We start from the raw sequence: 68,499 nt of genomic DNA on the forward strand, positions 1-68,499 counted from the left end.
ACAGATAACTACAATATTTGAAGTCCTCACCAGTGATGCCAAAATGAGGTCGGTGTCCCCGAAACGGCACTGTATATATATATACCCTTTGGTCAAACTCTCTCTGTCTCTGTAGGATGTCATTTTGAAAGCTCTGCAAATTCCTCCTCTTCATCAGCTGTTGTTCTCTAGAGATCTTCTGTTTTTCCTGGAGTTCTTGAAGCTTTAGGTTAAAATAAAAGAAAGGCGCAACAGCCAATGTTTTTTTTTTTAACCGATTTCACTTCAGCCTCATATCTGAGTTAAAGTGTAAGATTTACCCTTTGCTTTCTGGTTTCTTCTGGTTTTCTGCCATGTTGCACAGATGACTGCTGCTTAGAACTTGTGGCCCCTGAAGCATCAGCATTCTTGCCATCTTTCTGTGTACAGGTTACATATGTACCAAATATGTGGTTAGATTTTTCCTGAACTCATCCAAAAAGTTACTCATAAATATCGTCAGCCACGGCGCTGATTTTTTTTTCTCACAACGCTGAAATTGGCAGCGTCGTTAAATACGCAGCATATGAGAATTTACAATAAATTCTGTGTTTTAGCAGTTTTTAACAGTAGTTTGTTCGCGTGATCGGACAACATAGCGCCAATTGTACAATATTGGTGGCGCAAAATTAAACACATTTAAACTTAATCTTCGATTTTGTTTTTGACCGGGTGAGCCCACTCGCACTGCGTAGATGATAGATCTGACGCGTCAACGCCGTAGTGTGAAAAGTACAGTAAATGTCAATAAAGCACGTACCTGACGTTTCCCCAAAAAACCGAGGCGTTTAGCTCGTTTTTGTTCTGAAAAATACAAATCAAATATGTAACCATATGCACTTGAAATCGTTTAGGCTCGATTTTAGAGACAAAAGTCCAAACAAAAATGTTACGCACTTGATTTAGACATAGCTCCAGCTACATCGAGTTCACGTGCGTTTCAGTCAGATGTGGGCATGCGCAACAGACTTGCGTAACTTCCGGAATTTCAAAATAAATGGAGATATAAAATGAAAAAATAAGAAGTGTTCAAGATCCAGCAGACATGCCACTACGATGCAGCACTGGTGGGTTTTGGACTTTGTCACCAATAAATGGTAAATTGTACTTTTATTTAGCACTTTTCCACCTTACAAGGCCCTTAAAGTGCTTTACATTCAACTACTCCAACTACTCACCTACTGATGACGCAGCATCAGGAGCAACTGGAGATTCAGTATCTTGCTCAAGGATACTTCGAAATGATCACTTCAGCATGGGACCAAACCCACAACTTCTGGGTTGGGAGATGAGCCACTAGACTTTACAATGAGCTGTACTCCTAGTAGACCAGTGATGTGGCGTGATGTGATGACGATGCTTAATTCAGCCATCTATTTGCACTGCTATGTTTCCGTTTTTATCTAATAATGTTGTCGAAGTTAAAGCATTAACTCGTTGATTAATCAAAAAAAATAATCAGATTAATCGGTACTGATGCCAACTACCAATAGCACTAGTACTTTTGATTTTAAAAAATGACAGATCATTTTAAAGACAAACCTAAATATATCCCCAAATAACTTGTTTTTTTTAATTGTATGAAATTGATGGCAACTTTCTATTCTTCTTATTTCTAATATCCAGTTTCTGATCGTAAAACGGCTACAAGTGAGTGGCCAATATGGTCAAGAGTCAAGAGTACTGATACTTTGAATTAATGCCTGGTAGCGGTACTTTAACATCCCGAATCACAACAGTATCTTCACTTAACCCCTGGGCGTTATTTGACCATTTTTTGGCTTTTTGTTGGTTCTGACCAAGCCATTTCAAAATAAAATAACGCCCAGGGGTTTTAAGTATGTTTCAAGTCTAAGACTGCTTGAATACGTACATGTTGATCTCTTGTCGCATGTTTATCTTTTATGTAAATCACACATGTTTTCAGTCTAGAGTAAAAATTAAGACATTTGCCTGAATGATACAATACTTTTGGATGGGAGTGTATGCTTTTTTGTTAGACTGTAGTGTGGTGGTATAATAAACACAGCAGTACACTTTGCCAGCTTGACCGCTAATATTGTTTTGTTTACGCAACCCGCAAACATTAAAAGGTTATTTATTTATTAGTCTCGTCAAGCAGGATTATAAATCGTGGATGGGGGGGGGGGGGGTGTCATTTTAGTGACACAGCATTTGTTTAAGTACAACATCCTGTGATTTACTTTACATGATAAAATAAAGATAGTCATCAGCTGAATTCCTGCTTCTTCTTTTTTTTTTATTTCTCATTTGCCAGAAATCTAAATATACTATACAACCATTCGTAAGCAAAAATAAACAATAAATATTAGTGTACAAATTGTGATGATTCCCAAATCTCCTATATGCAAGGACTTTAAGCTGGAGCCACAGAGGAGACTTCTGTCTTTGAGGTGGATACTTCCGAGCCATCATCGACTTGTTTGCCAAAGAGCTGCATGATGCACGTGCGAAACTGATAAAAGAGAACAAAAAAACAATTTGTCAGATAAGGCATTGATTTTGCATACAGAATAGGTTGACAATTACCTGTCGATTCATGAAAACATAGATGATTGGGTTGTAGATTGTTGCGCTCTTGGCGAAGTATGCAGGCATTGCTGCAGCGAGGGGATGGAAAGCATATCCTGGATTTGCCGCGGCAAAACAGGCGAAAAAAGTGTAAGGTCCCCAGCAGAAAATATACGCCAAGATCATGACGACTACCATCCTGGATACTTCTCTCTCTGCTTTCTGAGTGGACTCCGATTCCTTCTGCTGCAAGGCAACCTGCAACAAACAAGTGGAGACTGTTTGACTCAGGTCGGGAACGATGATTCATTATGCATTTGATTCATAAAAAAAAAAACTTACAGTTCGGATAGCCCACCACACTGCAAAGTAGCACAGTAAAATGATAGCCAGTGGGATTAAGCAACAGGTAATCATAAGAACAATCATGTAGGATTGAACACCAGGGTCTTCACTTCCGCTAAATACATCAGGTCCGCAGGATGTCTTTAATCCATGAGGCCAGTACCTGAAATTACAAAATTATTGGTTTCTGTGTCCAATGATAAAATAATGCAGCACACTGATGGGAATGTCACACCTGCTCCATCCAAAGATTGGGGGAGCACACCATATGGCTGACCAGATCCAGGAGAAAAAAATTCCGCCTAGAGCCCACTTGGCATCAAATTTAACATTTCCAAATGGTTTGCATACAACTACCCATCTCTCCCAGGAGATGATAGTCAGGGACCACAGAGCAGCGATACCTATGAACAAAACAGTATTCTCAATGACAGAAAAGAGAACAAGGAGCTTTACATTTCACTTCCAAATTCTTTTGGGGGCTACTCACCGCAAACTGAAACAGTGTAGCCCTCAAATATGCACATTGGGTGTCCTAAAATAAAATAGCCAAAAAACTGGTTACAAACACTGATGGTGCTGGCAAAAACGGTTTCTCCCAGATCAGCAATGGCAAGATTGACCAAAATCCAGTTGAGAGGGTGGCGGAGTTTCTTGAATTTTGCTGTCGCCACCAAGACGAGACCGTTGGTGAATACCGATGCAACAACCACAAAAAACATCCAGCATGTTGCAACATTATAAACCCATCGAGGGGCAATGTGGTAATTCGGACCTTCAAAAGGACCTGAGGAAGGAAAAAGATAATAAATGTTATTTTAATACATTGTTTATGCAAATATGTTCGAAAGAGGCTGTTTGTTTTGGGAGATTGTGAAAGATACTGTATTTTATGATTTTATAATTATTAACTAACTGTAAGCAGAAAGAAAATTCAGCTCTTATATATCTATACCAAATAATCAAAAATTGTTCCATTGTCAATTCCTTACTCCCATACACATTTAAATACACATAGTTCAAACTGCACTGGGGGGGGGGGGGGGGTGCCCTGAAATGTAATCAAAGAGTTTCTAGAACACTGTCTTCTCCTCTAATTAGTTATCAGTTTATTCATGAGACCCAAAGAAGTGTGTAAACATTTTAGGCTCAAGAATGACTGCCATCTCCTTTCCTCACGTTGCTAATTCCACAAATTGTCACCTTCTTAAAATTATTACCAAAGTCATTTTTTCTGCAATAACTTTTTTTTTGCCAAATCCTCTCCTCGTGATGCAAATGGATACATTTTTTGTGCTTCCTGGAAAATGTGAAAAAATGACATAGGCGATTATTTTAAGAAGGTATCGAAATACAATGGTGCCATACACAATTATTGAGAAATAATACAAGCATAAAACTGTACCTCTGGTATTATTGCTGTTTGTATAAGAAAATGCAGATTCCCTTGTAGTCTCATGGTATCGCCTGGCAGCAAAGGAAGGTTTATCCCAGGCCTCGGCCATTATGAAAGCACAAGGTGCTCCTGCGCAACTGCCTTTTTTCACCACTTGCACTTGTCTTTAGCTTTTATACTTCTGCTTCAGAGAACTCTGATAGGATTAAGTCAAAATCAAATTATAGTCAATGGGTGGTGCTTTACCGCAATCCACAACCCAGTGAGCTTCAAATGTAATTAAAACCAAAAGTAATTGGGTTAAGACACCAAATGCCACAATAATCTTGTTGGAAACCAGATTTCCGTCCGCTCACTGAAGATGCAGATTAATTGATGAGCTCAATACGTATAACACAAATTTGGGGCGGCACTTGTAAATCCGTACGGACTTGGGCTTTGGAATCCAAGGTTTAAGTCTCACTACGGACAAAAATACATTCAAACTAGACAGATACTGAGGGATGCGTCACAATGCCTGCATTGCTTTCTTTGTGATCATCCGTTCATTATTTTTCAAGATGCACTGTGGGATACACTGAAGGCACTGTATAGGAGAAAACCAATACACATTACTTTTTCACAGCACTACAAAGTAGCATATTCACTATTTAGGTCACCACGGTATATTAAAGTGACAGTTGTTCACTTGTGATGGAAGGTAGACACCCACTAAATAATCTCCCTGGAAAGAGAGTTCACCTCGGAGCCGGATGGTTCAACAGCCTTTTGATCCTAAACGCTAACGTCATCGTCCTCATGGACAGGTCAGAGTAAAGGTGATTAACACACATCATGATTTATTTTGTGTAACCCAAAGTGTGAACGCGGTTATACATCCCATATGTGAATGCATCCAGTTGTAGAACTTTGGTTCCTCCTCCAGATCCCAACTTAATCATACAATACATTCCATCATGTATTGCCATACCAACATACACATACTAATATACAAAGCAATGATAACAAAATATATTTATCCCACCGAACCTTAATAAAATAGATTACTTTGACATTCAGCAACCTAAAAATAATTCCAACCAGTTTTTAGTCCCAAGTTCTACATTTTGGGAAGGGTTGTCCTTTTTTTAATTAAAAAAACACAACTTCATTCTATACACTATAATGGCTTTTGCTCATTTTGTTTTATTCAACCCTGTTTTTAGACCAACTGACTCTCACCATCAGAAATATTTATTCAAATTCTGCCAGCTGTTTAAATCACAACCTCTCACTCTCAGTATGTGTGCACTCTAAAAACAATTGGGTCAAAAGTAACCCACTTATGGATCAAAAATAGACTGATCCACTTTATGGATAAATTTGACCCAACCTTCTGGGTTGTATTAGACAAAATGACCTTTTTTTTTTTTAACCTAAGTAAAGGATCTGACCAACATTTATGAGCTATTTTACACTAAAAAAAACAACAACAAAATTTTCTTTGATTCAAAGTTGGGTCAAATTGACCCAAGTCGAGGATTGGTCCATTCTTGACCCATAGTTGGGTTATTTTTGTATATTTTAATAAAGTAAATATTTGCAACTCTTGCAGTTCCCCGTTGGCGGCGTGTGAAAACGGGCGTGTACCAGCTGGACCGTAAACAATGCAGGACTTCAAATGAGATAGTTATAATCTCTGTTGGTGTCGTTTCTTGATTATTTTACTTTGAAAATAGACCTAGTAACTTTACTGAGCATCTGCTCTATTTGGGGTAGTATTACACAGCAAATTCTGCAGTCTAATTGAGTTAAAAATCTAGTGTTAATAATTTTTGAGTTACTGGGTGTTGATTTGGGTGTTATTTGAACACTCACAGTGAAGAAAAAGGTGGTGTTATTTCAGCGAGTCAAGCTAATTGACTCCAGGCTGTTACCTTATGCATCTGGGGCTCTTTTCTCCTGCAAGGCAGCTACGTTTTTTTCCCTGGATTTTAAGGACAACTCTAGGTCTGGATTACTCGGTTTTATAAATTAAGGATGAAATTATACAGTTCTTGAACTATTTTGTTAATGAGTTAATGTAGAAAAAGCGTGTGACACATAAAACAAAAAGTTTCCGGATTTTAGTGTAATTTATGTTTATTATTTTTCTGTAAAACTAAAAACAAAGTGGATATTTTGCCGTACCAGCAATTCGTATTTAGCATGAATCGTGCAGGAACTAGGCCTACAAGAAAGAAAACTTGTCAAGAAGCAACACTAAAATAGTGAGAAATTACCACAAAAAAGAATGAAAATAACACTTCGTGGTTGAAAGTGACAAACAAAACTGTGGGAAATTAACGCCAAAAAAAATGCACTTTTAGTGTTAAGAAATACCACCGATAATGTGAAAAAATAACACTGATAGCTGAAAGTAGATACCACTTTAAATTGTAAAAAGTTAACTTTTATGTGTCAAATAATAACACTATGGGTGTTGTAATTTCACTCAACCAATGAGTTAAAAAATTTCACTTTTGGAAGTGTAAATTTAACTCGGAACTGGTGAGAAATATATAAACTCAGGAAGAATGGTAAATTTAACACTATAGGAGTTACATTTACACTTCCGATTTTACTGTGTAGCCATGTCATGATTCCTTTTGTTACTTTAAACCTTGCGTTAAAAAAAAAAAAGATTAGGGACTTTGTGAATAGTATTTTGCAACTTGTTTGCCAATTTGTACTTTTGCGAATGAATATTTTTTGAAATTCCGTTGCTTCTGTGCACTTGGGCCCTAAACTAGAGACTGAAGGGAGTTATGCCCCAAGACAAAAAATAAAAAAATACATGTTGAAATCTTGATCACTTGATGTCTTAATATTTTAATATCAAGCCCAATGTTTCCAGTCATGAGCAAAAATAAGGGAATTCACTGGTCCAACACTTTTGGAGGCGAGTTTATGTAGTATGTGAAGAAATAAGTGAAATTTATACCAGTTTTTCCTCATATAAAATCAGGCCATCAATTGGACACAAATCAGGGCGCCAGGCAGTGCAGAACAAACCCCACTTATTTGGCTGTTCAGCACCTGGTTAAAGAGCAGAAAAATGTGTCAAAAGTACTGAAACATTGAACGTATTTTTGGCATGTATATAATATAAAGCACTTTGTGAGACCACTATGTGAGATAAAAAAAAAAACCAGAACCTCTCCAACTGTGAGATAGATGACCTAACCACAATGTTGCCAGCCTGCTTATTTCTGTGAATCATAGTTTTAGCAAACAGGTCAGACTGAAGCGTCACACGCAAGGTTATTTTAGTTAACTGCAACTAACGAAAAAACTAAAACTAAAATTCAAAAAACAACCAAAATGCTTTTTAAACAACGAAAACTAACTGAAACTACATTTTATGTTTACAAAACTAACTAAAACTAACTATAATTATAGTAAAAACGTCCTTCGTTTTAGTCTACATTAACCGGAATAAGGACGTTTGAAAGTGTGCCACACAAAAGCGACGTCATCTAGCAGCAGCCAATAGAAAAGCACCTTCAGATGACGTTGCTCCCATGGTGTTTTTTTAAATATTGCGCACAAGTAATAGACTTTTTTTTTTTTTACTAAAACTAATACTGAAACTAACTAAAACTAAGCATTTGTTAAATAACTAAAACTAATAAAAACTAACAGAACCACCTTGAAAATTAATTAAAACTAAGTAAATTTAAGAACCAAAACTCAAAACAAAATCGAAATTAACTAAAATGAAACATTCCAAAACTATAATAACCCTGGTCACAAGCAAAAACAAATATGAAATGAACTGGTTTAACCTGGTTGCCTTTATAAAAAAAAATCTAGTTGACCTAGTGAAAAGCACTTCTTATGCCCAAACTGACTAAAGCAGATTATACGGACAATTCAGGTCTCTCCACAGGACAGATTAACATAGGTTAATTAGGTGTGACAATTTAATCTCTCCGGAATGACAGGTTAAATCAGAGGTTAACCAGAACTGTTGGCATGCTTCATTAATCCGTTAATTATGTGTTTTTCTGATGTTGACTTCTTGGACTGGTAGATGGCTTGCATATTTGATGGTGTTTATTGACTGGTGAGGACTTCATGTGCAACAAGAAGATGGATGCATTCCAGGGGGTTGGAAGATTTTAGTCTTTTTTGTTGTTGAGCAAATTTAGATCTAAATTTGCCTAACTAACAGCACATTGTTTTCTTGTAAATTATTATTTGCTGAACTCTATCCCAGCGGGAGTTGACAGTTGAACTCTGACGTTTCGAGGGCAAGTCTGGAATTCCACTAGTTCTGAACTATTCCCATTCAGTAAAAGTTCACTACTAGCAGAACTCAGATTTGCTCCCGATTACCAGCAAGAATTGAGACTCTTCAGGACCAGAAATTACCAAATTGATTTTCCAATAATATCTTGTCTTTAGGGGTTGACACTGTGTGTTTGTTTGTTTTTTACACTGATGTTAACTGAACTGTACCCACCTTTTCCAGCGGTCACATGTTCATTTGACATCAGGTAAAACTAAGTTACCCGCTAGAAAGACTTAGATGTAAAGTGCAAAATGTCAGTTTTTAGATGTGATTGAAGACGCTGTATTGTTTTTGTTTTGAAGGGGCTGGACCCGTAAGTAAACAAGTGTATCTTGTTATTTTTATGGTAATTTATGAATTAACATGGTGATCAGGATTTTTCATGATTTAAAGTTCAACATAATTCTGAAAGTCATTAATGGCTTAATCATAGTCTCAATTAGATTTCTTGGTGATGTCTGTTCTGTACTTCTAATATTCTAGGATTTATTGTACATGCTGTAGATGGAAATTGAGATGATAAATTTGGCGCCATCAAGAGGAACATGTCTGCTAATGCTGCATATTTCTGCTCATACAGCAAATGGTAAATGCACTTATAATGTGACTTAAAACAAAAAGAGGAGCAAACTTTGTGTGTCAACAACAATTTTATTTGGTTGCAGTGGGTCCTATTGGGATTTTATCTCAAACATATATACACATCAGAATATCCTGAATTTTCTGTAGGAATAATAAAGTATGCACCCCTGAATTAACTGTATGCATTTACTTTTTATTCAAATCTCTATCTACTTTGATGCGCTCACTAGCCATAAATAATCAGCAGTTAGTTCCATATTGTCATTTATACTGCAGCAATTTTGCATAATTGTATGTTTTCTTGTGAAAATTGTGTGCAGGTATATTATTTGTGTTCTATTCACCAACCTCTCTTTCTTTATCAACAAAATCACCTCTCTTTATCTTAAGAAACATAAGAATGGCCAAAATCCTAACCTACAGTGTCTTTAAAATCATTTTTGTTTTGTTTTCTTTTTTTTCAAAGTGCCATATCATATTTCAATCAATATTGTTTACAGGTGATCCCCGTTTACCACTGAACTGAATTTAAGCAGGTCCAACTTTAGAGACTTCCGTGGTTGATTGACTTGATGATTCGTCGTTATCGCCTCCGCTCATCCCCAGCATCGCCTTCATGCATGAGCAGAACTGAAAGAGAGAAAGAATATGAGAAGATTTCTTGGTGAAAGTAGTCGTTTACTGTATTCTGAATTTGCTGTATTTCTTTGCAACACTCATACTGTACATCTCAGTATAAACTGTACATTGTTTCTTTATCCAAAGAGATTACGATTATTTTTTTTATTTTTATTGTTATACCATTTACGTTAATAAGTACTATAAACTGCATTGTTACGTTAGTGTTGGGTGGCAACAAACTTTGATAAACTTTTAAATTGGGCAATAACGAAAATTTTGAAGTTTTTTGGGGGTCAAGTTGGGCTTTCCCCGCATTTCTCAACAAAGAAATAAGAGTTTACAAAACTAATTATCCCTTATATTGTTTGCCAAACTAAAGATATAAGAAATAAACAACTTGCTTGCCTTGTTGTGCTGGCTACCATTGTCGCCATAAGAGTAAATAAGTCATATTATTAAATGGTTCCATCTTAAATGACTGTTTTAGTGCCCCCAAAAATACAGAGTTGTGTTTTTTACAGTGCAGGGATTTTTGATTTTCTACACTTTAATGATGTGACATTAGAACAACCTGTTTGTTGAGAAAGATGTAGATAAAAGGGTTGTAGACCGTTGAGGCTTTCGAAAGACAGGAGGGTATGGTGGCCAGCCTCAAATCAAAAGGTTGCCCACGGTTGTTGGTAACCCAAAGAGCAAAGGACGCGTATGGCATCCAGCACACCAGGAAGCCCAGTACCATGACTACAACCATCCTGGTCACCTCCCTCTCTGCTTTCTGGGTAGAAGACGACTCAGCCTGGGCTTTTGCGGCCTGTTCAATAGGAGACAAGAGATTTGCTGGCACAGGTGAATAAATATTAATAGGAAACTAAGTCAACTGTAACTTACAGATTTCAGCACAAAAAGTAGTTGTGAGTAACAGAAAACAATCGTGAAAAATGGTACTGCAAAGCAGAAGCAGAAGAGGAACATCACATAGGACTCATTGTTAAACTTGTTGTCTGTTGTGTACCAATCCGGACCACAAGAGCACTGCATTCCCTCAGGGATATACCTGAAGACAGAGAAACAGAGAACCATTACATTGTATGGCAAACTGGCTATAAGCCATTTATTGTGTGTGTGTGTGTGTGTGTGTGTGTGTGTGTGTGTGTTTTTGCTACATCGTCTGGCCCATATTCCGGGGTTTTACAGATTTGTGGGGCCCACTTGTCCTTGTGGGGCCATTTTGGAGGCCCCCACAACTTTAGAACCTCTTTTTGAGGGCCAAGACTTGGTTTTAGAGTTTAGGTTTGAATTGGGTTATGGTTGGTTTTAGGGTAAGGGTTGTGGTTAGACAATCGTTTGTGATGTTTGGGGTTAGGGTAAGGGGCTAGGAAATGCATTATGTCACTGGGATGGCCTCACAAAGATAGTACCACAAATGTGTCTGTGTGTGTGTGTGTGGTCTTGTTTTTGTTACATAGTGGGGCCAACATTTTGGGATTTGACAGAGTTGTGGGGGCCACCCGTCCATGTGGGGCCATTTAGCTGGACCCCACAAGTTTAGACCTCTTTTTGAAGGTCAAGACTGGGTTTTAGAGTTTAGGTTTGAATTGGGTTCTGGTTGAAGTTAGGGTAAGGAATAGGGGTAGGCAATAATTTTTTTATGGTTGGGGTTAGGGGGAGGGGCTAGGAAATGCATTATGTCAATGAGATGGCCCCACAAAGATAGTAAAACAAACCTGTGTGTGTATGTGCGTGCGTGCGTGTCTGCGTGTGTGCGTGAGAGAGCGTGCACGCGCGTGCGTGAGTGTGCGTGTTTGTGTACGCGTGTTTTGTGTGTGTGCGTGTGTGTCTGCTTTCAAGTACTTACCGACTCCACCCAAACAATGGAGGAACTGCAGCAGTCAAAGCAAAAACCCAAGTTGCTGCACAGCAAGCAATAGCATGATTAGGTCTGAAGGCAACATTTCCCAGAGGTTTGCACACAACCACCCATCTTTCAAAAGCTACCACTGCCAGAGACCAGAGGCTAACCATACCTGTAAGAAGACAGAATGGGGGAAAAAACATAGCTTTCCATTCTAAATTTACTGGTACTAATTAAATCAGATCTAGGCAAAGTACCGGCCCGATCTGATACATCCACTAGTACAAATGAGCTAGCAAGGAAGAACTATGACTCAACTTTATTTATGTATCCATTTTCTCTATATTTAGCAACATTTCTGACCGCTATGGCAATAATTGTTTTAAAGATACAAGCAAATACAACGACAGTAGTCCTAATGTTCACAACATTCTTGTTTCCTGCATGGTAGAGGGAAGACGGCCAAGAAGATTCTGCCTGATAATTCTATATGCTAAGCTACAGTTTCATAGACTATACATTATGGGTGTATTATAAAGTCGTGACTTTATAAATAGGCCTATACATCACTGTCAATAATATTATATTTCCCACTTAGCTAGATACTTGGGAGTCCTGACTAAAAATCCCTAATATGAGTTGGTGGTTGGTTCACAAAATTAATGTTAGAATTTTTCAAGTATGATACATAGCATATCTACACTTGTAACTTCTTCTTTAACAAAAAATAATAAAGTAGACAATATGCTTTTTCTAAAGACATTGAAAAATTAATATAGCCAAAGTCTAGGTTAACATGAGGGCTTGGCCCTTAGCAAGCAGCTTCCAATGTGGCACCTTGACAAAATTAATTGCCCGCTCTTTTACTAAAATCACGTTTAGGGCAAAAGTATTCGGTTTCTGAGAGAAATAAGAGGAAGAACAGGTGCCACAATCTCTATTCTAGTCCTTTCCTAATGTGCAATCCCTATCCGATTCATTATTTGAGACATATCTTGTTCTTATCATATAGTGTATATGTCAAAGCATCAGTCCAATTAATCTGTTTAAATATTAATATAAGCTTATGTCCATGCATTGTTCACCATACACTGCTGTTCTTTCATAATGTTGTGCCTTATGTTATTGCTCCTCAAAGAAGGCAATGCCTTAATCTATATCACTTGCTTAAAAAAAAGAAGAAAGAATGAATGATCGATGGAAAACAATATTTTTGTCAAATATTGGACACAAATGTCTAAGAGAAGATAAATAAGAACGGACTGCAATAATAACATGTGTCTACGGAACCTTGTTACAATTTTAAACTTTCCTATTTGTTAAATTTTTATAGAGGCTTTATGGACACTTAATGTTGCTTCTGACATATGGTAAAAAAGATAACTTAATTTATCACCACACATCACAGAAACAAAACAAACATATGCCACCATTAAACCTTTAGAAAATTTCAGACTTAAATAACAATTGATCTCCGTGTCCATGGTAAAGTTTATTTGTCTATTAATGTTTCTTACCCCCAAGAGTTGCAGTAAATCCTTCAATCTTGCACCCAAGTGGTCCAAAAATCATGTATCGGAAGGCAAAGCAGTAAAAGCAGGTGAAGGAGCCCACACAGGCGACAAGGAGATTTGCCACAGCCATGTTTACCAGGATGTAGTTCAGGTGAGATCGTAGCTTCTTGTATTTAACAGTGCATGCGATAGTGGCAATATTGACTGATGTGCCAATGACAAGTATGAAGAACATAAATGTTGACATGGAATAAAAAATAGCCTTGCTCCCTAGGTGATCTTGGGGAACCAAAAATGGGCTGAACAAAGTAATGTTGTTGGTGTCCAAAGGAACGGGGATCCAGAAGTCATCTGGGAGCTCCATGGGAGGAGTTCTTCTCATTTTTCTACTCGGGTGTAATTATTTTGTGAGCTAAAATGAAAAATGTAAAAGAATGGAAACAATTCTTTTTAAGTGCAGATCCTCCCACGTCTGTATATCTTTGTAATTGTGAGCTAAAGCTGTATTTGTAGGAACTTTGAATGATACTTAGGCTTCACTTAATTGGCTCAAGGAAAGGATTTAAAGCTTTGTTTTAAGTCCAAAAACAGAACACAGGTGTGTATACATATGTTCACAAACACATCATGCCCTCTCGTGATTCATTTTTCATTCGCTAACAAAGGCACTGTAAGTGACTGACTGTCAAGAATGATCTTTTTACCTGTGGGAGAACGAAATTTGAGTCTTAGAAATACAGACATTTACTTTTGTCATGTAATACTTAGTTATCTCAAATGTAAAAATCCACTCAAACAGGCACGGCGCTGCACCGTGGTTATGGTGCGCAGTTCTGTCAGAAATCTGTATAACCCTGGTAAAGCCTCTCCAGCATTGTATTATTATTTTTTGTATTATTGTTTGGTTAAAAAAAAGTGTGCTATTGCCCTGTCGTCACTTCTAATGATTAAAAAAAATAAAATAAATTCTATAACCATATTCAGTTAACACTATACCCAGCCTCATTTCAAAGTACAGTAACGGTATTGGCCGCCCTCTTGAGGACGTTTTGCAATCAGGAACTAGTCATTAAAAATGAGAAGAATAACAATTCCCGAGAATTTTAATGCAATTTTTAGGGAAAATGTCATATTGGGATTTGGGCAATGCGGAAAATTGTGCATGTCTACCAAACCTTCGTTTTGCCCAATCACGGCAATGGATGATTATTTCAACTTTGTTGCCGTCGTAGGTAAAAAATAAAATTAAGAAATAAAGCAGGAACATCTTCACCAGCTAAAAGTGCACAAAGCGCCTCTTGCTGTTTTTCATTCAAAAAGAAACTGTGAGTAATCCTGTGAGAACAAGAATTAATTACAGCGTCAATGGATTCAAAATCGTCCATGTTAGGTTTGTTTGTTTCCCATAGCTTCGGCGCTTCTTGCCGCATATCCCGACCCCAAATCCAATGTTGCTTTGTGATTGGTTCGAACCATGCACCAACAATTCTCGGGAGCTTGTCAACTCACAAATACCGCAAGAATTCAGCCTGCAGGCAAGGTTAATACTGTATCGGGCTTTCCTTAAAATTTTCTGTCATTGATTTTCTTTGGGAATTTTATATGTCACAATTATTTTGGTACTTGGTATCGTATCGGTGACTACTGAAGGAACTTGTGTTTTAAAATCACCTTTTATTTCTCTATGCATGTTCGCTTAATTGAAAAAACTACTACTAAATGAGAAGCAAATCAATTGATTTCCGGACAGAGAAGTCTATACATTGAGAGCTCTGGGTCAATATCTACACCTATCTAGTCTCTAGCAAAGATGATGTAGATAGACAAAAGCTATCTATTCCCAGACCCCTTCTTATACACTTTTTCAAAGCAGAAGTGAGGAGTTGTCTTTGTCTGATTGGTCTAGAGCCCCTTGTCGTTGCCGTTGCGATGCAGAATATGGGTGAATTCCAGTGGATGATGTCAGACGCTTCCTCTATTTGCTTGCCAGCCAAATGCTTCATTTTTAACAATGAGCCTTAACTTTTTCCACATGAAGCTCAGAACAGCCTGACCTTATCCTTGATAAGATCGCTCAACTCTCTGTCCTTCCCAATTCTCCCACAAGCTGCCCAGGAATTTTCCCATTATAATTCTATGCACTCATCTTTATTACAATAGAACATAATTAAATAAGTATGAGTCAAGCCACTACATGATTATATCATTTTTTAGCTATCTACAATTAAGCTAACCTTGCTCTGCAAGATGAATTCTGATGGTATTTGTGAGTTCACAAACTCCGGAGAAAACATCTTGTACCGAGCCCGTTGATTTCCACCAATCCGACCAATCACAGAGCGCCATTGTGTTTGGGGCGGGATATGCAGCTGTGACGAAACCAGGAAGCGCTGACACCGTGGGAAACAAACAAACCTAACATAGACGAATGGACACTGCAATTAATTCAGTTCTTGCAGAATTACTTACCTTTTCCTTATTGAATGTTGAACAGCAGCGCTTCGTGTATTTTTATCTGGTAAAGATGTTCGTGCAGCCCCCCTCTAACCCCCACCCCCACCCCCCACTATTTATGTTTGGAATACTGTATTTCCAGAGTTTAGGTCCCAAGTAAAGTAGTGACTTATTGTCAGTTACAAGCAGTTCTAGCTGTAAAGGAATTTTTCACAGACCCCATAGTTACCACATTTTTTTGCTAACATGATTGTAATGTATCTTGGATCTTGGATCAATTTGGATTAGGTTTCTGTGTGTGTAGCAGATGTAAAAAAGAAAAAGAATAAATAAATAAATAAATAAATAAAAAATGTTAAGTACAAAATTAACATTTATATATGACCCAATTGGCACGGTGGGTGACTGGTTAGCACGTCCACCTCCCAGTGCAGAGGACATGAGATCGAGTACAGGCTTCGGCCTTCCTGGGTGGAGTTTGCATGTTCTCCCCGTGCCTGTGTGGGTTTTCTCCGGGTACTTCGGTTTCCTCCCACATTCCAAAGACATGCATGGCAGGTTCATTGAACACTCCAAATTGTCCATAAGTGTGCTTGTGAGTGTGGATGGTTGTTTATCTCTGTGTGCCCTGCGATTGCCGGGCAATCAGTTCAGAGTGTACCCCGCCAACTGGGATAGGCTCCAGCGCCCCACGCGACCCTTGTGAGGACAAGTGGTTAAGAAAATGGATGGATGGATGTGACCCACTCTGGCAAAAGCATGTCGCTAGGATTTGTTTTTGAGATACTGGCAATTTTAAACCGTTTGGACAAAAATGTAGATTTTGAGATTTCTACGCAAATAGATTTCTTGAGGTCTCTAATTTCATTTCCCAACAGCACAAAAGTTAAAATTGAAGTGTATGAAAATAAGAAATTATTAGAATAAGCGGTCACGAAAATGGATGGATGGATAGTAATGGAAGTGCATCTAGCCAACGTGTTGATATTAGCCAACTTGCTAGCAGCAAGTCTCGGAATAACCACGAGTTCCTCGCGTCTATCGTCACTTAACAAATAACTTCACATAAATGTACATAGCAACCAAAAAAAGTCGAAACACACCATAATGTGACCATCCAGCAGGAAAGTGAACAGAATGATGCACGTCTACCCTGAAGCAGAAAATATGTTGTCGTCGGTCCTGATACCGGCAAATTGTAATTCAAACTGAGATAATCTTCAATTTCGGGATTTTTTTCCTAATGAATCGATTTCTACTTTTCATTCAAATGTGTTGAACCGTCATATTATTTTCATTTTCTTTATGTGACCATTTTGAGATATAACATCCATGATAAGTTATCAATAAAATACTTGTCATAGGCCACACCAAGTGCCAAATAATCTTTTAATTGACATAAAATTATCAAATTTCCACTGCGATAATATGACCTCATTTAAGCAAGAAAATGCCACAAGGAGCAACAATAAACTAACCAAACTTTGGCTGATGCCTCATAAGATGAATTGTAAGCTTAATGTCATATTCAAAGTTGAGGCTGAGGTCATCTGTTGAGAGGTCAAACTTCCGAAAGTTTTAAAGGGTTCAAATATTGGACTTATCTGCGATCGGAATTGACTTTCCAGTGATATTTTTTAACAGTTCCTGTAAATTTCAGGTCAATATATTTTCCATAAGGGACTGGTTGCTATGGACATTTGAAAGATGCAAGTACCAAAACTTTAAATCCGTTTTTCTCAAAACTAGAGATTTCAACTTGCTAACAGTAGAATTGCTGTAACTTTGTTTTTTTTTTTTAGGTGTGTCTATGTATTATATGTCATTTTAAAAGGAATTAAGTGTAGAATTTGAATATATGAATATTTCAATTTTGATTTTTTTTTTTTAAACGAGGACCCCTTTGCCATATGGAAGGCTAATTGAACACTTTAAATTGTGCCTAGGTGTGAATGGTTGTTTGTCTATGTGTGCCTGCGAGTGGCTGTCAACCAGTTTTACTGCCTGTAGACACTTGGGATAGGCTCCAGCATGCCCAGACTCTCATGAGGACAAGTGGTTCAGAAAATGTATGGATGAACATCATGATGATAGTAAATATTTTGTAGAATTCCAAAAAGTTGCAAAAGTACATTACTTTATTATATATTTTTTTGTTTTGGGTTTTTTTTGGGGGGGGGGGGGGACATTGCGATAGCATGCTTTTATATTTATTTACAACTGACTGACTCTTTAGTGGCATACAAATCAACAAGTCCACCATTTAAGCAGGTCCAACTTTGGAGACTTCAGTCACTGAAGTTGTTGATGTTGATGACTCTTCTTCACTACCACCCATTCCCAGCATCTGCATCATGCTTGACCGGAACTGTTATGGATAAAAGAAAAAAGATTATGAGTAAAATAATCAGTAACAGACTGTACTCTTGCTTATATGCCCATTTAGCTTGATTGACAGTTTATTAAGGCTGTAAGTTTAACGCGTTAATTAGATTAATTAATTACGTTGCAAATTAGTGTGTTAAAAAAAATAACGCTTTTGATCGTGAGTGGCAAGTCAATACGCAAGACGTGTAAGCTTCAGTGGTGCGCCATTATGGGCAGAGTGAACAACAGCAGACATGGACGCAAGTGCAGCACAGGAGAGCGAGGCAAACTTATTTGGACCTAGATCTCCCAGAGCCATCATATTAACGGTTGTATTCATGTCAATCTACATCTTTCACGTTGCCGGGACCCGCGGGGTTGCACTGCTGGGCTTCCGTGGTTGGCGCCGCTGGGCAACTGCCATTCAGCACGGAGGCTTTGGCTTTTGATACAAGCTAAATCACCATGGCAAATAAAAAACTATACTACAGAGGAGACTTTACAGCTACTGTACATTCTGAGATGAAGCTGATGAGTGGTTGCTGGATCACTCGGGAGTTCCAGACAGCAAGTCCGAACAAGACCAGGCCCACCAGGCTAAAAAGAGCCGTACCCTCTCCACTGGAAGTTGCGACGCAGTTCGAGGTACAGTAAAAGCTTATAGTAAAGCGCTAGATGCTAGATGTGATGGAGTCATGACGTTTTTGGCAGTACAAGCCTGATAATCGAAATCAATAAAGCTGCACCACCCGGCTTTATTAGCTACTCAAAACAGTGAGTAATAACCATATTGGGCTCAAAACAACGGCCCTGGGAGATCTATTCTGGTAGTGCTAGTGGTTAAACAGCAAGTTTATTTATAAAAAGAACAAAGATGGGACTATTAACAAGAACGCAGTGATTTCTACCTTTTGTGAAAAATTATTTTCGTATCACCGAAGCAGCTCCTGCCTGACTTATAATTTAAGACTCAATTGCAGGTAACATCATACAAAAGAAGAGAGCAGAACTTGCACTAAATTTTTTAAATATATATTTTTAGCAAAATTGAAGTTTAGAAAATAATGCCTGGCCTACTAATTGGTTTGTTGATGTGATTCAACTTTTTCTTTTGAATTTTATTTATGAAGCACACTTGTGGATGTGAAATGTGGATTTAAAATCTTCTCATCTTAGTGTATTCAATTGATTAGTCATGCACTACAATTTTATAATGTCTGAAAATTTTAATTATTTATTTGGGGACCTTTAGCAGATATGAGATGAAAAATATATTAATTAGATTAATTAATTAAAAATCCTGTAAAGAATTAGATTAAAATGGTTAATTGCCTGACAGCACCATAGTTAATATTGTTAAGTATTATTATTGTTGAGTCACTAAAAGTAGTTGGATATTAGCTCAAAATAAAAAATGAAACAGACCTGTTTGTTAAAGACGACATAGATGACCGGGTTGTAGACTGCTGAGCTCTTTGAAAAGCAAGAAGGTATGGTGGCCATTCGCAGGTCAAAGGACTGCCCACGATTAAAGACAACCCAAAGAGCAAAGGACGCATATGGCAGCCAGCACACCAGGAAGCCGAACACCATGATGACCACCATCCTGGTCACTTCCCTCTCTGCTTTCTGAGTGGAGGCAGAATCTGCCTGGGCTTTTGCAGCCTATACGGAAAGAGGCAAAACATTTCCAAACCCGGATTCATCACGACACATGAGAATCGAAGAATCTATGAAAATATGTGATTGATCTTACCATTTTCATTGTAATGAGCAGCTGACCATAGCAGAAGACAATGGTAGTAAGCGGGACAGCAAAGCAGAAGCCGAAGAGGAACATCACATAGCTTTCGTTGTTGTATTTATTATTTGTGGTGTACCAATCTGGCCCACAGGAGCACTGCAGACCCTCTGGAATATATCTGAAAAAAACAACCGACAAACGCAATTGACAATACAGTACGTATGAATCAGTTCTGTTGATACTGACCTACTCCATCCAAAAAGCGGTGGGGCCGAGGCAATCACTGCAAACACCCAAGTGAACACACAGCAGGCTATAGCATGGTCAGGTTTAAAAATAAAGTTTCCAAGAGGCTTGCAAATGACCAGCCATCGTTCTAAGGCAATCACAGCAAGAGACCACAGGCTTACCATACCTAGTAGGACAAAAACAAACAAACAAACAAAAAAAAGACTCTTAAACCTGTACTTAAATCATTATACATGGACTTTTGTGTACATTTTAAAATTCCGGTTTCAGCTCACCACCAAGTGTCACCATGAAACCTTCAATCTTGCATGCCAATGGTCCGAGGATGAAATATCTTGCCGCAAAACTGCAGAACCCAGTGGAAGAGCCCACACTTGACACAATGAGGTTTGCTACTGCCAAGTTCACCAAGATGTAGTTCAGGTGGGACCTGAGTTTCTTGTACTGGATGGTGCAAGCAATGGTGAGGATATTGATGAACGACCCCACTACAAAAATAAACAACATGAATGCAGCCATGGAATAAAATGTGGCTGTACTCCCCAGGTGGTCCTGAGGAACCAGGAATGGACTAAGCGATGTGATGTTGTTGGTGTCCAGAGGGACGGGTATCCAGAAATCTTCTGGCAGCTCGTTGTTTCGATGTCCCCTCATTTTGCTGTTGCTGTTTTTTTTTTATGTCACCGAAACCAAAAACAACTTACAGTTTCCTTGCTTATAATGTACTTCAACCAATGAATGAATCAAAATTAATAAATGCTCTATGGGTTTAAAGGGTTAACAAAAAATAAACAGTTAACGAATGCTGCGACACCAGCATCCCAAATGTCTAGCTCAGTCCCTCGTGGAGGACTATATATACAACGGGCAAAGGAAACCACTTAGCCCCATTAACGGATAAATGACTTCTATAATTGACTAAATGATTTAAGTTTGCATTAATTGTCGTAATTCATTTAGTGGTTCCTGTTTTGTTTGAGCTGCCAAGTAGGTTAAACAGCACTCGGACTACATTTTGTGAGTGGCTAAAGTCAAAAGTAATGTCACTGGCCACAATGTAAGGATTTGTGTTGCCTCATTCGGATTTGCAAATAAAAGCTACAGGGCACATTTTGTCATATTGTCTAAATGTTGACCAATTAGTTTTTTGAAATATGTTTGTGCTAAGTATAACAATATTTTTCATCATTAAATTATAGTAAACTCCAATAAAGGAGCACTTTCCCAAGCATTTAAATGTTTGGAACATGTTGGATAGACAAACAGGAACTCTAGTTCTCAAGAGCAAATTATTTAAAAAGGTTAATCCCACTTTCTTAAGGAAGCACAGAGCAGGTCTTTACCTGCTAATCTGGTTTGCAACTGCATCAAATCTTCTAATCTGACTCGCTGACGCCCTGTGTAATCCACTCTGCTGGTTTAATTTGAGATTTGTGCTGCCTATTTGGCATTTTGCCTCCTTTGTGAGTACTCGAGACATAAAGTGAAAACACAATTGTGAGGAATTTGAAAGAGTAACAACTCCATTCAATGCAATTATGATCACTTCAGAGCATCAAAACAGTCAAATTTAGTATAATAATAAATATTATTTTATTCCTTTACCCAATGAGAATCAATATTGTTGACCAAAACATACAAGGAATTTGTCTCCAGTAGTTTGAGCCACACTATTATTACAGCATTAAGCAACTATAACAAAATGAACATTTAGGACTAACAATAAGTACAGAGAAGCAATATAAGGATACTATTAGTGAGGTAGTACCAAACAGTGACAGCTGTGCAAATGATGCAGACAATTGTCAAGCAATATAAAGTGAGCAGTAGTGCGGTAATTATCATACAATTAGAATAGTGCAAACTCACCAAGCACAGCCAGGTTTAGATTATAAATATATGTATAATTCTCCTGTGGTCCATTCTCAAGTGAATGAGGTCAAAGAAGGTCTATTAATGCTAGTCTAAACACTCAGTAATTTGTATGTCTCTCGTCTGTTTTTCAATATTTCTTCTTTTTCATTATATCACATGCATTTTAATTCTTGTGTCATTTGCTGCTGTAAAGTGAAATTCCACACTGCGGAATCAATAACGTCTCATCTGATTTGATCTTGCCTTGTCTTCCCTGACAATATCCTATGTAAAGATTTCTTCCATAGTCTACAAGTGACCATTCTGTGAGGGCTGACAACATTTGTGAAATGATTGCTCTTTGTTTGTTTGCTCCGTTATACCGGACTAAGAAACGGGAAAGATTTTGTTGTCTATTCCTCGCCAGAAATCAGGATGTCTTTCTTGTCTGGGAGGAAGGATTTTACCAGTCTTCTTACGCTTTGTGGCTTACACATCATGAGCTCTTTAGGGTTTCAAAGTTGATTTCATGCTTGCTCCCTAATGCTCTTACTGTATATAAACCATTACAGGCAGCTCAAAGCAGTGCGTAAGATCAAGGTGTTCCTCTGAGCCCTACTGACCCGTTTAACCCGCTTGCACACTCTGAGCAGGCTCACGCTTTTATGAACAGCTGACAACTTCAGGATGTAGAACTTGATCTTGTTTGTTTTAAAACATGGACTTGCGGAAGTTTTTTGTCCTGCTGATTGCTAAAAACAAACAAACAGCTATTTTACTCCAAGTTTAATCAATAATTTAAAGAGTTTAAGATTTTGGGACTGTTATTACTCATCATTTACTCTCTTTTGGAAAAGGTTAAAGGTAACATTTTTATTCTATTTTGGTAAAACCAAGAACTAACTTGTCTATCGACATATTTCTGCTTCTTATCAATGACTTTTTAAGGTGGGCACAAATAAAGGCAAAATAAATAGAAAAGCCTGCAAGCTTTAGAGAAGCTGTACTAAGATTGCAAACTAAACTATGGATAAATTGTCTCAAGTAACAAATAAAATGTTCTGCTTTTGATCGATTCATAGTCAGACATATAATTAAATTTGAACACAAACGCAATCTTGTCTCTGGTGTGTTTAGGCAACATGACAACTCAGAATGCAATTGATGATTCATGCATTCATCAAACAATGTCCCGCTTTTTTTTTTACTCTGTACATTATTAATATTGGGTCCAAAATGAATACAATATAAAATGTACCTAGTAGTAAGTAGTCAGAAAAACGAATACCACTCATCTAAAGTACAGACACCTAAAAAACCTACTGAAGTGCTATTTGTACAGTAGCGATGGTTAAGCTACGTTATTCCCAGAATGCTTGTAAAATAGTTGTATGAAGTTAAAGGGGAAATCAACCAAACAACTTTCTTTACAATAATATCTTCTATACATCCCCACTAGGCTAAACATGTTATTCTGATTAATATTGCTTGCACTAGAGGGGCACATAAAACATTTTATTGTAAAGAAAATCTTTAGATTGATTTCCCCTTTAAAAGTTGCTCTTTATTTGCTTTGTCATAAGTGTTTCTGTGATGTCTTTGGAGACGGAAGGGCAAAGAACCAGCGGACCATTAGCATGACAGTTAAGTGATGCAGTCACTGTGCAGAGTAACTGGGCATGAGTTGTGGCCGACAGCAACTCCTTGAGTTGATGTGCATCCTGATACTGCTCGGGGAAATATACGGAGAACATCAGCGATTGTGTCAATCCGTAAAAGATCCTTCCAGTACCATCATGTCACATATGAACAAGATACATTTCATAGAGTAAATTTTACTTTAAAGAAGATAAAATTTGATCCCACTCTAGACAGAGTAGACTTTACACTTGGAAGAGTGTAAAATAGGATGCTAAAAATGTAAAAATAAAAATAAAAATAAAAACCTCACGGGCTAAGGAACAATGCAAACAACCCTCAGCATGGAAGACAGCCACTCTACCACTTGAGCTATGCCAGACTTATTGTTAGTTAACATTTTGCTGGTATGTCCAAAAGAACAAAAAATAGAGTGAAAAAGATTCCACCTGACACCTGCGATACATTGACACAGAGTAGGGTTTTTTTGGGGGGGGATATTTTACTCTCTTCCGAGTATAACGTTTACTCTATTTGGACTGAGACCGAATTTAGTCTTTTTCAGAGTAAAATGTACTCAACAAAATTTACTGTTAAGACGAACATGCAGGGCGCGGCCATACTCGAAAAGCACTTTACTACATATTACCGCAATTGGAAGATCTGCATCAAAAAAGAAAACATCAGAATCACCCAGCCACAAGAAAACATTCGGTAACTTGTCCAAACACAAAGACATGTGCGGTCCAAAGAACAAAAGTCAGTCGCTGGTATTCCCATTGCAACAAGCCTAACACTGACTGATGAAAAGTCAGTCATGCAACCATTGAAATGGAAATTTGTGCTTGGGTGTTTGGTTGTCTTTCATTTTGCTTGGACAGTGGTCACGAGTCACCAGTTTAAAATAGTTTTACCACAGATACGCTTTAGTTCAGTAGCTGTACTGTATCTCTTATCAGAGGTACTGTATGTATACATGAAATGAAATTAGAAATAAACATTACAAATGTTATATACTGACTGTGTTTTCCTTTACTGCCATAGCAATAACTTAACTTATATAATATATATATAATAACTTAAAGCAATAACTTAAAGTTTAATTAAGTAGGGATGTTCAATACCACTTTTTGCAGACCGATACCAGTACGAGTACTAAATTTATAGTCACCAATACCGATACAACTAACACTTTTGATAAATAAAAGTACCCCCCCCCCCCACCAAAAAAAAAAAACTATGAAAAACTGATCATTTTAAAGAAAGCCCTATATATATATTCATCCCAATATATTATTTTTCCTTAAACGTGCATGAAATAAATAGGAGATCTCTGTTCTTGTAATTTCTAATTCCTAGTTCCTGATTGTGAAACGGCCACAAGAAGGCGCTCAATACTGGTACTGGCCGCTGTCGCTAATCCTGATATCTTGGAATAAGGCCGCTATGGCCCGATACGATACCTGGTATCGGTACTGCCCATCCCTAGAATTAAGTCATTTACTTTCGAATCACACCTGGAAGATGCATGCAAACTTAATTAACCTATGTTGGGCTTTAGAATCGAAGCATACATGTTGGGGGTTAACAATGTTACGAGGATCCAGAAATAGGTAGAAGCACAACCTGACTTGAAAATCTGTCAACTGAATGTACCTAATACGCTACCATTGTGAGGTAAGAGGAGAAAGTCTGCCATCTAACGGATAAACACCATATTGCAAATATTGACTGCACGAGAGATTCACTTAAAGCCTCAATATGTTTATTTGATGTGGTTTATTATGGGACTGGTGCTGAGCAAAGCGGTAGCACTGTTACGAAGTAAAGCAGTCACATCTTAATTCTGCTGTTGTTATATTCAGTGTGATCATAATCTTTCAAATTGAAAAGTCCTACTTATCGTCTCATTCACAGACAGTGCCCTCTACAAGCACACAGCACAGTGTCGATGAAGTTCATAAAGCATAGATTTACGAAGTTTAAATATCACCTTAATTTCACTTAAGATACTGTATTATAATTTATCGAGATGAATTTAGGATAAAAGGAAATAGAGATCAATAAAATGTGTGCGAATGGGTCTAAACTAATCAAGAAATATCAACATTTATTTGTATAATGTTCTTTAATTGGAGCGTTTTTAGACAGTTGAATATAAGAACGTGATTAAACATGTACTGATATTAATGTTAATAATTATACACCGATTGAGGGCGTAACCATTACTACACTAGATGTGGGCGTGGTAACATGTTTAATAAACTAGCGAAAATTTGTAAATTTATGCCGAAATGCGAGTATTGTGAAATGCATTGCATGTGTAGATTAGTTTAGAGCGATGTGAAAAACAGAATCCACTGCAACACTGGAGTGAAAAAAAAGAAAAAAAAGAAAGATTAAAAAAACCGGATGTCGCCATCTTTAGTAAGGGACAATAAACCTCGGACTTTTATCGAATCGTAATGTAAAGAGTTGTACGTAGTGAAACGTTAGCACACTATTTATTTTGAGTGTTTATGAAATGTCCTCTTCGGATATGTCATAGTTCACTGATTGATTACGGTAAATAGAAACAGTATATTAATTTGTGGCCAACATAGTCAGCAAGTTGTTCTCAGTCGCCATGTTTACTTTGGGTGACGCCAACTCTCTCCATTTTTCTCCGCCTCTGGTTGTCAAGAAGATGGCAGCTTCCAGGCAGGCATGAGAGGAAATATTTCTTCGCAAATCGAATGAATCTGGATTATTACCACAAGATTAGACCATCCATCAGTGCTTTTGCAAATACTGCATCTGATTAGGTACGTAAATACTGCAGAGAGTGGGCCGTTTTGAGATTGTACTGTTTTGTTGTGACAAACCGCCCGGCCATTTTTCTTGTGGGAGCTGTACAACTAGGCCGATTGTGAAAAGATGGCTGCTTCCACTGACGGCATGAAACACAATAACACTCTGTTTATGCAGTTCAAATAGCCTTGGCTGCATTCTAAGAGTTTTGTTGCAACATTGTTTATGTAAGGTAACGTGTGCATATTAGAACAGTGCGAAAATACATTGCATTTAATTGTAAAAATTTGCGACGCTTTGACAGATGCTAGCTGTTCAAGCTAACACTTTTAGATTGAGCCGCTAGCCGCTATTCCAAGCGAAGTTGTACTAGCAAATGCTATAAGTTTATGTTTTACTACACAATGTATAAAAAATTGTGAATTAAGACATCTGCTTATTGTAATCCTCTGTGTTGTTCGAACTTAAATCGTATGCTCCCTTGTTAGTACATGCGTCGGAAGGGCTCCGGATAATGCTAAGTTTACTAGCTACAATATGGCGACTCCCAGAGAGGCATGAAAAAAGCCGAATGCTGTTTGTGAGTTTCAAGTGTGATTTATATGTTAGTTGTTACGGTACACGTGGCTGTGTGTGGTTGTCTGCTTTTTGTTATGGTTTACTGCATTTTTAGCGTTTCTTTGTAAAGGTAATCTGTGGCTGTGCATTTTCCCCTTTCATTCGCTTCCGCCATTTTTCAGACTGGCAATATTTAGCGGGGGCTTGTTTGGTTACAAGATGGCGGCTTCCATGGGTTGAATTCAATGGTTAGAAACAACTGAGGCCAACCGTGTATAATTGAGATGTTATTATTCACATGTACAGTATTGATGCCGGACAACGTAAGCTAACTATTCCATCTGTGGAGGTGACCCGATGCTTTCATTTGGATTGGTTTTGGGGAAGCGTTTATAACAAACAAGGCTAACAGTATAGCTAGACTCGGGCGCACCGAATGAAGTTGGCCACTGTGAAAAGTTAGTATTCTTATCGAGTCAGTTTTTTTCGTTTTTTTCCCTCCTGCGTCTAGTCGTTGATTCCGAAGACGAAAGTTATTTTTTTTCTTTTCTTTGACAGAAGTCATGTCTGTCCCTGGTTCCACGGTGACTGGGACCCCGGCGTCGGTTTTGCAACCGCGGTGGAAACGGGTTCTCGGATGGTCGGGTCCTGTTCCCCGGCCAAGACATGGACACAGAGCCGTGGCAATAAAGGAACTGATGGTTGTGTTTGGTGGTGGAAACGAAGGGATAGTGGATGAATTGCATGTCTACAATACTGGTAAGGTTCAATTTTCACTTCTAACTTGTCTCTGTGAATATGCGCGTCATCAAAATGAACCTCTTTTTTCTTTACATTGTATCATTAATAAAGTAGATGGGACGAAAACTTTAGTAAAATACATAATGTGTACAGCGTGATACTGGGGTACAGGCTGCAGCAGGCCCGAACGTATTCAAATATACACTATGTATGTATCGCCCTCTGCTGGACTAAGGTGCGTATTGCCTATTAAAAAAGGCGGGCTCAAATAAAATGGATGATTTTCATTTCGAGCTCTTGCAAAAATGAGCAACAGTTGTTGAGCTTGTTTTCTATGTATCCTCCTTTATTATCTAGATTGTTTTGTTGAATATGAAACCTACTGACAATGTTGATGAAAAAAAAAAAAGATTTGTATGATCATAATGTTACTGAATGGAATGTCCTTGTTAAAACTGCAGTACAATATTCTGTTGTGATGTAGTGTTTTTGTAATTCCTAGCAACAAACCAGTGGTTTATCCCCGCTGTTCGTGGTGACATTCCACCCGGTTGTGCTGCTTATGGCTTTGTGTGTGATGGCACAAGATTGCTGGTGTTTGGTGGTATGGTGGAATATGGAAAGTACAGCAATGATCTCTATGAACTACAGGTGAGTTTTATCATCACGACCTCTATTTGATTTATAAAAAAAAAAAACATTCTACAATTCCCCCAGATGTGTTTGTTTTCTTGAATTTTGATGTTATAATACCCAATAGTATCGTCTTTCTATCTCACTGGTTGAATTTTAGCTTATATTCTAGCCCACTTAATGTCTACATTAGTGTAAAAAAAATATTATTATTAAGAAGCAAAACTGTGTTTCCTTTAATACATTACAAATTCTGTGTATCTAATCGGACTTAATGGTTTATTATGCTTGCTGAAAGTCTCACTCTTATACTACTGCTCAAATAAATTTGGGGGACTGGAAATTGAGTTGACGTCAATTTGTTGCCTTCAGTATTATTCTGGTCTTTGTTTATGTTTTAGGCCAGCAGATGGGAATGGAAAAAGTTAAAAGCAAAAAACCCAAAAAATGGCCCACCGCCCTGTCCACGTCTTGGTCACAGTTTTTCCCTGGTGGGAAACAAATGCTACTTGTTTGGCGGACTTGCCAATGACAGTGAGGACCCAAAAAACAACATTCCCAGGTAGTGTCAGCAATGTGTTTGTGTGTTGTTAGTGTGCAAAATGACCGTTACTAATGTGGGGGGTCATTTTTCCCCAGATACCTGAATGATTTGTACATACTCGAGCTTCGTGCCGGGTCTAGCGTTGTCGCATGGGATATTCCAATCACATATGGAGTCCTGCCTCCTCCTCGTGAGAGCCACACTGCGGTGGTTTACACAGAAAAGACGAGTAGAAAATCGCGCCTGATAATCTATGGGGGGATGAGTGGATGTCGTCTTGGAGATCTATGGACTCTTGATATTGGTAGGTTTATACTTTTTAATGTAAAAGTACTTGAAAGAATGGTAGATGACAGCTGTATGAGTATAGAGATTAATTTTGTTAGCGTTACACTAACTACTTTGCCATTAACTCCAGATACCTTAACATGGAACAAACCATCAGTGAGCGGCACTGCGCCACTTCCTAGGAGTCTACACTCTGCCACTACCATCACAAATAAGTGAGACAACTACTGCTCCTTTCTTGCACCCACTTTTTGGTTTCTATTCATTTCTTTTCAATTTACCAGCCTCACATGTCATATTGCCAAACGTCTCATTGTGATTGCATTTACTGTACAGGATGTATGTTTTTGGTGGATGGGTTCCTTTGGTAATGGATGATGTCAAAGTGGCCACACATGAAAAAGAGTGGAAGTGCACAAACACCCTGGCCTGCCTAAATCTTGGTAGGTCTGACTGCATTTATATTTTCAGTAAAGAAAAGAAAAAAGTACACTGGATGCAAGATTCTTGATTGTTTTTCTTTAGATGCCATGAACTGGGAGACTGTGTTGATGGACACCCTTGAAGACAACATTCCCAGGGCTCGTGCTGGCCACTGTGCTGTGGCTATCAATTCCAGATTGTATGTATGGAGCGGCCGTGATGGATACCGTAAAGCATGGAACAACCAGGTCTGTTGTAAAGACCTCTGGTACCTAGAAACCGGTATGTGTGTTTTCTTTTTTCTTTTCATCATCTTACCATCACTCAAAGCGATGATTTATTATTTTATTTTGTTCTTCACACCACCAGAGCGGCCGCATGCCCCTGCTCGGGTTCAATTGGTCCGTGCCAATACAAACTCCCTTGAAGTAAGCTGGGGTGCAGTTTCCACTGCGGACACATACTTGTTGCAGCTGCAGAAATACGACATCCCTGCAACACCAGCTGCAGCCTCGCCAGCCATGAGTTCAATCCCCTCACAACCTGTGAACTCTCCTAAGAGTCCCGCTCTGGCTGCTGTAGCCCACTCCCCACATGCTCTGCAACAAGCTGGTATTACTATCTGATGCTCCTTTTTTTTTTTGCTCCCAAGGGAAGCGTAATTAATGTTCAGTGCAAAAAGTCTTACTACTTCTTTATCAATTTTTACAGCTGTGTTGAAGGTTGCTCAGCAATCTGCTACAGGTGCCTCTGTTGTCACAGTCCGCCCAAGCCAGCCTGGGAAATCTCCAGTCACTGTGACATCCCTTCCTCCTGGTGTCAGAATGGTTGTGCCTGCCCAGGCCACACAAGGCTCGGTATGACCACATATGCACATCAGATGAGTTTATGACAATCGTGTGGTCAAATGAGCAATAATCTCAATCTTCCTCTGATTCCAGCCAATTGGAAGTAGCCCTCAGATGAGTGGAATGGCAGCATTAGCCGCTGCAGCTGCAGCAACACAGAAGATTCCGCCAGCCTCTGCTGGAACATTGCTCAATGTTCCTGCAGGTGCCACAATTCTCAAAACAGTAGCCGTTTCCCCTGGCACAACCACAATGAAAGTTGCTTCCCCAGTCATGGTACGTATCGAGAGAGAGAGAAATAATTTCTACAAGTAGATGTAGCAGTCTTGAGCAAGGTGTTGACTTCGTTTTGTGCATACAGGTCAGCAATCCAGCAACACGCATGCTGAAGACTGCTGCAGCTCAGGTGGGCACAGCTGGAACATCCTCCCCCTCGACTACCACCAGGCCCATCATCACTGTGCACAAGTCTGGTGCGGTCACTGTGGCTCAGCAGGCCCAGGTGGTAACCACTGTGATGGGAGGAGTTACCAAAACCATTGCTTTGGTGAAGAGTCCCCTCACCATGGGCAGTGGTGGAACGCTGGTGAGAAAAATTGATTCCTCCAAATTGGGAATGTGTATTATTAATAATGTTTCAATAAGTAATTGTTTGTACGGACAAACATAAAAAGATAATTGCTTTTCCAATTTTTTAAAGTAAGTTTTAAGGAAGTTACTTCACAAATGCCTAAATTGACAAAATGCCTGGAACACTGTTTCATATTTTTGACTGAGGGAGATCATATGCTTTCTAAATGGTATTTTATAAAAGCTGCTGAGTGGTATGTTTTACCCCATTGCCTCATCAGGTGAAAATGAAGTTGTTTTAGCACTTGGGGTGGGTGTGGCAGGGGGATTGCCAACAATGATCGATGATGTTATTTATTATCATAACAGTGAGTTAAGATGCCATGATTTCAATCCCTCTCCTTATGTCGGCAGATCTCCAACCTTGGTAAGATGATGTCTGTGGTTCAAACCAAACCAGTGCAGACATCAGCTGTTGCAGGCCAGGCTGCCTCTAACCCGCTCACCCAATTAATTCAGGTAGAAGTTGATATATGTCATACTAAGAACCCCTTATGTAGGCATAAAATGTCTCTCCAGATATTTTGTGTAAAACTTTCCCTGTCGCTCCCCAGACAAAGGGTCCCCTGCCAGCTGGCACCATTCTGAAGCTGGTGACCTCTGCGGATGGAAAGCCTGCAACAATCATTACCACCTCCCAGGCTGGGGGTGCCGGAAACAAGCCCACAATCCTTAACATCAGTGGCGTCTCTTCAAATGCCACAAAACAGGGCCCTACTATTATTAAAACCATCCCAATGTCGGCCCTTATGACCCAGTCTGGACAGACAGGTCTGAGCGCCATGACTTTTTTGTACTTAAATGTTTAGAATGTTTAGAATTTAGCGCAAAACATCAAAATCTCATCTCCTCTGAAAACACTTAAACCAGCACAATTAAATAATTTGTGTGGATACTAGACCCCCCCCCCCCCCCCGCCCGATTTAGTTCATTGCATGCCACAAAGACAGTCACGATTGTTTCCTTTGACTGTTCTTATACAAATGTCTAACAATTCAGTTACATAATTATTGTAAATGCATTTTGACTAATGACTTTTGTCAAAGCACTGGAGTTAGAAACAAATACAACCAACTGCAGTCTTAAAACTTGATGTAACACATTACTGTGGGTTCTGTAGGTGTAACAAGCAGTACTGGAATGAAAACGCCAATTACAATCCTTACAACTAAGGTGATGACCACTGGAACGCCTGGAAAAATTATCACTGCAGTGCCCAAGCTCGGAACGGCAGCTGGCCAACAAGGATTGACACAGGTACACGCATCGACTTGATAAAACATTAGCTGGTGTTTTGTTTTGTTTTGTATGTAGATGACTCACCCCAAATCTTGTCGGTAGGTTGTTTTGAAAGGTGCTCCAGGCCAGCCAGGGACTATTTTGCGCACTGTACCCATGAGTACAGTTGGTGGCGTCCGACTTGTTACGCCAGTGACGGTATCTGCCGTTAAACCCACTGTCACAACCCTGGTTGTCAAGGGAACAACTGGTATGAAAATAAGTGAAATTATTTCAATTTTGGGAGTATAGTCTCTTCATCACAATCACATTTTATTTCGTCACATATTTTTAGGTGTCACCTCACTTGGCACCGTGACTGGGACAGTCTCCACAAGCCTGGCAGGTGGCGCAGTGAACACTGCTAACGCTTCTCTGGTTACTCCCATTACCACATTGGGGACCATTGCTACCCTGTCTAGTCAGGTCATCAGTTCGCCTGCGATAACTGTGTCTGCTGCCCAGACAACCTTAGCATCTGCAACCGCACTGCCCTCGTCCACCATCACAGTGCAGGTGAAATACTGTTTCTTGTTTTTAGTTATGACATTGGGAGGTCACTTACCCAGTTCAGTTTCGACTACGATTAGCTCAGACTGAAATCTTTCTCTTATCTCTCTCTCTCTCTCTCTCTCTCTCTCTCTCTCTCTCTCTTTTTTCCTAATACTTTACTGTTCCCTTTGCTTCCTTCATCCCAGAACCAGCCCACGCAGGTTACACTGATCACAACTCCCAGTGGTGTAGAAGCGCAGCCAGTGCAGGATCTGCCAGTGTCGATCCTGGCTTCACCCACCTCTGAGCAGCCCAGCTCCTCTGAGGCTGGAGTTGCTGGCGACGGGGCCGGAACCGTAACATTGGTCTGCTCTAACCCGCCTTGTGAGACACATGATACAGGAACTACTAACACAGCCACAACGTCATCTGCCACCATGGGCGGAGGGCAAGTTTGCTCCAATCCACCCTGTGAAACCCACGAAACAGGAACCACCACCACAGCCACCACCTCCTCTGCTACAATTGGAGCAGGACAGGTCTGCTCAAACCCTCCTTGCGAGACCCACGAAACAGGAACCACCAACACAGCTACAACGGCGTCATCAAATATGCCCGCTCTTCTTGTGTGCTCTAACCCGCCATGTGAGACCCATGAAACGGGGACAACCAACACGGCAACCACTGCGTCAGCTAGCATGGGAGGAACCCAGCAAGTGTGCTCAAATCCTCCTTGTGAGACTCACGTGACCGGCACCACCAACACATCCACCCAGGCGTCCTCCAACATGAGTGAAGGCCAGATTGGCACGGTGCAGAGTGTTTGCTCCAATCCACCATGTGAAACCCACGAGACGGGGACAACTAACACGCCATCGACCGCCACCTCCAACATGGGAGGAGACCAGACTAGCTCAGCATCTGGTGCCGTTCAAAGAGTTTGCTCCAACCCACCTTGCGAAACACACGAGACTGGCACCACCAACACAGCCACCACTGCCACAAGCAGTCTTGAGACAGGAGAAGGCACAGGTAAATGGTCTTTCCGCCACATGTGAATCAGTCTAGATGAATATATTTAATGAATTTTTAGCTGTAAATTAGAGCAATAAAAATGCTGAATGTGATTTAGCTTTTGGTTTTACTGAAACTATAACTCGTGTCTTTGGGCATCAGCAGCTCAGCAAACAGATGATGTAACTGAAGGCACCAGCAGCACTGAAGAAGCCTCTTCCACGGCAGCACCTGTTACCACCACCCAAGGCAGGGCCATCACGACTGTCACTCAGTCCACGCCTGCCCCTGGCCCATCCGTACCTGTAAGAATAACTTAGCCATCTCAGACTGACTGTTAACAGTCAGTCTGAGATGAAAAACAGGTCAAATTGAGTTTGATTTTTGATATTGAGTATTTTTGTGTTTGCCTTTTCGTCCAGTCGATCTCATCAATTACAGAGGGGGTGAGCACTGAAGCCAGCTCCACTGAAGAACCCATGCAGACTGAAGCAACTCCATCAGCAGAGGCTGCACCTGCAGAGGAGGAAGCCACTCCTATGGAGGCTCAGGCAGAAGTAAGTACATCGTGTCAGTTGGCAACCTTTTCGGGCTTGTGTACCCCCAAACGTTTTTGTCATAATTTTTTTATGTTAATGATTCTCCCAAATTAGAACATGACACAATCAATTATTAAATTTAAATAATTGTATTTCACTTCATTAATTATTTTGAACATGAAAATTTTCTGCATTTTTTAAAAACTCAAATGAACCATAAAAATAAATATTTTCAATAGGTGTCAACTGTCAAAACAAAAACCTGACTTTGTGATACTTGTGTAAACTGGAGTAAGTTGGATACCTCATTGGCCTTCTTTTTGCTTCAATTCTCTGCCAATAAACCTCTTACTGCCTCCAGGCATGTTGTGGCACAAGGTGCAGGGCTTAAAGTAGTCCGGCACCGTGCAGGGTTTTCGGCGTAAGAGCCACTAGCCAATCAAAAGCAGAGTAGGTCTTGTATTGATATATATATATACTTTGTCTCACAGACCAAAAACTACTAAACTCGTAATTTCATTTCATACAAAGTGCTGTACATGGAGTAAAAATCTGTCATGAAATAGACGGGTAAAAAAAAAAATATATATATATATATATATATATATATATATATATATATATATATATATATATATATATATATCGTGAGTGGGTAAATGAATAAGTAAATAAAATAACACAAGTAGGTAAGAAAATAAACAACAATGAATTAATAACAAAATACAACAGGCACCATAATAAAACATTGGAACAATGATGAGTCTCATGCCGAGTCAAACACCAAAGGACAAAGATGTGTTTTTAAGAGTGGGTAGAGAGGGAGGTTGCCAAATATTTAATGGAAGGTCATTCCAAAATCCATGGGGAGAGATTTGTCGAAAATCTCCCTAACTTTCTAAAAAGGAAAAAAATGTGCTGTTAAGCACAATTTAAATTTACATTAAAAAAAATGTTTAAAAAAGTTGATTATCTAGAAATGAAAGTTGGTCAATCATTAAGTAGAAATATATTTTTAATGTCTTCTGTCTTCATAATTGTTCTTTCACAGAGTGAAAATATAATTTTTATCCAAATACCTGATTATTCAATAGAATTTTCCATAGGATATTTGAATACCAAAATATTCGAAAGCTGCAGCACGAGAGGGGACTGCAACCCGCAGTGCTATACAGTACTGTACTGTACTGTACTATACATAATATAAATGGATATTGAAAGAGATGACCTGACACTTGGGGAGGACTGGCCATCGGGAATTTCATGAGTTTCCCAAATGCCCAGTCCATCCACGGCGACTAATCAAATAGTAATAGCTTGATGTCGGTTGAACAATAAATCGGCACGTTGGAAACTGCACCACCGGTCCCCGGGAAAATTTCAGGCTCAGGATTTTATTTTATTTTTTACTTCAAGCCCTGAAGGTGGTACTACACTCAAAGCGTACAGCTCCAGATTTGGCCTTGTAGAAACAGTAAAAACATTAAAAACTGGTCCCCTTGTGCTTAGGAAGTGGGGTGGGGGGTGTTTTGTCATGGTGGAAACTCAAGTTGTCCTGCCACAACTCTTAAACATTCTCGCACACTGAACAATGCAAACAGTGCAAGATCTTTTCGTGACATGCTGGTTGATTGTCTGGCACACTGAAGTGGAAAACTTGTAGTTTGAGTTTTTGTGACACTAGTCCTGGAACTTTTCTTTACACTTACAAATGCTACTTATGCTAATAACCAGCAAAATAAAAATATTGTTGCTTTAGTAGCGGTCTTTTGACACTTTATGGTGACTGTTTTTATCAGGGAGACGCAGCAGTAGCCACAGCCACAGCCTTGAACCTGCCGTCGGAGCTCATGTCTGAGGGCCAGGGAGCCACGCTGATGGTAACCGGGCTATCGGATGAGGAGCTAGCTGTCACAGCTGCAGCAGAGGCTGCTGCTCAGGCAGCAGCTACCGAAGAAGCTCAGGCCCTGGCCATACAAGCGGTCCTCCAGGCTGCCCAGCAAGCTGTCATGAGTGAGTTTTGTTTATTAAGACCAGCCACACAACAAATGTGCCGGTCTAAAGATACTGGCACACATTGTTTTTGTACAGATGAAGGTGACACATCCGGAGAGGGCCAGCAAACCACCGGCATCCCCATCATGCTGACACAGCAAGAGCTTGCAGCGCTGGTCCAGCAGCAGCAACAGCTTCAGGAGGCCCAGGCCGCCGCCCAGCAGGGCGCTGTAGACACAAGCATGCCCACCGAGGGCCTCGCTCCTGCCGACAGCCTCAACGACCCCTCTGTGGAGAGCAATGGACACAGCGAGATGGCGGCTGCAGTAACAAGCGCAGTGGCCTCCTTACTGCCTCGCACCACGGCTGAGAGTAAGTCCCGCCACACACCGAGCGACGCCACCAAACTGGGCAATCGTGTACAAATGGCGGTGACTCAACACCGCAAACAGAAAATGCTGCCCTCTGGTGTTCTTATCAGGAAACAATACTCTTTGAAATGTCATGTTTTTTTTTGTTTTGTTTTTTATTGAGCCACAAATTTAAATATTGTCAAGGAAAAAGCAGATTTCCATGGCTGCTGTAACTATATTTTACTAATACAAAGAGTGTTTTTTTATTTATTCTCACCCATTTTATGCCTTTGAAAGTGAGAATAAAGGGGAGAATGTATTTGACAGGCTTTGGCATCGTTGGAACATTTAAAATGTAGTTCAATATTATTGTAAAACCCAAAGTGTGGTTACTGTATTGGTATGACTTAGCGGTGATACTTGGTACCTGGAATTTTATTTTATTTTTTTAAACGTTTCCTGTCTTGCTGCTATTATCCACAGCACTCGCTCCTTCGAGTACATTTGCACCGGTTGTGTCTGTGGCCAGTCCAGCCAAGCTGCAAGCAGCAGCTGCACTAGCTGAAGTAGCCAATGGCATTGAGGGAGAGGTGAGTCTTGCTGACTTTTCTTGGGGAGAATGCAATCATTGACTGAATGTGTATCGTTTTGTTTGTGCATAGAAGCAAGCCCCGCAGCCGACCCCCGTGAAGCCTGCTGTCAAGAAAGAGAACCAATGGTTTGATGTTGGAATTGTCAAAGTGACAAATATGGTTGTCACTCACTTCTATGTACCAACAGATGATTCTCAAGGAGATGTAAGCATCTCACTTTTATGCTTCAATGTCTTGTGAAGTGTTATTCACACCTGTTAATCTTGTTCCCATTAGGACGATTCTGGAGTCATTCCAGACTACAGCCAGATGAAGAAAATGGAGCTTCAACCCGGGACGGCGTACAAGTTCCGTGTAGCTGGCATCAATGCTTGTGGCCGTGGGTCCTTCTCAGAAATCTCAGCTTTTAAGACTTGCCTGCCTGGATTCCCTGGCGCGCCATGCGCCATCAAAATCAGCAAGGTAAAGCGGAGTCCAACTGTAACTTGGGTTGCACGATTTCTGGAATTTTCAAAGTCGGAAACTTTTCATAGTTTGGCTGTGTTTTGTCTCCTGAAAGTACTGTATATAACACTCCAACTGTCATGTGTCAATCAGAGCCCCGATGGCGCTCACCTGAACTGGGAGCCTCCCTCCGTGACGTCGGGGAAGATCATCGAGTATTCCGTGTACCTGGCCATCCAGAGCAACCAGACGGCCGAGGCCAAGGCCTCCACCCCGGCCCAGCTGGCGTTTATGCGCGTGTACTGTGGACCCAACCCCTCTTGCCTGGTGCAGTCTTCCAGCCTGTCCAACGCCCACATCGACTACACCACCAAGCCGGCCATCATCTTCCGCATCGCTGCCCGAAATGAGAAGGGCTACGGTCCCGCCACTCAAGTTCGATGGCTGCAGGGTGAGAACCACATTTCACAGACGAATGCGTCCATGTGATAACAAGATGATATTTTAAGCAACATTTTGCTTTGCAGAATCTGGCAAAGACGGTGCCTCTGCAAAACCGGCAGCCAAAAGACCAGGCACCTCTCCTGATGCGTAAGTACTTAAATTTGAGCTTCCGTGGTGCGAGCGGGACTTGACATTGAAACTTGTTGTACTTCTTCTGCCTTTGTGTGTTCCTGCAGTAAGACTACTGGTCCAAAGAAAGCAAGGACGGACCAGTGAGGTTGCCCACAGATCCCTCCCCCTTTTGTCCTTTTCCTACTTGCTGTCCTTTTTATCAGGAAGACCTCTTCATCCTCAATGTCGACCTAATCACATCCTCCTCCACCCTCAAGTCTCAGACCAAGACCGCAATGGAGGCAGAAGACCCGAATGAAGCCGAGATGAAAGTCAATCTGAGAGATGTTTCTGTAGATAAAAAAAAACCCTCTTTCGTCCATGTTCTGTTGGCCGTGATATTTGTAGAGCGACATAAACTTAGAAGCACATGATCTTTTTCAGTCAAATCCCCTTCCGCCATTTTAACACTTGCTTTTTTGGGGGCTTGTTTCTGTAGTTTAGCAGTATAGAGAAGCATTTACATCTTTCACAAACTGGGAGCCAGACTGAGTGCTATGTTACTTTTTTTTTTTTGTTTTTTGGGTCTTTTGTGAATCCTGGGGGGTGTTGACAGAGACTACATAAAAATGTACAGTGATGGAACAAGGCTTTGGAGGCATTAGATTAGATGAGAGGAAAAATCGGTATGTAATCAAATAAAGCACTTGTCCTTAATGAGGGGACATTATTTTTTTCCTTTCTTTTTTGCTCTAAATTGCTTCATCAAGACCCAATTCTGAACAGTTGAGATGCCTCTGGATTCCGGGTAATGTCATCACTGTGCTTTTCACCCCAGTATGAGGACTGGCAACATCTGGATGTGGTTTATATAAAAAAAAAAAAGACCATTTGTAGAGAATCGACCTTGAACTTTGCTTCGACTGAGACTTGCAGCACACGCACACACATTGCAAAAATCTTCCCCAAAAATTAGCAAGCGATGGTGCAAATCTTTTTGTGTAGTTTATTTTTGTATTTTTTTTTTTTAATTCCTCCCCACCACCACCTGCGTGTATGTTGTGTGCATTCACTTTTTTTTTATCTATTGTTTATCCCTTCCCCCAATAGTTTGTGGGCAGATGGGTGGCCATGTTGAAGTTGCCACTATATTTTTAAAAGTTGTCATTCAGTTGGTTGTATGTTGTTAACAGATGGGAAGGAAAGAGCGAGACTTTTGTATGCATTTGTTTCAAGTAGAACTGCAGAGGTTTTAGGACTGAAGGGAACTTTAAGTGGACCCAGGGAGAGATTTTACTTTGTTTACTGCAACTTTCTCAATGCTTGTGTTTTGCTTCGTTTGCCAAACATGGAGTTTCACGGGAGTCCCCCCCCCCCCCCCCTTCCGACATCCCATTCAGTTGTCGCTTGCTTTTTGCTCATGAATGTGGTATTTCACCTCTTCATCTTTTTGTTTTGTTTTTTTGTAGAATGTCAAATTATAATAGTAGTCATATTCCCCATACCCTATTGATGTATGTGAATCCATTTAATAAATTTTAATTTTGTTTTTCCCTTCCACGACTTATTTGTGTTTGGAACTGCAGGTGGCGTGTCGGTGAACAGCGAGGTGCAAACTTGTGTGACTTTGAATGAGGTTGTCTTGATCAGGCGAGCTTGCAGAGCCAGAGTGTACTCACTTGTAAATTACTTCGTTCATGGAGCAAGAATAAAATTAAAAAAAATCACGTTGGCCTTTTATATAATTACCTGTGACAAACTTTTTACATATTGGTCATCTCTTCATTGCCTTTTGTGTATTTACTATAAAAGAAAAAATCTATATAACAAAGATATATATAGTCTCCCTGATTGTTTTCGATTTGCTTGTGTCCAGCCGATTCTGTGTGTGGGAGTCAGAATCCCACTACAGTACAATACAGCACCGAACTTGTACTGGGACGTGTCGTCCCACTGCACGTGTCTGTTTTAGCATCTCTGTTACGATGATAATGGCCACGTGTCACATTTTCTCTCGGCTCGCATCTAAGCTACCGTTTGTGGGTTTGCTCGGTTTCTTTCTCTGGCTGAACTTTCTCTTCATATGCATTCTTATTTTTTTGTGCGTGTCAGTGTGTCCGTTTAACAAAACTAGACATGCATGCAAAAGCAGTGTATTTTGGTAGTGATGCCTTAAGTTAGATCATACGCTGAAGGTTCTACAAGGAAAAACGAAACAAAAACAAAAAAAAACATTTAATAAGTTTGTTCCTCTCTTCACGTGGTATACAAGTGTGTCCTTTCGTTCCTCAGTACCTTTTCAGGGTCACTCTTTTTGCACCCTTGTTAGATATGTCACCATCAGCAGTGCCGAGATGTGTCTGAACTTTTCCCTCCACGAGTGGTGCTCTCAGCATTGGCAGTCGTTGCGAGTTTCTCTTTCGGCCGATCGCAAGTTACCTGGAAATGTCCTGTATTTTCAAATGTGTGTTTTTTTGTACTGTAGGGAGTAATGTATCTTTTATCATCAAATAAAAAAAGTAATAAACATGGTAAACAGACGGACTTGGATTATTTCTTTCAGTCTCTGTCTCACTCGCTCCTAAAAGCAGCAACAACAAAATGCATTAGCCTGGGTGACGTTTCTTAGCGGCTCAAGTTGAACATCACTTAAAAAACAAAAAACATTGATGCTAAACGTGACATAATGATGCTGGCTTTTCAGCGTGAATGATCCGATTTACAGTACCTAAAATAAAAAAAAGATATAATATGAACGGAACTCCACAAATATCAATGGTTACATACCTGCTCTGTCAAATCATTGTTTAAAAAAATAAAATAAAAAATATCTGGTCGCGAGATGATGCTTTACAGTACACACTGTAAAACGCTCCAATCTCCCTCCACCTCCATCTGCAGCCTGGGAGCACATCACATAGGCAGAGAAAGGCAGCAGCAAACCCCAGACCTCAGCACAGTAGCCTATAGCTTTTGCTTTTGGTGTTTTTACTCGAAAGTGTGAGTGAGTGGGGCAGAAGGAAGTTTTCGAGTTCACAAATGACAAGAAAGAAACCAATGTCTACATATCTCCATGAGCTACGAGTTTGTGTGTTTGATTTAACTAAGGCTCTTCATCATGGGTAGTTAGTAAGTGGATAAATGAATAGTTTTAAATTATGTCAAAAACACTGCATTGATATGTTAATTGTACATTACCAAAGAAAATGTGCTAATTTGCATATATGTGCAATTGCTAAAGCATATAATTGCATGGATAAGGAAAACAAGTCGGAGGAGTCAATATGTGGTTTCCAGCAAATTTTATTGTCAACAATTACCACCAGGAATTTAATCTCATTTACTCTTTCTATATCTACACCTTCTATTTTTAGATGTATCGATAATTTGTTTTTATCCTTTTAGATTTACCCTAATACCGTAATGCTCCAATTTACTAATCAATATATCATGGTTTACAGTATCAAATGCTCTCAAAGGCTAGAAGTATTCGAGTAAATGCTTGCTCAAGATTTTGGAAAAGCGAGTTTACTTGCTTTTTGAAAGGACAAATAATAAAGACCCAAGGAGCCAGAAGTGGCAAAGTTGAGTTTTTGTGTGTTTGTATGTGTGTGTATGTATACACTGTCCCAGTAGGCCCTGTGTGGCAGAGATAAGAGCACTGCCTACACACAAGTTGATTTCCTGGGAATTGTTGGTCAGTCCTCTGAATTTACTACTGACAGCAAATGAGTGCCATCCCACTTAATGTACTAATAATGTCCAAAAGCGATGATACTTTGTTAATTAAAACCATTTCAGTGTTGTGTTCCAATAAATGAGTGCCATACTTGTATTTGCATTCACTGTATGCGAAAGTGCGGACGCTGTCTTATGTGTATGCGGGTGTGAGTGTATGACAGCGTTGAGTCCTGCAGGCCTCCTCCTTCCATCTTGATAAGCACTTATCTAAGCGGAGCAGCCCACTCGCTCAGCAGCGCAAGCCACATCCCTGCCCAGTTGGGCTCATCTCACTCACACATGCTCCTCACTGCACTCACACTTGTACCAAAACATATGAACACCATCGTCCCGAAAATGGAAGTCTAGTAAGGGTTATATGCATAGGCACAAAAACAAAATTAACCCTCTGATTATTCTGCTACCTTTCAATATTGTTTTAGTAATTAGGTCAAGGTATGCTGTAGCTTGTGAGTACAAGATACAAGTCATCAAACATACAGAGTGATGCAAATGATCTGATAAATAAGACTCCGTTTTTATATTATTTTAATAATTGTTATGGTTGCCACATCATGGATCTCAAATAGAATAAAGAACATAGTGCAGTTGTAGTGCAGCACAACAACCTTAATAATAAACATTGTTTAGTTAATACCTCATTTATAGTAGCCTACTAGTCAAAACTGAGCATGAAAATCTTTGTATGTGCAGAAACTTTGTATTGGCTCTCAGAAGACTGCGCAAGCACTTGATATAACCGTTTTTAACACATGATAATAATAAACGTAACATCTAAAATGAATAATTGTTATACAGTGACAATCAAAATTCAGCTTAATTATCTTAGCAAAGAACAAATATTCTATACAACCATTGTCTTAGATTTTATTAACAATAAGGCTGTGCAAGTTATTATATTGAGGATGAGGAGCAATGCGTATAACATATATACAGTGTGTATGCATATATTTCATAATAATACTCAAACACACACACATATAAAACAAAAAGTACAAAAAGTCCATGTTTAGAATGTTGATTCCTGTAATTCTGAACATCTGGTAATAATAATAATAAAAATAATAATAATAATAATAATAATAATAATAATAATAATAATAATAATAATAATAATAATTAGAAGAAGAAGAATTCACACAGACATTTCTGTTTCTGTTACAAGTCTGAAATTTGTGAAGGCTGTATTGCAAGTTCATGCTTGCCTTGTGAACTATTTTCAAGTTTGGCCTCAACAAAATGGTTCAATTTTGAATGACTGTTGCTAAGATATTTACAGTGTGTATTTTAGCTAGCATATTGCAAGATAGCATCCGGATTACAGAAAAGACCAAGTCAGATCGACAAAGATTTCATTTTGTGCCTTGTGGACAGATACGATTGTGAAAGAGAATGGCTTAATAATTAACAGTTGTTATAATAGCATTTAGCACGACAGCAAATGAGTGGAAAAAGCTCTAAACTAAGAACCGGAGTTGTTTCCCTGCCGTTTTGTGCTAATTCCAATGAGAATTGGTACAGTGCTAATATGCTAACTAGAGCTATGTTTTATGCTAGGACAAAACTACGAGGTAGTTAGTCAAATTGTCTGTTTCGGAGAACGCTAGTCTCTTTGTAAAGTGGAATGACCGTGTAACTTTTTAATTTTTTTTAACAGTTAACTTTATTTGAACAAGAACCACTGTGCGTTATTGGTTTATGTGTACTTTCAGTTGGGCAAGAAGAGTTAGACAAGAAAGCCAATTAAGAAACGACTATCAATTCCATGTAACATCTATGAACACGCTGAGGCTTTGCGAAAACGTTTGCTTCTAATTTCTTGCTAAAAATGAACTAAATTAGAGGGACTCATTATGTTTCCATTTTTTTGTCTTTTTCACACCTCCCTTGACAAACATTCAAAGGTGGGGATTTAGCTGAGCGTCACAACCGTGTGTCATATTTGTCCACATTTCTCTCTTCTCCTGTTAACCTCTTCACTTAACAGTGTGGTTTAATTGCCACACTTGGCATAAAACTTTTCTTCTTTTTGTTCCCCTAATTTCCCTGAAAACTGTAAATGAACAAAGAGAAGAGAGTGGCGGCGCTGCTTTGACTATCAAATGGCGGCCACAGTGTGGACTTGTGCCTTTCCAGACCGCGTTCGTATCAGACCGTATCTCTCGCCGTCACTGCAGTGCTTTGCATCGCCATGTCACAAAAATCATTCTTTGTAACCCACTTATAATATTTGTTTTATTCACTTGACTGTCACTGTGAGCATTTAGGCTGAGACATGTAATATTCCAAATGACCTTGCATACTTCTCACAATAATCTGCACGTTTGTGTCCAACATTGAATTGATTGTTTGGATCTGATGTTTCGTTTTGGTGTTCTCAGTATTCACAGTATTTTATTTGATTTTTATTCATAATACTTAAAGAACTCTAAAAGGTGAAACCTTAAAAAAAATATGCATCAATATGTTTGCATATTATTTAGACTCCTTCTAAGGTATTGATTCCACACATTAAGACTATAGTGCATTTTTTGGGGGAGGTGTGTCTCTCTCTCTGAAAGTTGCCCCCAGTCCCTCCCACACACTTGTGGGCCCGAAACGTTACTGCTGGTCGAAGAACCTTTTTTTTCTTTCTTTTTTTTTTTTTAGTCAAGGTCAGTTAAGTTGTGGCAGTCTCGACCTGGCAGGACTCACTTCATCCTAAACATTTGAAGCCTGCAGTTCGGCAGTTGCATCTCATAAGGTAGGTCAGCCAACTGACACACAACTCACTGTCAGCAGTGACTGCTGATCAAAGTATTTGCATATCATATCAAATATGCATGTGTAGTTTAGTTAGTTGAAATTCTTGAATTTTTTGATGGACTCACAATAATTTATATTGCATTGGCACATTTCTTGTTAACATATTTCTAGTATCAATATAACAGATATAACTGTCTCATGCTCTCACTAGTCATCAACTGAACATTATGTGCCAACGGCATTTAAAAAAAAAAAAGTATGCTTCTACATGGAGTAATACATTCTTTATTGCTTGAATTCAGAGGCTGATATCACTTTATTTCAGACCGATACCAGTACTCAACTCTTGAGTAGTCACCGATACCAAGAAAAGGTGCCGATACCACTAGTATTTTTGATTTTGATAAATAAAATTTCCCCAAAACATAAGAGATCATTTTTAAAGCTAAAGTTATATATCCTAATATTTTTTTTTCTTAAAATTAAATGAAATTAGTGGCAATTTTCTTTTCTTATCAATTCTAAGTTATGTTGATATTGATTCCTGGTATTGGTATATGCCCATCCCTAACAATTGCTAATGCATAGCTAATGCATTAGCTAACTTTGCATCTTGAACAATTACCATTATTTAACGATGATAATGTAGGAGGATGATAGTGGCTGGTACTATTTCATTATACATTTGCTGTTAAAATGACTATAATATAACTTTTTGGTGGGAAATTGCTGCCTCGGAATCAGGTGAGTCCATTTTAAGTTACAAAATTTTAAGTTGCCCATTAAAGGGCTAAACTTGTCCATTGATCCATCCTTTTTCTATGGCGCTTATTTTGTTCAGCGACTTTGGGTCAAAGACAGTCAATCACAGGGCACATATAAAGACAAACATTCACATCATCACTGAGAGGAAACTGTGGCGCAAGTGAACATAATATATATCATTTAAAGTTCTGTAAAGGGGATACGTGCCTGAAGCTTTCTGACAGCCGTATTCATTTTCTATTATTCTTGTTCAGGGAGCCAATGCATTCTTATGAGATTCTTTACAAACATTATAAACATAAATGTTTGTTGTTCTAACAATCATCATCATTATGATCATCATCATCGTAACCTAAATGCAAATAGCATCTTAATATATACTGTACTGTATATATAACAAATTGACTATTGTTCAATTAAAGCAGGGGGGTCAAGCATACGGCCCGTGGGCCAGATCAGGCTCGCAAAGGGGTTTAAACCCTGCCCGCGAGACGATTTCGTAAAGTAAACAAAAAAACTACTGTTGGACCAATTAATCAGACGGTCACAATTCAAATATATCAATTCGTAATTTCACAAGCAGTCCTCAGATGAGCAATGCAACTTGTACACTGAATCGTCCTGGATGTCATTATTTTACACACAACCTAAAGTTACGGTTTGTTTAAAAAATAATAATAATAAAAATCAGAGACCGACATAAACTTGTTAAATAGGATTCAATTACTTGTAACACAAATACATATGACAAGGATTAACGTCCTTGTAACTTCATTAACTGCGTCACGCAATGTATTCTGGGAACAGGTAAATATAGCACACCCGCAAGTCATACAAGTAAAGTGCTGCCACGTTCCATTTGCATTTATGTTATTTTTTGGAACAATATAATTACAGTTGAGCGCCGTAATTTAGGGCTGGCCCACAAATCGCGAAAATCTGCGTATAATTCACGGCAATTGTTTTAAGTTCTATTCCATTATTTTACCGATCCGGCCCACTTGATAATATATTTTCCTCCATGCGGCCCATGCGCTAATATAAGTTTGACACCCCTGAATTAAAGTAAGAAAGTGACTTGATGTTGGAAAAAAATGCTTGTAATATTGTATTATATTCTGCTAAAATGAAAAGACAATTTCATTTAGCAAGAAACTTCAAGTACCGGTAGACATCATTTAGTTGCTTTAGTGGAATAAAGATGACTTGACTTGACCTCAAACAATGATGTAGCGGCCAAGATCTGTCTCCCGGTGTGTTTTACAGGCTGAACCAACCACAGGACAAGCAGAGACGGACGACCACTTACACTCACTTTCGCACCTTCTGTACGTACAGTGAGGCAGCATGGAGGATTCTTCAGAGCCATCTCACTGGGTGTCTTCATCACTGCTGGGCTCAGATCCTCTGGCAGCCTTCTCGTCTGAGTCCGGTCTGCTGCCTCCGGTGGAAGACGGAGACGCCTTCTTTTCAAGTCAGGACACGGACTACACCAACCTGTCGTCCTTTTTCTCCAGCCCGACTCAGAATCGAACGGCATCCACCTACAGGAACAGCTCGGGTCAGTGTGCAAACACTCTTTGAATCATTTCGCAGTATGATAAAAAGGTAATTTCAGAATTGGCATCAACATTTTTGAAAAATTGGCCCATTAGATTTTTTTAAAGATATATTAATATTTTAATTAGTGGTGTCCAAATTAGTGCATTCATTTGGAGTTAATTTAAAGTTCCTTTAATGACACAATTTTTTTCAAGCGCGATTAATGACCGACCACCCCTTACTTGGAAAGCCTGTAGGTCCACGTTAAAATAAAATACATTTAATAACAATGCATATATTTGCGAAGACTGGGGTCAAATTGTATATTAAAATTTTTTAAATGTGGAGAATTCCACGTTATTTCATGTTAAAGATTAGATAGCGCTATGAAAAGAAAAAGGTGCTGAGCTGTCACGTCTTACAAACGCAATTATGCCATGCAGTGGCAAAAAAATGACCTCAACACAAATCAATATAACACTCGTTTTTCACAGTACAGTACATCATTTTTAGTTTTAATTCAATTTTATTATATATTATGAAATAACTGTATCAATGACTAAAAGATGCAGCCATATTTCTATTAGTTTAACATTTTTTCCAATTTTATGTTAACAAGAGTATGAAAATGTTACATTTTATTGTACATTTAGAACAGGTATAAAATGTGTGATTAATTGGGAGTTAACTATTAAAGTCATGCGATTAATTACGATTAAAAAATGTAATCGCCTGACACCCCACGTCTTACATATGCAATTATGCCATCTAGTGGCAGAAAAATGACCTCAACACAAATCAATATCACACTCGTTTTTCACGGTACAGTACTTTTTTCTTTTTTTTTTAGTTTTAATTCAATTTTATTATATATTATGAGTTAACTTTTAAAGTCATGCGATTAATTAAGATTAAAAAAATTAATCGCCTGACACCCCTAATTTTAATATAAGATACAGTTAAATATGGTCTCAGGACGGCTACTCTATAATTTACACACCAAGTTCAAGTTTCTGTATTTAGTGGAAGGTTTTTATAATCCAATTTTGAAATGACCCAAAAGGCTTTACATGACCTGTTTATCTGTCCAAAAGCCCGCCAGGTGTTCTCCTCACCGAGTCTCCTCTGCAACCTCCAGTTGCTGGACGCACCTGCCGGTCACTCCCTGAGCTCACCCTACAACCCTCCAGACAGCACCTGGAGCAGCAGCCCTCTGAGCAAAAGCACATTCCCCACCTCTTTGTACTCGGGGGTCTCCTCCTCTCTCACCCCCTGCAGGGATGTATACTCGTCTCCACTTCGGGAGAGCCCTCAGCCTCAGGAGTCCCTGAAGACTGAGCGTATGAGCCCACTAGGGGGGTCGACGTCCTGCAGCGATTTTCTAAATCTGACCCCTGCGGTCGGGAGCATGTACACGCCGATGTCCCACTCGCATACGCACGTGCTGAGCCCTTACAGTCCGTACATGACGGGCCCTCAAGAGTTCGCCGCAGCCAACTACTACACCAGCCCCGGTGCCTGGATCAGCCCCGCGTATTCCCCGAAACTTCGCAACAAAATGAGAATATCCACACCAGGTGAGAACAAAATCAGACATGATAAGACTTAGACCAGTGGTTCTTAATCTTAACCTGGGTTCGATCGAATCCCAGGGGTTCGGCTGAGGTCAATACACACACCCGACTCAAATGATTCATGATGATATGCCCCGCATGGCCATTATTGGCTGCAGGTGATCACGCTACTTGGCCTATCTGTGCTGCAGGGAATTCACGTGCATAACAGAACGTATGGTGTTCCACAGGGTTCAAAGCTGGGACCTCTGCTGTTTTCATTGTATCTGCTGCCACTGGGTTTTCATCTGTAGAAAACAGTGGTGGTTGCTTTAAGAGTTGAGTTGGAGTGATGGGAGTCAGCATCCAAACTGCATGATTTGCATGGCCAAGTTAAGCAATTCTCGTCCAGCACAACTAGCGAGCTCTTGAATCAAGCACTTCTAGAAATAGAAAACACTATTAAATGCTGTTTAGGCACATATTGTACAGTACAGAGACCCTCCAAAACATTATACAGCATAAGAAAAACATCAATTTTGTAGTGTTAGCATTGGCACAGTTGTTGTTTACATTGCAGTACCTGCACCTTTCAAAGGTTTCTAATCATTTGACTCACAGCTCTCGCAGATAAATGAGTTAACCAGAATATTGCAAACGACTGCAAACAACAACCACAATAACAAACTATTGTTCAAATAAGACCTCTTAGATATTGTCATTCAAATATTTCTGCACAGCAGGCACAACCAAACTTGTTCAAATCCGGGCAGAAAAATCCAAACATGCTAAAGCTAATTCAACACCGTGTACACTCTAAAAAGAGAATTGTTGACCAAATTAATTGAATTGCTTCAAATGGTTACACACGATTGAATTAAGTTAATCCAAAATTAATATATTAAGTTTAATTAACTCTATTAGTTAAACTTAATGACCTCATAATTAATTAAACTTAATATATTAACTTGGATTAACTTAATCCAATTGTGTGTTACCAATTGAAGCAATTTAATGAAGTTGGTCAACTATTTTCTTTTTAGTCTTAAATTGGTTCAACAATTCTCTTTTAAGTTAAGTGGAAAAAAACGAAATCTCATCTTAATGTAAATGGTGATAAAACAAATGGTTAATAGCATTTGTGTGTCATCCGATTTAAATAATTGAGTGATTATCTTGCAACATTTAACTTTAATAAATAAATAAATAATGTAATATCGTAATATTAAACTTGGTTCTATTTGTATTAAACAAAAAAAATCTTCCAACATTTTACCTTTTACCCATAACCTTTTGATGCAGGACCTGTTTAACTTTATTATTAGTGTTATATGTAGGTGGTCCAATAAAAAAATAAAAAATAAAAACATGTCAAGGGCTGCAAATGGGAAAGTTGAAATTTATTTTATTTTTTTGCTAGTTCTAAAAAAACCTACCAGTGATAGGACATTGTGATTTTCTAGGAATGTTGTAGAAGCGATCATTTGAAAATGTTAATATTTGCGGAGATTTATAGAAATTCCTAATTATGGTGAGAAATCATGAGTTTGATGAGTGTCTTCACGTAAACAAATATCACATTCAGTGTTCCCTCACTTTTCGCGGATGATACGGTCCATGTCCACCCGCAATAGGTGAATTTCCGAGAAGCAAAGGTCAATAAACCCCCCCCCCCCCAATAACTGCTAATAGTTAATGAGCGTCCTTGTTGAAGTTAATTGCCTTCAATTAACTTGTTTGTCTACTTCTTCTGCAGTGCACTGAAGGTGGGGGGAAGAGACACACGCATTGGCCTTACTAAATGTGGTCTTTTCTGACTTTCTAAGAAGAATCAACATTTTTTTAACTCATCGTGGTACACCTTTCTTAATTAATTTGCCAAATATTCTATATTTTGTTTAAAAATGGATTGTGTTGAATGAAAGAAAGGACAAAAATAGCAACATAAATGGACCCAAATAAAAATTCACGATAGAGTGAATCTTCAATAAGCGAACAATATGAGGAAATTTGTTATTTTTAGAAATATGTAGCCCTTCACATGAATCTTTACCCAAGAAGTAGCTCTCACTTTGAAAAAAGTTGGTAACACCTGTTGTAGAACCTCATCCAGAATGTCACCATAGCTTTACAAGAAAAAAACTTTCGAATGTGAATTTCACATTGGAATTTTCTGTTTAAACAGAGGCCCGAGAGTGCGTCAACTGCGGAGCCACGGCAACCCCTCTGTGGCGCCGTGACGGTACAGGCCACTACCTGTGTAACGCCTGCGGGCTTTACCATAAGATGAATGGGCAGAACAGACCTCTGATCCGACCCAAGAAAAGACTGGTATATATTTATTATATGCTAATTAATAGGGGCACTTTTGTGGTGGTGGAACAAAATGAAAGGGATTTTTGTCCTACAAAAAAAGAATTTGTTTTTGTTTTTCAGATAGTCAGCAAGCGGGCAGGCACACAGTGCGCCAACTGTCACACGAGCACGACCACACTGTGGAGACGCAATGCGAATGGCGAGCCTGTGTGTAACGCTTGTGGACTCTACTTTAAACTTCACAATGTGAGTTATTCACATGATGAACGTGCGATGTTTTTTCAGTGACTTACAATTCAAAATTCTCCTCCCAGGTCAATCGACCCCTCACTATGAAAAAAGAGGGCATTCAGACTCGCAACAGGAAAGTGTCCAACAAGAACAAGAAGAGTAAGAAGGCAGCCATGTTGGAGACGTTCGGCGAGGCTGCTCAGCCGCATTCCGCCGAGGACAACGGTGGGCCCTTCGCCATCGGCCCCGCGACTCTCCTGACTTACGCGCCCCACCTCATTCCAGGCCCGTCGTCTCTGCACGCCTCTGCTCCCTTAACGTACGCACACCACCGCAACATGGGCATGGTGCCCACTTTAGTGTGAATGAAGGCGAGGGCAACTCATGATGTAAATATAAGCAAATGTGATTTAACTGTCTTTTCTATTACTCACAGTGTGAACTTATTTGTATATGACGACACGGTCTGTTTGCAAAATTGACCATGACATGTAAACAACAGGCAGATGAATAAATGGTGTGAATTCGTGTGTTGTTGGATAATGAGTGTTTTGGGATCATTTTAATTCCTCAGTTCATTCATTTAGTTAATTCAACTATGCTCAGATTTTGTGTGTGTAGAATAGTTGCATGGAATGGGGGTGCTGAGTTTTAACTGCTAACTGCTAGCATAGTGGTTTATGCTAATTGAATCACCCACTAAGGTGAAAATCAAGCCAAGTGCACGACTTACAGTATGTTACAACCCTTAACATTGAGGTGTTTTTCCCCCCAGTGGCAGTAAATAATAAAGTATAAATAATTTGTTATTAAACTATAGTAGATTTTTCAAGGTTTTGTCTTTTTACCGATGACAATCTACTTTTAATCCTTTACATGTGAAAGAAAACTGCCAAAATTCAAAATAAATAAATGACTTCACAATGTATAATAATAAAATAGAAATAAAAATAACAAAATATATATACATAAATAAATACATTTGTATTTAATTTTGGGATTAGATATTTTTATATCCATTTTTATTTTCAATTTTAGTCATTTATTTATTTTGTCATTTATTTATTTTGGCAGTTTTGGTCCATACTGCCAAAATAAAATGTTATTCAAATAAGGGGGCGGTCCTAAGCGTATCTTGGGTTGAACTGTTTTTCATTGGTCAATGAGCCGCTCTGCGAAGACGTAAGTCTCGCCAGCTTGCATTGGAGAACTCCAGTAATGGACGACTATTTTGTCCACCGTCACCACAACATGCGACTTGAGTTGCTCGACAACAAGGTCGAGGTGACAGTGGACAAAATGGTCGTTCGTTGCTGGAGCTCTCCATGCAAGGCGGCGACACTTCCTTCTTCGCCGAGCCGCTCACTCGACCAATGAAAGGCAGTTTTTAAATTAAAAGTCTTAATTAATAAATAAATGACTACAATTTTAAATAAAAACGAATATAAAAAATATATAATCCAAAAATTAAAGACAAATGTATTTATCTATGTATATATATTTATTATTATTTTTCGGCGCGTGTTTATTTTCATTCATATTTATGTTTTTGGATAGAATTTTTGAATGATACTTTTTTATATCTGTTTTTCTTTTCACTTTTAGTCATTTATTTAGAATTTTGGCAGTTTTGGTCCTCCAAAGAAAACAAGCATGAGTACTTTCTAGTCCTTATTTGTCAAAATAGCTTATTTTTTTTAAATAGTTTGCTACTTTTTCAACCTCCAAAATGACAACGTGCCTTAAAAAAAAAACTGAGAAAGAGTTAAGGTTTACTGGATTCTCCATCTAATCTAAAACAATAAACACACCACTCGCGAGTAATGTGTATTACTTTCAATTTTTATCATTAGCACTTTTAGCAATGCTTTTGTTCTTCAGTTCACATTAGCAACGCCATGTGAACACATGCTTTTGATAGTGTGCCCAGTATGAGCGCTATGCAAGTTAAAGGATCTTTGTGCAGTTTGTCACATTTTTACTCACGACTGCCACCTCTGGCCCAAAGTGTAACTGCAGCATCTGTGTCACTCTCATTCATGGTGCGCGTGCAAGTACGAGCACGATCTTAAAGCGACAGCCACAGTTGACAAACGAAGACGTGACTTCAAATGAGGTAAGAAAAACTCCGCCCCTCCCCAAAGAAACTGTGGAGTGTGAGGGTCCACACACTCTACTATAAAGTGAAGATTAAAGCTGAAAGGTACGGTCAGAGTAAAACAGTCAGGGCTCTTCCACCTTATCTGGGCATTGGTGGAGCATGTATGATGTAGAAAAAGCTTTAATATTACCTTTTTAAATGGCACAATGCACCTTTAATAAAAGAGGGAAACTATTGCGTGTGCAGATTTTTCTACTCATATGAGGGACATTTAATACAAACAGCAGTCACCACAGTTTAGCTATTCCGATGAAGTTGGGACGTTAAAAATAAATAAAAGCAAAATATAATGATTTGCAATAATTAACAACATTTATTGTTTTAACAAATATTAAACAATCATTAAAGTTGAGGAATGCTCATCAAACACCTGTTTGGAACATCCCTCAGGTGCTCAGGCTGATTGGAAACAGGTGGGTGCCATGATTGGGTATAAAAGGAGCTTCCCTGAATTGCTCAGTTGTTCACAAGCAAAAATGGGACGAGGTTCACCTCTTTATGAACAAGCGCGTGAGAAAATAGTCAAACAGTTTAAGGACAATGTTTCTCAATGTACAATGTCAATGAATTTAAGGATTTCGTCATCTACGGTCCATAATATCATCAAAAGGGAATCTGGAGAAATCACTGCATGTAAGCGGCAAGGCCAGAAAGCAACAAACGCCGCTGTCTTTTCTGGGCCCGAGCTCATCTAAGATGGACTGATGCAAAGTGGATAAGTGTTTTGTGGTCTGACGAGTCCATATTTCAAATTGTTTTCAGAAATTGTGGTCGTTGTGTCCTCAGCGCCAAAGAGGAAAAGAACCACCCGGTCTGTTATGGACGCAGGGTTCAAAAGCAAGTGATGGTATGGGGCTGTGTTCGTGCCAATGGCATGGGTACCTTAAACATCTGTGAAGGCACCATTAATGCTGAAAGGTACATTAGAGGTTTTGGAGAAAAATATGCTGCCATCCAAGCAATGTTTTTTTTTATGGACGCCCCTGCTTATTTCAGCGAGACAATGCCAAACCACGTATTGCACGTGTTACAGTGTGGCTTCGTAGTAAAACAGTGCGGGTGCTAATACAGTAAGTGGTGCATTATGAAGCGTAAAATACAACAACAGAGACCCCAGACTGTTGAACAGCTGAAGCTTTACATCAAGCAAGAATGGGAAAGAATTCTACCTACACAGCTTCAACAATTTGCGTCCGCTGAATATTGTTAAAAGAAAAAGTGATGAACATGACCCTATCCCAGCTTTTTTGGTCTGTGTTGCAGCCATAAAATTCTAAATGAATGATTATTCGCTAAAAACAAAGTTTGTCAGTTTGAACATTAAATATTGTTTTTGCATTTCATCAAACATGAGTTGCAAATCATTATATTCGGGTTTTATTTCGGTTTAAAACAACATCCCAACATCATTGGGATTGGGTTTGTATATTTCAAGGGGAGAAGCTGAGCTGGTTACAGACTCATGAATGGGGGATGGCTGATTGGTTATCAGTGGGGCTGCAGACCTCCAACCAGTCACCTGCAACTGGCACCACCACACTGACTTGCTGCAGTTGGCAAGTGGAGTGGAAGACATTGTGTGCTTAGAAGAATTTAGTATGTTTATTATTGTGACTGTTCTTTGTCAAAACCATAAACATTTACATTTTAGTCTTACGTTTAAATAATTTGTTTTTATCAAGTCATGTCATCTTTTTTTATATAGCGCTAAATTCAGTATGTTTGACACCTACTGTGTTTTAAACTTGCAGACAATGCTGAAAATGCACAAGCATCATACAATTATTATTTAGTCACTGTTTTGGTCCATAATATGTCAGAAAATGGGCACCATTTTTGACGAGATCACCATTATTTCCCTGTATTTACTTTTTGTGATATTGTTTCTAGTGTAAAATATGTTCGTTGGCTTAGTAAGGCTGAGAAACACTCGACATTGTCTTGATATGAACTCGTGGAACACAAGCGCCACGGACAGGAAATCAAAAGACACTGCAACTGTCGCCCCGCCCCGCCCCAACTGACAGACATTACACAGGTTGCGATCCCTTCATTCCTGCTGCTCAAAGATAACAATGTGTGTCATTCACGGTTATGTGTTTAACACTCAATTTATTACTTCATATACTCTCAATCTTAACTAGATCCAATACAGAAAAAAAGTGGAGTATCTAGATAAGGTAATTTCCAGAGACTGCGTATGAACAAAACATTCCAAGAACATTTTTGGTGGGAAATTGCAAATACAACTACCGGTAGCCTATGTGATTTCCTGTCATAGCTGTCTGGCAAATTCACTTAAAGCCAAAGAGCAACGAACTGCCGCTCTGCTTTTCTCGCAACGCTTTTTGTCTATTTAGATTATTTTTGGTCTGTCGCAAAGCTCGATGACTTCAACCATTTGAAGCTGGCTTGAAGAGCGTCCACTAACCGGAAGTACCAACCTTTATCATGACGCACTTCCGAGATGTTTCACCTAACTTAAAAAAAAATACATATAGTTTATGATTACATTCATGGAAGTGAAAATTTACAGTACTGCAAAGAAACAATGACCAATATATATATATATAATTTTTTGTTTGATACAGCTTAAAAATCTGAAAGCAACTCACACTTAAATAATTTTAAGCAAATTGATTCACGTAAGCATTACAATGAGCTAAATTATATTACATGCGTGACTTTGAATATTTTGGCGGAGTGTAAAGGGGTGGCACCCAAACACATTGTCTCCAACATGAGGATATTTTTTTATTTTAAGGCATGATGAGATGTTTTTTTTCTAAAAGAAAGTACTACTTTTCTTTAATAAACGGTTTTATTGAAAATGTGAACATAAGCAATTACTATACATTTGCAATTACTATACAAGTAATATTGGCCATCCAATACAGGTTTAATACAGTTGATCAAAAATATAGATCTCTGAGAAATGAGACGTGTAGTTTATAAGTGAACAGGTTACAAGGGGGACTTAAAGAACATGAATATATACAGTATAATGAAACCCTGGAACAATGTGAATTTTTGAACCATTTCTTTGTCGTCCAATTAAAAACATGCATCTCTTTCTTTCTTTCTTTTTTTTAAAAACAAAACAAAGAAAAATATTGGTTTATTATTAAATATGTTTATAATAGCAATGACTAAATTTGGAGGGAAATGCATTTCATTGGATAACGGAAACATCTTTCAGGCAACATTAACAAGGCACACTTCCCAAGAACAGACACAAACAGAAAAGTTTCACGCATTTGTATTTTCTTCTCACAAAGAGATTTCATTGGCGCTTGAAGGCTCGTCTGTGTTTACTAGTTCCTTCTCTCCTGCGTCTGCCGAGTCTTCAGGCTGCTTTTCTACTGTCTGTGTCGAGTTGGCATGCCGGTGTTTCGCTGTGTTTGAAGAGTCAGCCGGCTGCTGCTCTCGCGCCTGTGCCGAGTCGCCAGGCTGCATCTCTTCCGATTGTGTCCAGTCGGCTTGCGACTTCTCTAACGTTTGTGTCGAGTCGCCAGGCTGAATTTCTTCCGATTGTGTCGAGTCGGCTTGGGACTTCTCTAACGTTTGTGTCGAGTCGCCAGGCTGCTCCTCTTCCGTTTGTGTCGAGTCGCCAGGCTGCTCCTCTTCCGTTTGTGACGAGTCACCGCCAGGCTGCTCCTCTTCCGTTTGTGACGAGCCGCCAGGCTGCTCCTCTTCCGTTTGTGATGAGTCGCCGCCAGGCTGCTCTTCTTCCGTTTGTGACGAGTCGCCGCCAGGCTGCTCTTCTTCCGTTTGTGACGAGTCGCCGCCAGGCTGCTCTTCTTCCGTTTGTGACGAGTCGCCGCCAGGCTGCTCCTCTTCCGTTTGTGACGAGTCGCCGCCAGGCTGCTCCTCTTCCGTTTGTGACGAGTCGCCGCCAGGCTGCTCCTCTTCCGTTTGTGACGAGTCGCCAGGCTGCTCCTCTTCCGAACCTGTCAAGTCGGCAGGCTGCTTCTCTTCGCTGTGTGATGAGTCGTCCGCCTGCTTCTCTTCCGTGTGTGTCGCGTCGCCAGGCTGCTTCTCTTGTGTCTTTTGGTCTTCACTCTTGTGCAGATCCAAGTCACCATTTCTCTTGGAAACCGGTGTCTGCTGGATTTCCGGCTCACTGTCTGAGTCAATTAGAATGGGCTCTGTGCATATGTTCCTTGCGGTGGAGGAGACATTTCGGGCCATGTTCGGAACGCCGGACTTGAGTCGGCCAGGCTTCCCCCCTGGAGTGCCTTCAATCTGGACGCTCTCAAAGTTAATGTCGTGTTTCACGTTCTTGAGAGCCTGCATGTCAAATCCAAGCAGCACAGACGTGTTTGCCGTTTCACATTGACTTTTGCATTGCTGTTGCAAAGCTGCAAAGTGCTTACAAATGTGAGCTTTCCATATCCAGAGACTCGCAGACAGTTTCTTCTCTTCAGCAGTGGTAAGATACGGTCGCTGATTGAAGTAGGACTGTAAGAATTTCTTACGAGCCTCAAATGTCTTGTGCTCATTGCTTTTGGGATCCATAGTGAGGTCTCCGGTACGGGTGCTCTTTATAGCAGTGGAAGGAAACAATGAATCTTCACTGAGTTTGATCTTCTTGGAGTAAGTGGCCACACGGTTTGGCAGCTGTCTCTTGAGCAAGGACATGCCAGACGAGTCAAGTGTGACGACCGACTTGGACCCGAGACTTGCCTGCTTCCTTCCGACTGCTCTGCACTGGACAAGATGCAGCGTAATTGTGGATGCCACCATGTTGCTTGTGTACACTCCCAAGCAATGGATGCACTTGTATGTCATCTTCTTTTCAACTGGATGCATTGTTTGAAGTACCTGATGTCGCTGCCTCAGGTGAGAGGCCAAACCGTCTTTCACAGGGGTGCAACAAAGCGGACACATTGTCTTGCTAGAATCAACCGCATCCCTCTGTGTCACGAACATACTTTCAAGGGCTTGACTCTGCGTGACAAACTTATCTTTACCCTCAGACTCTTTCATGTTAAAGGTGAGAACATGAAGCTGGACATTTTGTTTGATGGTGAGATCAAACGTTAGTGGCGTTGATCCAGGCGGCCCAACGAAAGCTGTAAGGTGGGCCTGGCGCTCATGATCAAGAAGTTTCTCAACGCTGTGGAAAGCCGAGTGGCACTGTGGACAAGTGATCCCATGTATCAGAAGATGGTTAAGCAGCGTATCGCTGGGAAGGTAGCGGTTGCAAAGCAAACATTTGCTGGTGAAGTTGTGGATTTTCATGATGTACTTGGCCATTGCCCACACGATCCTTGCCTTGTGTGCACTTTCAAAATGAGCACTGTAGAGGGTCTCGGGAAAGAGCTCATTGCACACTGTGCATATCTTCCACTTCTGTGTCTGGGATGTGTTGACACCAGATGCATTACTGTCAGCCACAGTGCTGGAGGGTTTTTTAAGGCCGACTTGTTTGGATGCCATCAGAGGCTGAATTTTAAACATAGGGGCACTTGTGGGATTTACGTAGCCAATGGCTGGTTGTGCTTTTGCATTAACTGTGAGTGAGGACCCCCCATTGAGAATCATAGAAGACTTCTGGGACATTTTTTGCAAATTGGAAGGGACAACATTAGCGTGACCAATCATAGTGGTGACCTGACCGCCTATGAGCTCATGGTATTCTATGACATGCTGCACCAGCGCCTCATACGTTTTGGTGGTAAACTTGCAGCGTTTACAGAGGATATTGTCTCCGTTAAAAGATGCACCGTTTGGAAGTGATGATTTGGGAATCATGCGCAGATATGGTGCGACGACATGCTTAAAATGTTCCCGGTAGATGTGCCTTCTAACGGAATTGTAGAGACTGTCTCGGAAAGTGCATTTTTTGCAAAAGTACAAAGACCTCGTCGCACCAAGGCCAGGCTTGTTAGAGGCCAATTGTCTCTGTTTGGCTGCTTCCATCCTATACATCTGCTCGTCCAATTTGTCCTTGTGAAATACTCTGACATGAACAGCCAATGATCTCTTGTTTGCAATGAATGTGCAGTGAGAACAGTTAAGAAGAACATTATCCTGGATTAATCTCTTGTGCGCGTGGCGGAAGTGATTCCTGTAACCCGCGTAGGTTGCGGAAGAAAACCGACATTCTCTGCAGCAGTAAGCCCTTGAGCGATAGTTCTAGAAAAAAAAGAGACATAAATTGATGTGATTATTTCAACAGAAGCATTATACAACTTTAGACAAAACAAGGTTTACCTGTATTTTGGAGAACGAAGGATGCCAAACACATATATCAGTGTGTGCGGTCTCATTGAAAATTTTCTCACCTGGACTAAAAGCCTTGAATTCCTGCATGGGAAATAAATCACAATAACAACAAAAAGGAAAACACAATAACAACAAAAAGGAAAATACAAAAACAAGTCCATAAAAAAAGACAATGAGCAAAAGAAATCAAACTAAAGCACACTCACATTTACGATCTCCTTGCAGTACTCCAGTCCAATATCTCCAAGTGCTATTTTCACTTGCTTCCTGGCTTTCCTCAGCTTTGTCAAGTCGTTCACAGGGTTTTGATACATCTCTCCTGACAAACACATTTACAACGACCACGTCGAGTCATACAGTTCAATTCAGAGTGTTACCCTCTACCCAAACCTTAGTGTATAAAACATAATTAACCAACTTAGCTCTATGTGCAATATAAAACCTATCCTTGTGTTGTCCCCGAGGCCTGAATCTGTTTGGGCGGGCAAGCTTCGATGACGGAGAATCAGTGTGCTTGTACATGCGATATGCATGTAGTCATTTTATTGTCTATTTATGACGTCTTTGACCAAACCTATTGTATGTTACTGAGCACAAGGAGGTTCGTTTTGTCAACTTTGTGCGCCACCATTGATGTGGTGGCTAACATTAGCTGTTGTGTTAGCTCCCTTCGGTTCGGTTAGCCTTCTTAGCATTACAGCATCCCTTTTGACATGACCGTTATTGCTTTCGTCTTCGTGGGTCCATTTTACTCACCGGGCGATAATCCAGGAGGGCCGATAACCTCCGTGGATAAGCGACAAAAGACAATTTTGCGGGCCCGCTAATACTTCCTCTGTTCAAAAAGCCGGTGCTGATGCTCTGTTTCGCGGCTAGCTTACAAGCTAGCTAGCTAGCTTGCAGCTACCACAACCGCTTGGAATTCCGCAGCGAGCCGACGGAAGGGGGGATTGAGACGATGACAAAAAGGATGCAAGTATTGCAGACTTGTGGAAACCAACGTCCTCAACAATTATTCTGTCAGCACCACCCAGTACTCAATGTGATAACTGAAAGCCGCTAGCCTGCCTGTGGGAAGGTAACACACCAAAGTAAGCCAACTCCAAATCCAAAATGGCGAGGCAGAAAAAAACGGAAGTCGTAAGAAGCAGTTGTGTCCAGTTGAATTTCAGGTGTATGTTCTACATTATTACATTATTTTATTTTCAGTTTTAAATGGCTATAGTTTATGATCTTGCAATACATACTGCAGAGAGCCAATAATGTACCAACATACATCATGTTCTGATTAACAATCAATCAGTGGTCTCAAACTAGGTCAACGCAACACTTGAAATAAGTTGTATCTGATATAAAACGCACTTTTTTATGTTATTGTGCATTTATTAATCACAGTTAAAGATGCATTGTGGCGTTTAAAAAAGGTAATATTAAAGCCTTTTCTACATCATGCATGTTCTTCCAATGCCCAGAAGAGTACGAAGAGCCCTGACTGTTGTACTCTGACTGCTAGGGCTGCCTGATTTGGGGAGAAAAAGAGACACCTGACCAAGCTCGGGCACTTAACAGTCAGGCCTGAAATTATTCATAGCCCCGGCAAATTTGGAATATGTGTACATTTTAGCATGACAAAATCCCAAAACACACAGAGTGGTTAAGAAATGGTTCGTGGGTGAAAATATTAACGTTTTGCAGTGGCCCAGACAGTCCAGACTTGAATTCAGTTGAAAATCTGTGGAGGGAACTAAAGATCAGTGTGATGACAAGAAGAGCTGATTGCTAAAAATGAATGGTCAAAAATAACAGCAGAGTCATGCAAAAAGCCGATAAGCAAATATAGGATGCGTTTTATTTGCTGTAATAGCCAAGAAAGGCTTTTCTATTGATTTTTGGGGAGAAAGGTAAGAATAATTTTGGACGTGCCACTTTTTGTTCAAATGTATGTAAAAGCTGAGAAATGTTTTTCTACAGAAAGAGAGACTGCAATACAATATATGTCCCTCATCACAAAACAAACTGAACATAGTGGAGTCGTGAGTAAAAAAGTGACAAACTGCACAAAAATCCTTTAAATCACTTATTTGTGAATCAGAGGTGTCCATTTGTGACAGATTTGGCCCACCACTTCATTTCATGTGGTTGCTAAAGCAAATCATGAGTCCTCTTCACGTTTCTTGCTCAATTCTTTTTCACAATTTCAAATTGTCGTCACTTTTAAGCAAGCTTTTTTTGTTCATACAAACTCATCTTTAAAGGGACAATGTGTAGATTTTTTTTTTTTTTTTCAGTGTTCATTCATTAAAAAAACTATTGATTGCAATAATATGCAAAAAGAAGTTCTATCACATCAACGTACATTTTTGTATGTATTTGTAGGTCTAGTAATCGCTAATATTACATAAGTTGTGCCGTGCCTGACATGAGGCTGACATGTTTCGCCGTCATCTTTCTGCTATGGATACCAAAAGGAAAGAATTTTGTGAACGTAGTAATTGGTGGTAGGCTTACCAAGTGTGCTCTTCTGAGTGACTGAAAGAGTGCTTCACTTTGCACATGGACTTTGATCTTAGGTTGTTGCATTCTAATATTCACCACTAGATGGCACTAAATTATTCACACTTTTTTGTTTGACTTTTTTCACAAGTAGTTAACCATCAAATTTGTTGCATGTAACAACATGAGCAGGCAATTATGCATGTATGGTTAAGTGCATGGTTTCAATTATGTCAAAATGTCCATGTGAGAGAAATCATACCTTCAATGTAGCCCGAAACAAATAGGAGTTTGCTACACTATAATCAAACCCGTGATACACAACTTACAATATCCATCAATTTCTACAATCGATGATCTCCTTTAAAGTGTTTTTTGGACTTTTTTATAGCCTTGAATTGACAGGACAGCTGAAGATATGATAGGAAATTGTTTTTAAATTAGAACATTGTAGTAGTATCAAGCAAGGGTTCCGGTTTCAGAACATGGTTTCAATGTAAGTATTCGAAAGGATTCAAGACAGGAGTGGGGTTTCAAAGCAAGGTTTCAAGACACTGTTATGGTTTCAAAATGTATTTTTTTAGCCAGGGTTTCTGGCTTGGGTTAGGGTTTATTAACCCATAAGTAGGCTAAAAGATAGTCCTGGGAAAATTAAGTGAAAAAAAATCCTTCTTAGAAAAGTGAATATAAGAAAACCTCCTCATATGATACAGCACAGTTTTACACAACCAGAAAACAATGTCAACATCCATCACAAATGAGTAATAATGTCTCTGTAAAATGCATCATTTAACACTGGATGTAATTATTCAGTTGACGTTAGGTGTCTGGTGGGTAAGAGTAATAGCTTCATAAATCCATTTTAATTTGCCAAGAGAAATCCCATGAAAAAGCACTGTTTATACTTATGACTGAAGCTTTTTTTTTTTCATTCCAGTGATTCCATCACTTCCAAGACAACAATGCGAGGACCTGTCATAACCAGTGTGGTCACTGTCCTGTAGTCCAGATAGAGTACACACTGTCCATTCACCTGATACACTAATTGCCGCACCTAAAAAAAAAATGAAAAAAAGGAGGCATGTTTGGAATAAGACACTTTAATTTTTATCTCATCAAGTAATATGTTGTTGTTTTAATTCCATTTGAATGCTATATGCATGATATTTACCTTTACTCCAGCAGCTGCTGCAGGGCTTGCAGGGTCAACGGCTTGCACATAACAAGGAGCCATGCCTCTAAGGACAAAGCCCCAGCCGAGTGCATCACCTGTAACCTGGGATCACAGTGAGAGAATTTGTTTTTTTTCATTTTTACCACAAATATTATTTTAATGTCAAATAAAAATATCTTGGTTTGGATGTACTGTAGTAGTTTTGTGACAAGATAAATATAATGTTAAAAATGACGGTATTGCAATATATCCACAGCAAAACTCCCAGTTGACTTGAACTGTTGACTGAGAGGCAGCTTATGCTGGCTGCATAATAGTAATACATCATATAATATTAAACTGTATACTACAAATATAGACTAATAATGCCTATAGCAACCCACTGTCAACACTCTCTTGGTGAAGTGTGCTCCTGGTGTCAGCAACTCTTCACAAGTATATTGTCTTGGAAGAACTGCAAGACCAAACATTTCATCATATATTTTCTATCTTAAACAAAGGAATTATACAGCACTGCACTTTAATTGTACACTTGCCTGATTTAGGGTTGCATCTTATGACTGGGGTCGAAGACAGCTGAACAAAAGGGGGAAATCCTGCAGCATGAAGCTGAATGGAATTCAAGCTGCCTTGGCGGCCACTGGTTGCCTGTTTCGGCTCTTTACTGGCTCCTACTGTCAATAACAAAAATATTTTTGTTTTTGCTCCCATTTTTTACGAGATCTAAGATGTAGACCCCCCCCCCCTCAAAAAAAATAATAAAACAAAACTGCATCTTTCAGAGTGGCCTTTAATTGCGGGCAGTGTAAGGCACATCTGTGCACTAATCATGGTATCTAATCGGCATCTTGATATGACACACCTGTGAGGTGGGATGGATTATCTCTGCTAAGGAGAAGTGCTCACTATCACATATTTAGACTGGTCTGTGAACAAAATTTGAGATAAATGGTGATATTGTGTATGTGGAAGAAGTTTTAGATCTTTTGAGTTCATCTCATAAAAAAAATGGGAGCAAAAACAAAAGTGTTGTGTTTATATTTTTGTTAAAAATACAAGTGGGAAAGAAATGTCATTTTTCTAACCTGACTGGAAACCAGCAGCAGCCTCCTGTGGTGGGTTTTTGTGCAGAACAAATGGACTATCAGGGTGGCTGTCTTCTGGTGTTGACGGCGCTGTGCCTTGATAATTGTCCTGCTCGCTTTCACTCAGCAATTCAGACAAGCGTCGTCTGCGCCGGAAATTGATGCAGAACTGATAGAGAAGTCCACTGTCAAAGAAATCATGTTTTTTGGCCACTATTTAAAAAAAAAAGGGGGGGGGGAATGGATAAAAATAAAAAAAACACACAAGTGGGAACTGTTGTCAAGTTGATAAGTTGTATTTTGCTGTTGCTGGCCACCAACTGTTCTGTGGTTGCTGTTCTCTCACCATGCTGAATGATGCCGTGCTCTTGTAAAGCAAGGCACAGCTCCAGACCCTGGCACCGGCTCACTGCCTCTCCATTTTGAAGGAGCCAATCAATCAGCTGGCAGCCAGGAAAGGAGCGCTGATACGCAACACCTTGCTCCTCTCTTAGCTGCAGAATTGAGTGCTTGTCCCCAATGAGACTACCGATATAAGAATACAGATTTTATTTCAGGTTCGAAATAAGAGCAGAGTTGACTGATAAAAATAATCAGACAGATTACATGATGTTTTCTAAAATTTATAGTACAGCATTCCTAAAGCAAGAGCTGTGTAAAAAAAATCAGTATTTTACACTTAATAATGATCAGTTATATCAGGTCTTAATTAACCTAACATGCATTTGGAAAGTGGGAGTATAAATTCCGGTAGAAAACACACGCAAGCACTGGGAGAATATGCAAGCTGCACACAGGAATGCCACTAATAAATCAATGTGCTGTCTACTATGTCCATGTTAGTTTGACTAGCTGTTTCATTCAACCCAAACTGGAGCTTTTAAGAATTATAAACAGCTATACAACCAAAGTTTATGTTCGCAAATGTCTAGCATCTCCTTGAAAATGGTAGGTTAAGAGAATATCAGCAGGATCCAAGCTCTGATTTGAAAATCTATGGGGTGGTCAATACACAAGAATTTTTTGCGAGGAAAAAACAATGTGCCACGAAGAGCCTCAACAGATAGATATGCATTTGTGCCAAATGTATATCTTCGCCTGTTGTGGTGTGTAAGACTTTGATCTGCACTGCTCATCGAAGCTCTTACTGTTCATATAGTCTTTGTCCTCTCATGAAGATTTTCACTTCTTTATTGAAGGGAAATGTGCCATCATCTTTGCGGAAACGATACAGCAGTTTGGCATCCTTGAATTCAGACCTCTTATCACAAACTGCAACAAAAAAGAAAGATTTGTTGTGTATTGAAAGTAATCATTGTAGCATTACACTGCTTTCCTCTTACCATGGTGAACAATGTCCTGATCCATGAGATGCTGCATCAGACATACGGCTGTTGTCCGATCCGGTGCCTCCTTATGGTTCACAAGCCAGGCTATCAGCTCCTCCGATACAAAACAGTTTGGATATGTTCGTAGGTGGTACCGTCTGTCCTTGATCAGTTTTCCATCGTGAAGCCTCAACCTTGAAGGACGTTTACATCACCCAATGTAACTTTGAAATGACTTTGCAATGCTTTGTCCGCAATTTCCATCATACCTGAGTTGTTCTCCAGCAATCATGACTTCGGCCTTGTGTTGACGAGCCATGGCTTTTCTCCTCACGCTACCTGTTCGCTCCATGTTTGTAATCTAATGACTAGCATATAAGTAAAGCTAACGCTTGCCTGTGGCTCTTTTGTGTTTACATAATAGACACAGACCAAATATCATGTGGGAAAGATGTTATGTATACACAGATGAAGAGAAGCAGACACAGAGATGGCTGCGTTCAATTAATCAGCCAGTAGTAACTTAAGTAGTTTAACGTCACTTGATGTCTGAAAACTACAACCAATTATTACCAAAATTCATATGCATATCTCTCGTGCCCACTTCAATCTCAGAAAATATTAAAACGATCGCCCCATTATATTGAATTTTCTGGATGTTAAGTATTTTCCTCTCCATAGAAAACCCTAATCAAGCATCACCAAAATGTCCACATGTCCACCTTAACCGCTGTATACATAAAAAATTTTTTAAAAAACACCCCAATATTTTGGATTTTATGGAAATTTCACATCTTTCTCTCCATATGAGCACTCATTATAGAAGTTGAACAAGGAAAAGGCTTAACGTCCATAACATCCAAAATATTGGGGCGGTGATTCTAATAATCTCAAGGTTGAAGTGGGTATAAAATTAGAGGTGTCCACATAAATTCTGGTGATGATTAATAATAGTTTTGTATCATTTAGCTTTTTTTTATGCGTTTGTTAAGCATTTTAGACTGCCCCTGTATTCTGACCATTTGTTACAGAAATGCCAGTAACTATACTATACTATGCCAGTAACTATTTTGAAAATAGTTTCTTAAATAGGTAAGAAAAGACATTGTCACTACTACTTTTGTCTATCTTGTTCCCAATTTAGCATGTTAAATATTGGAAATATTCTTTGATAAACCTATGATGCAAAACTCGTCTAACACAAGAGACGAATCATACAATGTGTTTGGTGTGTCATGGCTTTAGAATAAACATCACTCTACCGGCAAATTCATTGGGATGCCTGTGGTTAAACAAATGACCATGAGATGTCAGTATTAACTCAGACTAACTCCAAACGGTGGTGTCAGGTGACTTTTGTTACGTGAACATTTTTTTGTCGAGTAAGCGCAACAAGGCCAGTCTTGGTTTACTGATTGATTGTTTTAACGGAAGGTAATTTTTTTATGTTGTTGTTATTGTTGTCTTTATTCGTTTTAATTGCCCCACTGAATGTTGCGCATTCTGCAAGTCTACTTATACAATGCATGCGTGCAAATCTAATTGAGAAAATACATAAGTTGCAAACCAGAAGAAGACGGCAATGTGCATGACGTGTACATGTGTTAACTTGGTCAAGTGATGGTCACGAGCAGCTCTTGACTTTTATGCAAATGTACTCCTGCGCGCTGTGATTGGTGCGCAGCGTGGAGGTGTCGTCTGGAGGGCGGTGACACGGATCCAGTGCAGCTTTATGAACTAACTGTGCCCTCCTCTTTGCACAGTTAGTGCGTCTGGTCCTCAGGCATAAGTGAAGCTTCACTTATTTCTTGTCAGTTGGATGCTGTTGGAGTCGCGTTTTCCCTCCTGGACGGAAATCAGATTTTTGTGAAGGTTTTTTTTAAGGCGGGCGAGTGAGTGCGATTTCAACGACTGCATGAACTAGTTGTGGACATTTAGGAGCTCTTTCAAGAGACGATCTTAAGGTGAAGATGAGCAGTGAGGCGCACTCGCATTTGGGACTGCAGAAACCCCCCATGAGTTTCGTCAGCGACTTCGACTTGATGAAGTTCGGCGTGAAAAAGGAAGCGATGCAGGCGATAGAACGTTGCCTCATCGGGCCGTGCAACCAGCTCCACAGACCCGACTCGGTGTCCTCCACTCCTGGGAGCACACCTGGAAACTCGATGCCCTCGTCGCCAAACCTGCCTCCAAACGATCTGAGAAATAATCCCGAGGACCCGTTCTGGATACCTAACAACGGGGGTTACCCTCACCCTCAGATGTACCCCCAAGCTTTTGGGCTGACCCCCGAGGACGCAGTCGAGGCCCTCATCGGGGCCACGACGCAGCAGGGACATCCGCCCGCGCCCCACGGCCACCAGCAGCCACCGTTCCCGGTTGAGTATGAAGGCTACAACCAGCTCGGCGAGACTGCGCATCACTACTCGGAGCTGTCGGCACCCCCCGATATGCTCCCAAGTAGCCACTGCCAAGACCCCTATCTCAAGAACGACATGGGCTGCGCCTCCCCGCAGTCCCCCGATGAGGTCAGCGGGGCGCACCACAACCATCCCCATCTTCAGGGGCAGCACAGGCGCAACAACGTCGACTGCCACTTCTCAGACGACCAGCTGGTGTCCATGTCGGTCAGGGAGCTGAATCGGCTCCTGCGGGGCCTCACCAAGGACGAAGTCATGCGTCTCAAGCAGAAGCGGCGGACCCTGAAAAACCGAGGCTACGCACAATCGTGCCGCTACAAGCGCGTCCAGCAGAAACACATCTTGGAGCACGAGAAGACCAACCTGGTGACCCAGGTCGAACAGCTCAAACACGAACTGAACAGGCTGGTGCGGGAGAGGGATGCCTACAAACTTAAATGCGAGAAACTGTCCGGTGCAAACTGCTACCACGAAACCGGGTCAACCAGTGACAACCCTTCCTCGCCCGAGTATTT

General features: G+C 39.7%; 9 protein-coding genes across 14 annotated transcripts in view; 3 read left to right on the top strand and 6 right to left on the bottom strand.

The window, feature by feature from the left end:
- gnl3l (G protein nucleolar 3 like) overlaps window positions 1–995 on the bottom strand; it is an 8,777-nt gene extending 7,782 nt beyond the window's left edge. The window contains exons 1-4 of the mRNA XM_077574459.1: window positions 916–995; window positions 779–822; window positions 300–398; window positions 86–202 (exon numbers count right to left, since the gene is read on the bottom strand). Of these exons, the coding sequence (XP_077430585.1) occupies window positions 86–202; window positions 300–398; window positions 779–822; window positions 916–928 (273 nt within the window). The 5' untranslated portion in view covers window positions 929–995. The remainder of the gene's footprint in view (window positions 1–85; window positions 203–299; window positions 399–778; window positions 823–915) is intronic.
- Window positions 996–2,257: 1,262 nt separating this feature from the next.
- Window positions 2,258–4,466, bottom strand: LOC144056020 (red-sensitive opsin). Its single transcript, XM_077572364.1, has 6 exons — window positions 4,301–4,466; window positions 3,386–3,682; window positions 3,131–3,299; window positions 2,893–3,058; window positions 2,569–2,808; window positions 2,258–2,494 (listed from the first exon to the last, which is right to left on the bottom strand). The coding sequence occupies exons 1-6, from the start codon at window positions 4,398–4,400 to the stop codon at window positions 2,396–2,398; spliced, it is 1,071 nt and encodes a 356-aa protein (XP_077428490.1). The 5' UTR covers window positions 4,401–4,466; the 3' UTR covers window positions 2,258–2,395.
- A 5,159-nt stretch (window positions 4,467–9,625) lies between these two features.
- On the bottom strand, window positions 9,626–13,644 carry LOC144056021 (blue-sensitive opsin-like). 2 transcript variants are annotated; one of them, XM_077572366.1, is made up of 5 exons: window positions 13,179–13,644; window positions 11,665–11,719; window positions 10,698–10,863; window positions 10,381–10,620; window positions 9,626–9,818 (listed from the first exon to the last, which is right to left on the bottom strand). In XM_077572366.1, exons 1-5 carry the CDS (start codon window positions 13,555–13,557, stop codon window positions 9,717–9,719), a joined length of 942 nt encoding a protein of 313 aa, XP_077428492.1. In that variant the 5' UTR covers window positions 13,558–13,644; the 3' UTR covers window positions 9,626–9,716. The 2 variants fall into 2 exon arrangements, with proteins under 2 accessions (XP_077428492.1, XP_077428491.1); XM_077572365.1 differs by having other exon boundaries at window positions 11,665–11,833.
- A 4,105-nt stretch (window positions 13,645–17,749) lies between these two features.
- Window positions 17,750–20,832, bottom strand: opn1sw2 (opsin 1 (cone pigments), short-wave-sensitive 2). The gene is made up of 5 exons (XM_077572818.1): window positions 20,265–20,832; window positions 19,987–20,155; window positions 19,753–19,918; window positions 19,422–19,661; window positions 17,750–17,997 (listed from the first exon to the last, which is right to left on the bottom strand). The coding sequence occupies exons 1-5, from the start codon at window positions 20,641–20,643 to the stop codon at window positions 17,893–17,895; spliced, it is 1,059 nt and encodes a 352-aa protein (XP_077428944.1). The 5' UTR covers window positions 20,644–20,832; the 3' UTR covers window positions 17,750–17,892.
- A 6,034-nt stretch (window positions 20,833–26,866) lies between these two features.
- Window positions 26,867–39,757, top strand: hcfc1a (host cell factor C1a). Its single transcript, XM_077573088.1, has 28 exons — window positions 26,867–27,287; window positions 27,388–27,588; window positions 28,073–28,221; window positions 28,605–28,765; window positions 28,843–29,051; window positions 29,166–29,250; window positions 29,372–29,478; window positions 29,561–29,740; window positions 29,828–30,070; window positions 30,170–30,315; window positions 30,400–30,582; window positions 30,668–30,892; window positions 31,291–31,395; window positions 31,491–31,707; window positions 32,057–32,193; window positions 32,278–32,425; window positions 32,510–32,730; window positions 32,913–33,738; window positions 33,883–34,025; window positions 34,143–34,277; window positions 36,059–36,272; window positions 36,351–36,626; window positions 37,091–37,197; window positions 37,270–37,404; window positions 37,477–37,662; window positions 37,798–38,095; window positions 38,172–38,235; window positions 38,325–39,757. The coding sequence occupies exons 1-28, from the start codon at window positions 27,266–27,268 to the stop codon at window positions 38,362–38,364; spliced, it is 5,163 nt and encodes a 1,720-aa protein (XP_077429214.1). The 5' UTR covers window positions 26,867–27,265; the 3' UTR covers window positions 38,365–39,757.
- A 4,792-nt stretch (window positions 39,758–44,549) lies between these two features.
- gata1a (GATA binding protein 1a) lies at window positions 44,550–51,620 on the top strand. Of its 2 annotated transcripts, none has more exons than XM_077573711.1 (6): window positions 44,550–44,683; window positions 46,789–47,011; window positions 48,087–48,569; window positions 50,731–50,876; window positions 50,982–51,107; window positions 51,176–51,620. In XM_077573711.1, exons 2-6 carry the CDS (start codon window positions 46,798–46,800, stop codon window positions 51,455–51,457), a joined length of 1,251 nt encoding a protein of 416 aa, XP_077429837.1. In that variant the 5' UTR covers window positions 44,550–44,683; window positions 46,789–46,797; the 3' UTR covers window positions 51,458–51,620. The 2 variants fall into 2 exon arrangements, with proteins under 2 accessions (XP_077429837.1, XP_077429838.1); XM_077573712.1 differs by having other exon boundaries at window positions 44,594–44,683; window positions 46,717–47,011.
- A 4,565-nt stretch (window positions 51,621–56,185) lies between these two features.
- On the bottom strand, window positions 56,186–60,626 carry adnpa (activity-dependent neuroprotector homeobox a). 3 transcript variants are annotated; one of them, XM_077574021.1, is made up of 4 exons: window positions 60,241–60,626; window positions 59,691–59,803; window positions 59,473–59,565; window positions 56,186–59,394 (listed from the first exon to the last, which is right to left on the bottom strand). In XM_077574021.1, exons 2-4 carry the CDS (start codon window positions 59,796–59,798, stop codon window positions 56,524–56,526), a joined length of 3,072 nt encoding a protein of 1,023 aa, XP_077430147.1. In that variant the 5' UTR covers window positions 59,799–59,803; window positions 60,241–60,626; the 3' UTR covers window positions 56,186–56,523. The 3 variants fall into 3 exon arrangements, with proteins under 3 accessions (XP_077430147.1, XP_077430148.1, XP_077430146.1); XM_077574022.1 differs by having other exon boundaries at window positions 60,572–60,610; XM_077574020.1 differs by lacking the exon at window positions 60,241–60,626 and having other exon boundaries at window positions 59,691–60,224.
- A 1,908-nt stretch (window positions 60,627–62,534) lies between these two features.
- LOC144057037 (DEP domain-containing mTOR-interacting protein) lies at window positions 62,535–65,988 on the bottom strand. 2 transcript variants are annotated; one of them, XM_077574263.1, is made up of 9 exons: window positions 65,834–65,988; window positions 65,580–65,758; window positions 65,385–65,508; window positions 64,583–64,761; window positions 64,237–64,449; window positions 63,688–63,822; window positions 63,535–63,605; window positions 63,149–63,253; window positions 62,535–63,031 (listed from the first exon to the last, which is right to left on the bottom strand). In XM_077574263.1, the coding sequence occupies exons 1-9, from the start codon at window positions 65,914–65,916 to the stop codon at window positions 62,906–62,908; spliced, it is 1,215 nt and encodes a 404-aa protein (XP_077430389.1). In that variant the 5' UTR covers window positions 65,917–65,988; the 3' UTR covers window positions 62,535–62,905. The 2 variants fall into 2 exon arrangements, with proteins under 2 accessions (XP_077430389.1, XP_077430388.1); XM_077574262.1 differs by having other exon boundaries at window positions 63,688–63,825; window positions 65,834–65,986.
- A 1,350-nt stretch (window positions 65,989–67,338) lies between these two features.
- The window catches only part of mafbb (v-maf avian musculoaponeurotic fibrosarcoma oncogene homolog Bb), a 1,724-nt gene continuing 563 nt past the window's right edge, over window positions 67,339–68,499 (top strand). Inside the window, exon 1 of the mRNA XM_077574264.1 lies at window positions 67,339–68,499. This exon is cut by the window's right edge and continues 563 nt beyond it. Within this exon, the coding sequence (XP_077430390.1) occupies window positions 67,535–68,499 (965 nt within the window). The 5' untranslated portion in view covers window positions 67,339–67,534.

Source organism: Vanacampus margaritifer, chromosome 8 (assembly GCF_051991255.1).
Source record: "Vanacampus margaritifer isolate UIUO_Vmar chromosome 8, RoL_Vmar_1.0, whole genome shotgun sequence".
Taxonomy (NCBI): domain Eukaryota; kingdom Metazoa; phylum Chordata; class Actinopteri; order Syngnathiformes; family Syngnathidae; genus Vanacampus; species Vanacampus margaritifer.

Coding starts and splice junctions, on each gene's coding strand:
- LOC144056020 (XM_077572364.1), bottom strand. CDS start 4,400: ATGGCCGAGGCCTGGGATAAACCTTCCTTTGCTGCCAGGCGATACCAT. Junction 3,300..3,385: donor CTACACTGTTTCAGTTTGCG/GTGAGTAGCCCC, acceptor TTTTGTTCATAG/GTATCGCTGCTCTGTGGTCC. Junction 2,809..2,892: donor TGTGGTGGGCTATCCGAACT/GTAAGTTTTTTT, acceptor TGTTTGTTGCAG/GTTGCCTTGCAGCAGAAGGA.
- gata1a (XM_077573711.1), top strand. CDS start 46,798: ATGGAGGATTCTTCAGAGCCATCTCACTGGGTGTCTTCATCACTGCTG. Junction 47,012..48,086: donor CACCTACAGGAACAGCTCGG/GTCAGTGTGCAA, acceptor TCTGTCCAAAAG/CCCGCCAGGTGTTCTCCTCA. Junction 48,570..50,730: donor AATGAGAATATCCACACCAG/GTGAGAACAAAA, acceptor CTGTTTAAACAG/AGGCCCGAGAGTGCGTCAAC.
- LOC144057037 (XM_077574262.1), bottom strand. CDS start 65,916: ATGGAGCGAACAGGTAGCGTGAGGAGAAAAGCCATGGCTCGTCAACAC. Junction 63,254..63,534: donor TCACCAAGAGAGTGTTGACA/GTGGGTTGCTAT, acceptor CTGTGATCCCAG/GTTACAGGTGATGCACTCGG. Junction 63,032..63,148: donor CAGCAGCTGCTGGAGTAAAG/GTAAATATCATG, acceptor TTTTTTTTTTAG/GTGCGGCAATTAGTGTATCA.
- LOC144056021 (XM_077572365.1), bottom strand. CDS start 13,557: ATGAGAAGAACTCCTCCCATGGAGCTCCCAGATGACTTCTGGATCCCC. Junction 11,834..13,178: donor ATTTACTGCAACTCTTGGGG/GTAAGAAACATT, acceptor GTCTTCTTACAG/GTATGGTTAGCCTCTGGTCT. Junction 9,819..10,380: donor ACATCTTTCTCAACAAACAG/GTTGTTCTAATG, acceptor TCTCTCTTTCAG/TTCTGCTCATGCATGAAGGC.
- hcfc1a (XM_077573088.1), top strand. CDS start 27,266: ATGAAGTTGGCCACTGTGAAAA. Junction 32,426..32,509: donor GGTTGTCAAGGGAACAACTG/GTATGAAAATAA, acceptor ACATATTTTTAG/GTGTCACCTCACTTGGCACC. Junction 36,627..37,090: donor GCCTCGCACCACGGCTGAGA/GTAAGTCCCGCC, acceptor TATTATCCACAG/CACTCGCTCCTTCGAGTACA.
- opn1sw2 (XM_077572818.1), bottom strand. CDS start 20,643: ATGAGGGGACATCGAAACAACGAGCTGCCAGAAGATTTCTGGATACCC. Junction 20,156..20,264: donor TTTCATGGTGACACTTGGTG/GTGAGCTGAAAC, acceptor TTGTCCTACTAG/GTATGGTAAGCCTGTGGTCT. Junction 19,662..19,752: donor TGCTCATTACAATGAAAATG/GTAAGATCAATC, acceptor CTTTCCGTATAG/GCTGCAAAAGCCCAGGCAGA.
- adnpa (XM_077574020.1), bottom strand. CDS start 59,816: ATGTGTTTGTCAGGAGAGATGTATCAAAACCCTGTGAACGACTTGACA. Junction 59,566..59,690: donor ACTGCAAGGAGATCGTAAAT/GTGAGTGTGCTT, acceptor TTTCCCATGCAG/GAATTCAAGGCTTTTAGTCC. Junction 59,395..59,472: donor CTTCGTTCTCCAAAATACAG/GTAAACCTTGTT, acceptor TTTTTTTTCTAG/AACTATCGCTCAAGGGCTTA.